At 47.2% G+C, this 72,089-nt stretch overlaps 1 pseudogene; it reads right to left on the bottom strand.

The window, feature by feature from the left end:
* Positions 1–63,159: 63,159 nt before the first annotated feature.
* On the bottom strand, positions 63,160–64,444 carry LOC132528129 (lupus La protein homolog; annotated as a pseudogene).
* Between the last annotated feature and the right edge of the window lie 7,645 nt (positions 64,445–72,089).

Below are 72,089 nucleotides of genomic sequence, written 5' to 3'. Positions count from 1 at the left end.
CACAGCAACTAAAGAACTGAGTCGGGGGTGGGGGCATGGTTTGTAATCGCTAATTTCAAGGTAGTGAGAAACTATAATAGGATATTGCAACTCAAGAAATTTATTGACAAAAATGTTACCAGAACCTCCCTCCACAGACAGATACACCCACCTACCCACCCACCCATTCTTTGCCTATCCCCTCAAATAAAGCATCTTTTTTTTTCTTTTCTGGCCGCACCGCGAGGCATGCGGGATCCTATTTCTCCGACCAGGGATCGGGATCGAACCCAGGCCCTTGGCAGTGAGAGCGGCGTGGAGTCCTAACCACTGGACTGCCAGGGAATTCCCCAAATAAAGCATCCTTTCCTCTGGCCTTGAAACAGTTTCTGTCGAAAGGAATGTCTCTGGGTTAGAACACTCTGTGATCTTTCCCAAAGACATGAACAATGTATCCTTGAAACATCACATGTTAACATTTATATCTTTTTCCCCGATCCAATGATACATTTTCCCTGAGCCCTCTTATCTAGAAATGCCTAAGAGGGCACGGAATAATGGTAGACAGAATCTCCTAGCGCTTGCAGTCCCAATCAGAGTGAAGTCTGAAAGCTTTCCTTAGGATCAGAGTCCAGGGAAAAGTTAATTTTTGGTTCTAGGCCTGTGGACTTAGGCTTTTGGGCCCGTGAGGAGTAAGGATGTGGACTGAGTAAAGTATTTGGAGGCCGGGGGTGGGGAGGGGAGTAGGGCCTCCCTGGAGCCTCAGGCCATTAGTAATCTGCTTTGTGAATGGAGTTAAAGGGGGAGGGGGATGCACATACTTGGAATTCCTTTATCTGGGTGGGCTCCTTCTCCACAGACTTTCAGGATGTGGGAAATGGAAGATGAAAGAAGCTGAATTTCCAGCCTATCAGGTTACAGTGTGTAAAATGGAGAGGGAAGTGGGGGCAGGGGGGAGAGGGGGATGGAGAAGGCTGCTTCCAGAGGGACCAGGGAAACCCAGTTTGGGAACTGGCTTGGGAGAGTGAGAAAGAAAGAGTGCTGGGCGTGCAGATCATGTTTCACATCACATCAGAGCTATGGAATTTCCTCTTTTCTGGGGGGAGGCCTGTGAAGAGAAGTTGGTTTAAGGTTAGCCTGTGATGAATAATAGCCCAAAGGCGACTGATTGAGGGTGTTACTAAGTGACTGGTGTTTACAAGCAAAGATTTTGTGGTGGGGAAGGGAGGTGGGAGCCAGGGCCATCTTCAGTCTGAGTTGTTAACCAAATTCTGTGACCCGAGAATGGAGTCCATGTACGGATTTTATTTGTGTCTGACCCCTGTGGTATGCAGAGCCCTGAGCTGCGGGCTCAGAAGGGGAGAGAAAGGAATGGGACGGTAATTAGAAAAGGCCGGAGAACCTCCCAAGTGGGTAAGGGATCTGGGGACCTGCAGACACCCTCTGAGTTCTGCTCTGTGTCTCAGGGAGTTCCCGGGGCGGTCCTGGCAGGATCTGTTTCTGTTCAAATTAAGTCACGTGCTCCACACCACTCAGCTGTCGTGATCCCACTCTCTCAGGACCCTACCTCCCAAGACATGTGTCTATTTTTAACAGTTAACACCCAGGCACTGTCCTTTCTTGTTGTCTGTTATGAGAAAGAGAGCACCCACCTCAGAACATCCATCCAGAGTGTGAAACTTATTCGAGTGAGGGTAAGTGGTTCCTAAGGCCAGGGACACCCTCTTTTTTAGGGAAGAATAAAAATAGTAGAAGACCATCGGGTCAAGTCTGGACCTAAACCAAAATCCTGTTGTGGCAGAAACAAGGCATAAAGGGTAGGGGGTGGGAACAGGGAAGGAAAGTATGTTTAGGGAAAGGAATACATATTAAACCCTGATACCCACCATCCTCAGGCGATGTGTCATTCTAACAGCATGATGTGTAGAAAGTTACTAGATGGCGCATAAATCACCACATACTTCAGATGACAAAAATATTGCTTGTTTTGGAAAAATTAGAATACGATAAAGTACACTCGTCACAAACCATACCACGCTTCATTTAATCTTTTTTCTCTTGTTTCAGAAAACTGTTTAGGGTTTTTCAGTCTATCAGGGTCATCATTTTCAAACGTCTATTAGTGCCATACTGTAGTCACCGCAGAGGTTCAGTTAATAATGATTTCTGGTTGATAGAGAGCTGGAGCAGACTTTTGCACTCTCTTCTTTGAATGCTACTCAACTATAACTGCACTACTCAACTATAACTACACTGCATTTTAAAAAATAAATAAATAAACTTATTTATTTATTTTTGGCTGCGTTGGGTCTTCGTTGCTGCACGCGGGCTTTCTCTAGTTGCGGCGAGCGGGGGCTACTCTTCGTTGCGTGCCCGGGCTTCTCGTTGCGGTGGCTCCTCTTGTTGAGGAGCACGGGCTCTAGGTGTGCGTGCTTCAGTGGTTGCGGCACGCAGGCTCTGTAGTTGTGGTGCACGGGCTTAGTTGCTCTGCATTATGTGGGATCCTCCTGGAGCAGGGATCGTGTCCCCTGCGTTGGCAGGCAGATTCTTAACCACTGCGCCACCAGGGAAGTCCCTTCCGTTTTTTTTTTTAAAATCATTTTACAAACCATACAGCCACATTTTCCCTCTCCTTTCCAAACACCCTCCCCCCAACTGTTTTAATAAAAAGAAATATAATACTATTTCCTCCTCTTTGCATTATCTGCTCTCAGCTACATTTCCAACAGGAGCTGCAGCCTTAACCTCGCCAGACTGAGCTTCCCTAATTCATGCTGTTCCTTTTTGATGTCCACAGTCATTTTCTAAGTCTATCTTTTTTTTCTGCAAGGTCTATTAAATTTGGGATAGGCACTATTATTTGAACTGGTCCTTCTGAATTTCTTAGCGGTTTCCTAAGAACAGGTAAGGGTAGTCACTCAAGTGATATTTCCTGTGTGCCCAAGTAAAATAAGCCAAGAGCATGTTCTTCTATTTTCAGTTGAAATGAAAATTAATTTTCGAAAGTCCTGTAGTCAGCTTAGTCCATCATAACCTGCTGTTGACCTTAGGTGGTGGAGGATCTAAGCGCTCGAATGTTAAAATTAGAACTGACTTTGAATACTGGCCTTATTTACCATCTGGGCACCTTATTTTTATTTAACTAACACTTATACAGCATTTATTATGTGCCAAGCACTGTTGTAAGCGTTTTACAAATATTTGCTCGGCTAATCCTCATAGTAGCGTTATTATTACATAACACTATTATGAAGTAGTGTTATTATTATCCTTAGTTTATAGATGAGGACTCCGAGACACAGAGATGTGAAGCAATCTGCCAACCTATGAGCATGAGTGTAAGCTCACCCCCGGAGCACGTCCCCTATTAGGCGGAAGATGTAGCTCTTTTTCTACATCCACCACCTTGCAACCTAGGACAAGTCACTGAGCAGTGCTGGGGGCATGAGAAGGGTGTGAAACTGTGGGCAGCAGAGAAGACAGGGCATCACACACACATGAAAAACCAAACAGCAAAGCCAGAGGGAAGGGAGAGTTGGAGGGCTGCTCCTCCCATCCCATCCCCGTGTAGAACAGTGGAGCAGGTCTCCAATACCTCCTTATAATTCACTTCACAGCCTCAGTCCTGTACCATTTCCGTTTCCTTGAACTGCATCTAGACATGATTCTGGTCCCCACCAGCTTCTGACCTCATTACTCATTCTGTTTACAGCTTGGCCTCACCCTTCAGACTGCCCTGATTTCCCAGATAGGAATTTGGCTGCCCTCATTGACTACGATTCAGATTTTTCACCCCAGTCACATTGCACCGGCCCTCCTGTGTACACAGCCCCTCTGGTCAGACTGGTACCCTGACATCCCCCTCTTGCTTCCCTCCCTAAAACCCCCGTCATGGGTAAGGCAGGGCTCTACGAATATATCCACTCCAGAGAGTTAGGGCAGGGTTATGAGGACCTCGAATGAAATCTGGGGGGAACCATTGAAGGATTGGAGTTGGGGGGTTAATGTGATGAAGGGGGCTTCTGAGGAAGACGAAACAGCTGTGCAGGACAGAAGACGTTAAGGCTAAAGGCAGGGGCATCCGTGAATAGAGAGGGTGAAAGACAAGGAAGGGCTGAGGTGACGTGCCCAGTGGATATGGGAGACACACGATCTCACAACACTTGGTTATTGCCTGGATTTGAAGGGCAGGAGGGCGGGGAGAGTCACGCACTGTGATTCTCCCAGGTTTCTCATCAGAATCATCTGGGAAGCTGATGCCTCAACCCGCAGTAATAGGGTAGCTGTGAGAAAGTGGAAGAGCCGAGAATATTTCCTGGTAATTTTTTTTTTGGCCTCGCCACACAACACGCGGGATCTCTGTTCCCTGACCAGGGATCGAACACTTGCAGTGGAAGAGCAGAGCCCTAACCACTGGGCCACCAGGGAACTCCCAGTGCCTGGTTATTGACTATAGGCTCAAGAAATGTTTATAGAATATATTTGTGTCTAATCTCTAGATACTGTCATTAAAATATTAATGTCCCATGGAGATAAAACCGAGAGCCTTGAACATCTTTGTCGTAAGGGAAAGAGGAAAAACTGGTGTGAAGAGGCTAAGGAGGGATAAAGGCAGGGAGGGAGGTGTTTACTGCCCGAGTGCACCTGTTTGGGCCACTGTGAGAGGAGCCTAGAAGAAAGGCTCACATTTACCTTTATCACAGTTCATCGAGGACTTCCCTGTGCCAGGCGAGGCGAGGATGGGGGATGACAGGGAGGAGGGAGAGGCAGGATTGACAGCCGACTGGATCTAGGGGACAGCCTTCAGTCAATCACTGATGCAGGAGTCTGTTTGGGGGGCGCTGAGGGTGCCCCAGAGGGAGACCCACAGGCAGCATGGCTGGGCACAGTGAGCCAGGCTGAGCAGGTCGTGGCTGTGGTTGCCATTGTCTTTGCAGGTCTGTCCCTTACATTGAAGTAGAGAGCTAGCCTGTCGTCCCTCCCAACTCTAGAGAAATCCACTGCTATCTTATTACTCAGTTATTTCAGCCTCCTCCTACTGCGTCATTTCATTTTCCATCGACTGTCTCCTTGCCATCCCCCAGTTAATCCTATCTCTCTTACCGATGTAACTTTTCCTTTTCATCTCTCTCTTCTCCTAGAAACTTTGGCTGGAATTGAAAACGGTCCTCCAAAGAGGGAAAAACTCAAACTCATTTTTAAAAACTTGGCTTTTGTCCATGTTTGATCACATACGTGGTTTTCATATGTCTCGTCTTTTAACACTGGAGTATGAACTGTTGGGAGATGAGGACTGTGTCAGGCTCCTAGAAAGTGTTTTATAATGAATACTTGAGCCTTCCCTACAGATCACAGTTTGATTGATGGAGATAATAGTCCCAAGCGGTCACCATTTATTTGTTCCATGCTAGGTGCTGTGTTAATTGTTTTCTATTCGTTCTCACTGAATCCTCACAGCGACCCTGTCAGTCACAGACCAGCCTGTCTCCGTTGGACAAATGAGGAAACTAAGACTTGGAGATCAAGTGACGTGTCCAGTTAGAGCTGTGAGTGTTGGTTCCAAGCTGACATTTATTGAGAACTCACTACACGCCAGGCTGTGTACCAGTGCTTCGCACTGAATCCTCAAACTATACCATGAGGTTAAGTATTCTTATGATCCTCATCTTCCAGGTCAGGAAGCTGGCTCAGACAGGTTAAATAACTTACAAATATCACACTGCTAGGAAGCAGTGGAACCAAGGTGTCACTGTAGGCCGTGGGACTCCTAGTCTTTGCTCTTTGACCACTGCATTTAGTTAGTAAAATACCAAAAGAACCTCCATGCAGTTTGGTTTTACCCCTGAAGTGATCCAAGGGAAGTACCCTCAGGACAGCGTTGTATCAAGGTTCCCAGGTGCACCGTCTACAGAAAAGAGCGGTGGCAGGAGAGGGGCGGGAGGATGAAGCGGTTAATGTCTGAGAAGGGAAGTATAGAAGCAGCTAGTGGAGTTACAACTGCCTCTGTGCGTGCCCTGGAAATGCAAACAGCCCTGGGCTTGGCTTCCCTGGGGCTGGCCCGGGTGACCTGGCGGGAAGCCTGCTGGAAGGGAAGCCCCATCTGAGGGAGCAGCCGGGACCCTGGAGCAGTGGCTTCCCCCTCTCTGACCTTTAGCTTGCGCTGATGAATTGGCAGCAACTGTGTGACATCAGGGAGACATTTTCTTCTTTGTGAGCTCAGAGCTTCCATTTAAAAATTCTTCAGTCACAAGACGGAGGCTGCAGAAGCCCAGGCACACTTGTGGGGGGCAGCAGGTGATGTGCACTTGCTCCAAATCTTCCAGAAGTCTGCGTAATCCCAGGGATTCCGGGCGGCCTTGGGGATGGCCATGTAAGGTGCGATCGCTGGCCTTATTTATCCCGTCATGCTGCCAGCTCTTAGGAGCCCTGCAGGGATGAGATTACAGGGGCTGGCCACCCCAGGCAGGCGTCCGGGAGCCACTGGCCTCCTCTGGCAGTTTCTTCTGTGTGACCAATCTCTTCTTGTTCTTACCCCTACTGAAAACTAGCACTGGGTTAAAATTAAGTGAGCTCAAGTGCTATCCAAACATGTTTTTTCTTGACTCTTGTGTGTGAGACAGGGTGTGCGTGTTGAGGGGGAGGGGAGTAATCTAATGTCTAAACTTAGAGTGATAGAGGGAACCATTATTTTAATATAGCGAAGATTGGAGTTGAAGGGAACTTAGAAATCGAAATACTGCAAGCCCCCATTTTACAGAGGAGGAAACTGCAGGCTCAGAGAGAGAAAGTGACTTGCCCAAGGCTTCACAGCACATTAGTGGCAGAGGCAGGACTAGAACAGTGTCCTTGGGCAAGTTAGTCTTTCTCTCTGGGCCTCAGTTCCCTCACTGATAAAACGACACTGTGAGATTTTTTTTTTTTTTTTTTTGCGGTACGCGGGCCTCTCACTGTTGTGGCCTCTCCCGTTGCGGAGCACAGGCTCCGGACGCGCAGGCCATGGCTTACGGGCCCACCCGCTCCACCGCATGTGGGATCTTCCCGGACCGGGGCACGAACCCATGTCCCCTGCATCGGCAGGCGGACCCTCAACCACTGCGCCACCAGGGAAGCCCGACACTGTGGGATTTAACGACGTTCAAGATTTCCCTCCAGATCTTAAAATAAAACCGTAATTGGGTGACTCTCCCCGGCTCCCTGGGGGCTCCTAGTGGATCTAGTGGAGCAGGGCCCTGAACAAGGCAGGATCATGGCTAGGAAGGTGTGGGTGGTCAAATGCACAGATAACTCCTGGACTTTGGGATAGATGATTGCATCACCTCCAATAGCCACCTCTCACTTCAGTCCCTCCCCTTGCCCTTGCCTTTGGAGACCAACATTCATCCTAGAGCAGCCATCCTCCCTTTCCCTCTCCCTTCCCAACTCACAGACATACATATTCCCTAATTTCTGCTTATTTACTGGACCACTGTTATTCCAGCTTATGTATCTGTAGCTTTCCACTACTTTTTATTGAGGAATCACTCACTGCACAGAGGACTCCCTATTTTATGTTATCACATTTAATCCTCCTTCTTCCATCCTCTGATTTAGGTTATCTCATTATGTTGATGATGAAACCAAGGCTCAGAGATTTACATACTTGCATATTCCAATAGCTAGTAAGTGGTGAATTCCTACAGTGACTCAACCTGACTGGAGACCAAGCTTCATTTCTTACATTACCTCTTGCGCGTTGTCCCCCTGCACTACCCGCTTCAGCAGCCCTGAAGCTCTGGCTGTGGCCCATAAATTCACTTGGATGTAACGGGTGCTAACAAGACTAAGGTCAATTGGCTTTATTCCTGTGAGGACCCAATATCTTTGTCCTATTTCAAGACCACAGACTGTACGTACCCTTGAATTTGACCCCTTATCTCACAATGAGTACTCGGGATTGGGACTCAGCGTAGGCAGAAGAACCAGGATTCTTTGTGTCTTTCATGACTACTGGACAAAAAATTCCAAGTAATCAGTTATCATTTTGTTCCTCAAAATAGAACAAAATGGAGCTAAAGAGCATGTAAGCCCACCAAGTCGTTCTTACTGATAACCTATGTTATATGGATTGATTTGCAGACATTTCCTAGAGTGGCGGCTTGGGCACTAGTCTATAACTGAATTCTGTAGTTTGGGTACTAAACTATCTTCTGGCCTCGCTGAGTCATGTTCCTTGTGGCATCTCCAGCTGGCCAGTAGGTCACACAAGGTGGGGTGGAGGCAGCAGCTGAAAATGCAATAATACCCTGTTAGGCTCCAGGGATCCTCCAGGAGTGGTGATTCTTCTCAAACAGGTGTTGGCAAGAGTCTGAGGGCTGAGAGGCTAGGTGGGTGGGATTGGGTGTGAAGCCATGCAGGTACCCTCAGGGACAAGCCATTCCTTTGTACATTCTTTGTTCATTCCTTCCATAAACACTTACTGAGCACCTGTATGGGTGGGTTAGATCTGGGACCGCATTGGACCCTGAGAACTCCAAAGCTGATAAGCAAGAAGTTAACATTCTAACTGGAGGCCAACATATACACAAGCATTATTATACAATGTGAGAAATGTCATCATAGAGCTGTGGTCCCTTAATGGAGGGAGGAATTAGTTCTGCTGGGCTGGGGGGTGGGGGTCGGGCCTGATGTGGGGAGGTCACACTGGGAAGGTGTCCTCTAAGGAGTCTTGAGATATGAGGAGAGGAGAGTACATTCCAGACCCAGAGAGGAGCTGGAGCAAAGGTACAAAGGCATGAGTGAGCACAGCCAGATCAGGGGGCTTGGAGCATGTTCCACAGAGAGCAAGGTCATCTGTTTATGCAAAGAACAGCTTTTGCAGGTGTCAGCCTATCTCATCACCATCATCAAAGCTAACATGTATAGAACTGACTATGTGCCAGGCAGTCTGCTAAGTGCTTTCCTCACATCTCCTTTTTAAATACAAAAAATTTAACACAATTTTCCTGGTGAGGAAACTGAGGTTTAGAGAGAAGTTAGGATACTAGCCCAGGTTAGAAAGCATCTGTGTTCTTAATCACGGCACTCCATTCCCAGCTTGTTCTTTTTCCTTTTTTTTTTTTTTGTAAATTTTTTTTTTGCAGTAGTGCGCTTTTTTCTCAAGTGTATGTCCGTCTGTGCACGTCCAGACCCCCTCCTGTCCAAGGGGGGGCACTCTTGGTGTTAGCGCAAGTTTGTGTGCCCAGAGCACAGTGAGGCCAAACAAACCAAGATGTCAGCGTTTGGAGCAGAGAAAGGTTTATCACAGGGCCATGCAAAGAGACAGGTGGCCCATGCCCTAAAAAGCCCCGGAGCTCCCTGAAAAAATGCTTTTGGCAAAGCATCTTCAAAACCCAGGTGAGAGGGAGGGGTGTCACAGGGTGTGTGATCAGCTCGTGCACAATTCTCTGATTGGCTGATGGTGAGGTAACTGGGCGGTGTCACAGGGGTTAACATTATCAGTCCTTAGGCTCCAGGAGGCCTGGGGCTATGTGCTCATGGTCATCAAGTAGTTAACATGTTCCATTTGGTGGGGGGTTTTCACATCTGTAAAACAACTCAGGAAATGTGCATCAAATACTGTTATCTAGGTACTTCAGAGAGGAGCTAAAGCAGAAGATATGAGGGAAGGCCTGTCCCTGGGAAGGCCCCATAGGGTCCTGCTCGGTTACATTGGGAGGTCACCCATTTGGCCTTGACCTTCTCTCTGTCCCCATAGTGTTCCAGCAAGTCATTTCTGCATACACTGAAACAAGCCTGAAATTTCGTTTGCTTTTTTCCCATGAGAAATTGAAACCCAAAGAAGAACCAAAACATACCCAGAAGAGTCTATTGTGCTCCTGCTACTGCTCAAGGCATTTGTTTTGAGACCATGTTAGCAAAGTTGGGGTTATTATTGGAAAGTGGTCTTTTAAATATGTGTTGGGGGGAGGCGCAATGAGGGGGGTGTTACAGATTGAATGTTAATTAGGTTTAGATTTTGGAGAGCTTTAAATGCCATCTAGAGAGTTTGGATTTCATTTTGTGGTGATATAAAGGAAAAGGGGAGGGAGAGGGTGCCTACCCTAACCAGGCTCTGTGCTAGCACACACCTCTCCACACCCCACCGCACTGAGCAGTGAAAGGTTCTGAGTAGAGCTTGGATACATTCTGTTTAAGAAGATGAACCTGTACTGGATGCAGGAAGAATTGGGAGGGAAAGGGTTTAGCAGTGGAGATTCCATTGCAAAGCAATGATAAAATCTGGGGGTGACGAGTGGGGAGTTAGTGCCTGAATTATGGTGACGGTGATTCTAACGGAAAGGGGACATTTTATAAAGACGCTAACACATGAGAAACATTTCTAGAAATAAATTCTGGTTCATCAGTTTTCCATATTTGAGTTTTAAGTATTAGGGTTTTTATTTATTTATTTATTTATTTATTTATTTATGGCTGTATTGGGTCTTCGTTGCTGCGCACCGGCTTTTCTCTAGTTGTGGCCAGTGGGGGCTGGGCTACTCTTTGTTGAGGAGCACGGGCTCTAGGCACACGGGCTTCAGTAGTTGTGGCTCACGGGCTTTAGAGCACAGGCTCAGTAGGTGTGGCACACAGGCCTAGTTGCTCCGCAGCTTGTGGGATCTTCCCGGACCAGGGCTCGAACCTGTGTCCCTTGCATTGGCAGGCGGATTCTCGACCTCTGCATCACCTGGGAAATCCCTAGGGGTTTTTTGTTTGTTTTTTTATTTTACTGTGGACCCCACTTGTATCACTATAATACATTCTCTTGCAAATCTTTTTTTGAGTCCACTTGTAGCCTGTACCTGAAATTCAGACTGTATCTAAACTTAGCCCCTGCCGACTTGGAGAAGAATCTAAACTTGGCAAAATGCCTCCATCTTTCTTGGAGCAGCAGTCTTAAAAAGTAGTTCTCTACCTCCCTCCCCAACCCCCCAACTAATGAACTATATCTAATAGCCTCTCTTTAGAGAGTCCTTTGAGAAAGAAATGGCGTTTGTTTTTGACCTCATTATCCATTTCAGCCTGTCCTTGATGAAAATAATCGCCCCTTAGGCAGGTACATTCCTCACATGCCACTCTCTGCTGTCGGCTGAGACGTTGTTAACCCCGGTGACCATGGGAAAATGCTGCTGTCGGCTTCAGAGAGTCTAAAGGGAGTTGGCGCAAGATAACAAGGGGTGAAGAGGTCAGAGTGGAAGCCCCTTTCATCTTTTCAGGCTGTTTCCAACCCAGACAAAGGATCCTGTCCAGGGGTGCAAGGCCCACGCGGCTTTATTTTATGGTCTGGCCCTGAAAGGGGGTTGGGAGGGCTGTGTCGTATCTGGATATTGTTTTGTAGGCGAACGCCTGGCTCCCGGGAAGTCCTCGACTCCTGGGGAACGCTAAGTGGAAGGAAGGGCAGGCAGCCCCCGCTTCAGCGGAAGAGACCACCCAGCTCCTCAAAGGAGAGTGTGAAGGGCTTGAATGGAATGAGCTGTCCTGCAGGATTTATCATTCAGACAGTGAGATTAAGGGTGCGAGGCTGCTTAGCCGCTTCAAATCGCGGTGGCTCTAGGATTTGCAGAAGAGAAGGGAAGGGGGGGCAGGGTGGTGTGGGGTTGGATGGAGAGGTGAGGGCAGGTTGGAAACCTGTGTGGGGAGGCGGGGATCCAGATTTCCTCCCAGCTTGCCCACTCACTTGCTTTGTGAGTTTGAACAAGTCACTTCTCCCTTTTGTAAAATGAGGCAATTGGAAGGATACCTGACTTTGGAGTAAGGGGAGCCTACGCTGTTCCACCTCCTCCCCCATACGCTTTCTCAGCTTGCTTCATTGACTGTGTTTTGTTAAGAAAAGCAACGTAGCCACATTATCAATAACTGAAAGTCAACTACTCTCTGTCTACCAAAATCCCTGGCCCAAAACCTTGATACAAGAATGATTGCCTTTTGGGTGGATTTCCCTGTGATCTTATTTCTAATATATACATATATATACACGCACACATACATCTCTGTAGTACCCCTATAATTTTGCATCATGGTTTTTTTCCCCCAGTAAATTCGTGGTGCTGGATATCTTCTGTTTGCCCCTGCAGATTTTCTCACCAACTGCCTTCACCTTGCTCTGTGCCCCAGGAGGCTGCTGTGTGCTCCTTTGCCCTCCTTTGGCTTCTGGTTGGGTTTGAGGGATGTTTGCTCCCTGCCTCTCTCCCTTCCAGATCCCTGCAGACTAGCTGTGTCCCTCCATCAAAGGCAGAGCTCTTGTCTGGGGACCCTCTTTATGTTCCATTGGGCCCCACTTACCCCTTCACGCCTAGCCTGGAAGTAGAAACAGCTCCCCTCTGCTTTTCCAGTGCTGCCCACAACTTTGTAAATACCCCTTTATTCAACTCTCTTCAAATTTCCCAATTTTGGGTGTGTCATGTTTGCTGCTGGGGCTGACTGTCAGAGAATATATATCATTAGTATCTTCCAGATTCCTACACATAATCTATGCAGACTATAGCTGCATAGCATTGTGTTGAGTATATATATACATATACCAGAATTCACTTAACCATTCCCTTACTTAATTTGCTTCCCATTTCTTCAGTATCAAAACCTCAGTGAAATACTCCCCAGACGAGAAACCGTGGTTGCTTTTATCTTTTAATTTTTAAAATAAATTTATTTATTTTATTTATTTTTGACTGTGTTGGGTCTTCGTTGCGGTGCATGGGCTTCTCATTGCGGTGGCTTCTTTTGTTACGGAGCACAGGCTCTAGGCACGCGGACTTCAGTAGTTGTGGCCCACGGGCTTAGCTGCTCCACGGCATGTGGTATCTTCCTGGACCAGGGATTGAACCTGTGTCCCCTGCATTGTCAGGCGGATTCTTAACCACTGCACCACCAGGGAAGCCTCGCCTCATAATTTTTTTTTTTAATTTTAATTTAATTTTATTTTATTTTTCGCCTCATAATTTTTAATGAAGAGTTGAATAGAATAGGATTGGGGAATTAATCTGAAGTATATTACTAACACTGCTTTACATTTTAAAAATACCTGACAGTTTCCAAATCATTTGAATATCCACAATCCGTGTGATCCTTTCAACCACCCTGGAAGGTAGAGCAGGCATTATTATCCCTTTTTTAACCTCCATTTTCTAGATAAAACAGCCTCAGAGAGGTCAAATGACATATCCAGGTTCACCCAGTTACTCAGTGGTAAAGCTTAGGTCCAAAGCTTTTTTTTTTTGGCTGCACCTCTTGGCTTGCGGGATCTTAGTTCCCTGACCAATCCCTGGCCCAGGCAGTGAAAGCACTAAGTCCTAATCATTGGACTTCCAGGGAATTCCCCAAAGCTTTAATTTTATTTTTTAATTGAAGTATAATTGACTTACATTAGTTTCAGGTGTACAACATAGTGATTCAATATTTTTATACATTACAAAATGATCACCATGATAAGTCTAGTTACCATCTGTCACCGTTCAAAGTTATTACAGTACTATTGACTATATTTCCCATGCTGTACATTACATTCCTGTGACTTATTTATTTTATAACTGGAAGTTTGTACCTCTTAATCTCTCTCACCTATTTAACTCATCCCTCTGTCCACCTCCCCTCTGGCAACCATCAGTTGGTTTTCTGTATCTATGAGTCTGGATTCAAAGCTTTTAAATGCTCAGCAGGCATTCACAACTGTTACCTGGTATACTATCTGCCCCCATCCCTGACATGCATACCACGTTTGCCACAAAATGATTAAAAGTTACCCAAGGACCTGGAGCTGGGAGCAGACTTGGGACTCAGACCTGTATTGTCCTTCTTAGCCTAGGTCATTGTCTTCTTGACTTTTACCTAAAAAGAATTCCAACAGTTGCTGCTTCTCCCTCCAGGTTGCCTATGATTTGACTCTGCCCATCCTCACTGCCGCTATCCCCGCCTGGGCTTTCCTCACCATACACTTGAATTAGTGCCACAGCATCACTCTAGGTTATTCAGACTAGAACAAACACTGATGGAGCCCTACTATGTGCCAGGCCTTGTGTCACGTTCTGAGGGTAGGAATGACTGCATCCTGGTCCCTGCCCTCAAAGACCTTCCGGGAGATGGGAGACCTGAAACAGGTCACTGCAACAGTGCAAGGAAAGCGCAGTGATGGGGAGATGTATGGGGACCTGAGGAGGGGCTGGGGGATGGCAGGCTGTTCCTTCCCGTTGGTCTTCTGGCCGTAGGGTTCTCTTGCCTCACAGGCACTCAGTGTTCTGTGTGTTCCCGGTCAAGATCCTTTACTAACGTCACAGTGCCAAGTGTAGATGAGAAAACCAAGGTTCAGAGAGGCTAAGTAACTTGGCCCAAGTCGCACAGCTAGAGCATGGCTGAATGGAACTCACCCTACCACCCAGATCAAACCCAAAGTCATCCTACTCTTGCCATCTACTCTACTGAGATGAGGAACAGAACATGGTGTATGTAAGGGGTTAGTAATTCTGTCTCCTCACTCTTGCTGCTCCCACACCTGAAATGCTGTCTCCTTCAGGGATCTCAGGGTTGCACTTCCCTCAGTATAGCCCAGAGACCTTCCCTCACCTTGAATTCCCGCAGTTGTTGCTTGCTTCCTTTATACCATGTGATCATAAATTACCTAATCTTCCATTGCCTTGGAACTGTACTCTAGTGATTTCACAGAGGTGCGTCTGAGCCTGACTACGAACTACTATTCCGACTTGATAGACGGCCAACATTCATAGTAACAACTAACAATTAATGTTGCTGAGAATGGAGAGAGTCATTCAGAACACCAGCAGAGGCATCAAGAAGGCCTCACAGGGCTTCCTTGGTGGCGCAGTGGTTAAGAGTCCGCCTGCCGATGCAGGGGACACGGGTTCGTGCCCCGGTCCAGGAAGATCCCACGTGCCGCGGAGCGGCTGGGCCCGTGAGTCATGTCTGCTGAGCCTGCACGTCCGGAGCCTGTGCTCCACAACGGGAGAGGCCACAACAGTGAGAGGCCCGTATACCACAAAAAAAAAGAAGGCCTCACGGTGTAATTAATTAGTACAGTCATAACTCTGGGCTACAGTTTCCTCATCTGAAAAGTGCCGGGGCTCGATCTAGATGCTCTTCAGTCAAAAAATATTCACTGTACTCCCCGCATGCACCAGGCATGCCTCTAGGCACCGGGGATAAAACAGACAAAAATTCTTGCTTTCATTCTAGTAGAAGGAGACAGCAGACAATGTAAATAACGTGAAGTGTATATTATGTCAGATGGTGATAAGTATGGTGGAGAAATAAAAAGCAGGGAAGGGGGAAAGGAAATGCCAAGGAGTGACATTATCTGACTTAACATTTTAAAAGCCTCACTAGCTGCTGGTGGAGAGTAGACTGTAATAGGATAAGTGAGTGAGCAGGAGACCAATGAGGAGCTAATTGCAGGAATCCAGATGAGGGCGTTGGTGTGGCTTGGACAGGGAGTTGTGGTTAGAACTGTCACATTTTGGATATATTTTGAAGGTAAAACCAGCATAATTTACTGAAGGATTATATGTGTTGCCGATTCAAGGATGTCTCTAAGGTCTTTGTCTTGGGAGGAAGGAACACCTGAAGGATGGAGTGGCCATTAGCGATGAGGGGGAAGACTATGAGAGAAGCGGGTTTTGAGGAGACCGCCAAGAGGAAATAAGGAAATATGGAGTAAGGAGTGGCTATGTGAGTCTGGAGCTTAAGGGGGAGGCCCAGGCTGGAGATATGAATGTGAGAGAGTCATCAGGGATAGATGATGTATCAGACACCACTTAGGCATGCCTTTATTATTGTTTTTTATTATTAAAAAAATTTTTTTTTGCGGTACGTGGGCCTCTCACTGTTGTGGTCTCTCCTGTTGTGGAGCACAGGCTCCGGACGCGCAGGCTCAGCAGCCATGGCTCACGGGCCCAGCCGCTCCGCGGCATGTGGGATCTTCCCGGACTGGGACATGAATCCGCGTCCCCTGCATCGGCAGGCGGACTCTCAACCACTGCGCCACCAGGGAAGCCCTATTATTATTTTTTAAAGTGAGGTTTTTTTAAAATATATATATTATTTATTTTTGGCTGCGTCAGGTCTTAGTTGCAGCACACGGGCTCTTCATTGCGGTGCGCAGGCTTCTCTCTAGTTGCAGCGTGCGGGCCTTGTTGCAGCATGTGGGATCTTAGTTCCCCTATCAGGGCTCGAACCCGTGTCCCCTGCATTGGAAGGCAGATTCTCAACCACTGGGCCACCGGGGAAGTCCCAGGCATGCCTGTAAATCCTCTTGGCCTCACCTCTTTCTCCAGCTGATGTCAAGCAGCTGATGTTGGCCAGATTTGCAATGTGTAGGAACTGACAGTGCCTCACCCCTGCCTACTTTGTGTACCTCTTGCTTCCTGCCCAAGGGTAGCTGTAGAACAGTGTGGGAACTCACTAAGCACTGCCACATGTACAACGCAGAATTATGGGAAAGGTGATGCTCCTGGGGCCACCCTTAACCAATGGTGCATGGGAGCTGGTGGATAAATGAAGAGCCCTCTTCATCCTTGATAGACAGTTCTGAATCTCCTTATATGGTTCTATGGAGTCAAACATTAGTCTCCCACAGTGCTGCTCAGCTCAGTAATGCAACCTTGAATTGGTTTCCCTTTCTTCTCTGTTTCTCTTACCCTGTCCCTCATTTCTGCTCTCTGGAATTTAATTCCCATATAAACTACCTGCATGCAAACCTTTTATTAAGGTTCTGCTTCTAGGACAATCTGGGCTAAGACAAGTGGCACCTAGCACCATGAGACTGAATGAGATCACCAATGGATTAATGAAGATCGGGAACAGATTTAGGGACTGAGCCCTAGGACCCTCCAACATTTCGAGGTGAAGGAGGTAAGAGGTCCTAGCAAAGGGGACCCTGAGGAATAATCAAGAGAATGTAGTGTCATGGAAGCCAAGGGAAAAAAGTGTTTCAAGGAAGAACGAAAGATCAGCTGATTCTTGCTAAGTGGTCAAGTAAGATGAAGACGGAGTGATGACCACTGGGTTTAACCACAATGGAGGGAGCTGGTGACTTTAACAAGGTACAGTTTGGGTGGAGTTGTGATCAAAACGGGTTTGAGACAGAAGATGGAAGGGAAGTAAAGTCAAGAGAGACTTCCTTTTTCGATGGGAGAAATTATAGCATATTTATATATATTTATATACTGATGGCAAATGATTCAGCAAAGAGGGAAAAAACAGATGATGCAGGAGAGAGGAGGGAGCATTGCTCGAGGGAGGAGGGGATGGGATCAGTGGCCAGTGCAGGTGTTTGCCTTAGATAGGAGCAAACGACAGCTTATCCCCAAACTGCAGGAGGGAAAGCGGGGGCTGTGGGCAAATGCTCACAACCCATGACTCACCGAATGCTTGAATTGCAAGAGGTCATTAAGACTTTGGGTCTGTGCCTTCCACCATCCCCTTGTACAGAGGAGACCTAGAGAGTAGAGCCCAGACACACCATTGATTAGAGGCCAAGGCTCCTCTGTCCCACCCAGCACCATAGGGTTCTCCCCTTGGATAGAATCCTGGCCATACTCAGTCACTCACCCCACCTGTGCTCTGGGGGGTGGACATTAGTCCAGTGGACTCCAGGAAGGACATTAGTTAGGGAAATGGAGAAATGGCAAGCTTCAGAATAGGACCAACAAGCCACAGGGTAAATTAATCTGAAGGTCTATTGATGAGTTCATGGGATTTCTCTAGATGTATTTTGGAGTCAATGCAATCATTGCAAGGAAAGCTGTAAACTGGGAAACTGGGTTGAGAAAAATCTGCCAAAATGCAGGCGGATATTACCAATCCCAGTGCAAACAGAAGGACATACGTCCTTCTGGAATAGAGATGACTAGTTTCAAATATTCTGTCCAGCCTTGTTTCCTAATTTGGGGTTTGGAAATATGGTCCCTCTCAACTTAGAGTTAAGTGCAGCCTGAGGAGGGGGCAGTGAGGTTACAGGAGGGGGAAGCACAACAAAGAGGCACAAACATGCTGGTCCCCTGGAAGAGCCACACCAGCCTTTGCCTTGACTTCCAGGAAACCTGTAAAACCACTGCACTCTCTTTCCCCTAATTCCATTCATTTCACCAACATTCTCTGCGCTTTTGTGCTAAGTGCTACAGGTATGTGGGGTAAGGGGGGAGGGGGGATATACAGAGCGGATGCATGGAAAGAAGTCCTACCTTCAAATGTTTACAGTCTTATAAGAATAAACTCTTCACACTTTTGGCTGTGATTTGAGTCTGGTCAGTCTCCTGTTTCCCAGTTATCTCAGTCCTGGGCAGAAGGGGTATACAGTATGGGGAGACTGTGTCTTTAGTCACTGAAAGATAGCTCCCTGACTGTGGACTCAAAAATATAAATTATGAACTACTCTTGGGTACAAATTACTCCCATGTAAGCTTGCTGAATGTGATCCACTTATCTCTAGGGCTGATCGCTAGTTAAATCCTGCCCAAGTAGCTGAAAGCCTGTTTGTTTAACAACCAACAGGAGAAAGGGGCCCTGCTGAAACTGGGGCCTAGGATAGAACCTTAAGCCAACGCTCGAATGTGTTTGTTCAGGGAATCCGTAAGCTGGCACAGTCTGATGCTTCTCTTCCCCCTTCCCACCAAAGCAATATCTGAGGACACCCACAGGCCCCGGTTCGGACTTCCATCACGCGGGTGTGGAGGGCAAGCCGAGGGGATGAGGAGCTGGAGGTCACCACGTAATAACCCGGGACTGCCTCTCCACAGAAACGATCAGGAGCTCTTCATTTCTGTCCCCCTTTGCAGCTGTTTCAAAGCACCTGCAGTATCGGTGATTTCATGGAATCCTCACGGGCTCCCCGTGAGGGAGGTGGGGCAGGTTTTTTTTTTATCACCGTGGTGCAGCCGAAGAGACTGAGGCTCCAAGAGGCGACAGGACTCAGCCCAGGTCACACGGTTAATAAGCAGCTGAGCTGGGACTCGAGTCCAGGTCTTCTGATGGTGACTCGGACACCCTGGTGACAGGGAGCCTCCTCAGCTCCTCCCCCTGCCTTGGCGGGAGGGGTGGCCTTCCCTCCCAGGACAGGATGACCTCTTTGAGCACCAGCTCTGCCCTCAGCAGCTGTATGACCTTGGGCAAGTTGTTCAAGGGTCTCTGTGCCTCCTTCCCCATGTGTCAAATGAGCAGAACAATAATACTGGAGTCCCCATATGGTGTTTCGAAGGGGGAAACGAGACGGTACAGCGAGAGCAAAACACACCACCTGGCCTAGTGCAAGCATCAAGGAGTGTTATAGCCCCACCCCCAAAAGTCTTTTTCTCTAAGGCACAATCTAAAGACCATATTTCAGAATCCTGCAGAAGGCTTCCTGCTTTCCTTCCCTCTCTCTCTCTCTCTCTCTCTCTCTCTCTGATAATGTTTCCTCCCATTTGTTCAGCTCTTTTTAACTTTTCAAAGTGCTTTTCCCTACCAGCACCTCTTAAGATCCTCCTGACAACCCCATAAGATTATAGAACCCGAAATCTTCACTCGCTTCTTACAGATAAGGGGGAACCAAGGTAAGAGAGGCGAATCGGCTGCCCTGAGGCAACGCCTCTGTTAGCTCCAGAGCTGGGACTTCCCCGCTGTAGTTATCACTCTGGGTTACTGGAAATCTTTAATTGTGTGGGTTTCCTTTTCTGCTTTTGGAAGTGGCGGGAGGGAACCTAACTGAATCTCTGTGAGCTCAGGATTACCTTTCAGAAGGAAAACAGTGGAGGGGAAAGTGGTTTGCAGCCTGGAACTCCCCACCCCCAAGCCACTCATCCTCTCTGAACTTCAACACCTGGGCCTGGGGGTTGGAAGGGCAACCCAGGCTAAAGAGCAAATTCCAGCTGACTCCCCACAAATGGGTGAGAGTTGAAAAGGTCAAAGGGCGCTGCTTCCGCCTGAGATTCCAGGGTCAGCTCTGCCATGGGGTTTCTGAGAACACCCTGCATGAGTCAAGGTGCGGCTCCATTTCCTCATCTGTAACAGGAACACTGGGTTTAGATAATGTCTCAGCTGCCTTTCTAAGAACCTGAAAGGGACTTGCTTGAGGACAGCAGTGAGCAATTTTTTTTGAATTGTATTTTTTTTTATATAGCAGATTCTTAATTAGTTATCTATTTTATGCATATTAATGTATATATGTCAATCCCAATCTCCCAATTCATCCCACCACCACCACCCTCACCACCACTTTCCCCCCTTGGTGTCCATATGTTTGTTCTCTACATCTGTGTCTCTATTTCTGCCCTGCAAACAGGTTCATCTGTACCATTTTTCTAGGTTCCACATATATGCGTTAATATACGGTATTTGTTTTTCTCTTTCTGACTTACTTCACTCTGTATGACAGTCTCTAGATCCGTCCACGTCTCTACAAATGACCCAATTTTGTTCCTTTTTATGGCTGAGTAATATTCCATTGTATATATGTACCCCACCTTCCTTATCCATTCATCTGTCGATGGGCATTTAGGTTGCTTCCATGACCTGGCTATTGTAAATAGTGCTGCAATAAACGTTGGGGTACATGTGTCTTTTTGAATTATGGGTATATGCCCAGTAGTGGGATTGCTGGATCATATGGTAATTCTATTTTTAGTTTTGTAAGGAACCTCCACCGTGGCTGTATCAATTTACATTCCCACCAACAGTACAAGAGGGTTCCCTTCTCTCCACACCGTCTCCAGCATTTGTTGTTTGTAGATTTTCTGATGATGCCCATTCTAACTGGTGTGAGGTGATACTTCATTGTAGTTTTGATTTGCATTTCTCTGATAATTAGTGATGTTGAGCAGCTTTTCATGTGCTTCTTGGCCATCTGTATGTCTTCTTTGGAGAAATGTCTATTTAGGTCTTCTGCCCATTTTTGGATTGGGTTGTTTGTTTTTTTAATATTGAGCTGCATGAGCTGTTTATATATTTTGGAGATGAATCCTTTGTCCGTTGATTCATTTGCAAATATTTTCTCCCATTCTGAGGGTTGTCTTTTCGTCTTGTTTGTAGTTTCCTTTGCTCTGCAAAAGCTTTTAAGTTTCATTAGGTTCCATTAGTGAGCAATTTTTTAAAAACTTTTTTATATAAAAAAATTTTTTTAAAAACTTTTTTATTAGGAAAGTTTTAAAACAAATTCAACATCATCAAAACCTTATTGTGAACCCCCAGGGATCCTCTGCCAAGCTTCCACAATCATCAGTGTTCTGTCTTTCTTGTTGCCTCTCTACCTTCCACTCTTGCCCACTTGATGGTTACTTTGTAGAGTTCTTTTTTTCAGGTGAAACTTACAAACATGGAAATACAGAAATCTTAACTGTGTAACACTGACAAATAGATCTGCCCACGTAAGCCATACCTAGAAAGTTCTCTCATGTCCATGCTGGGCAAACATCACATAAACGTGAGTTTAGCACACAGCGTTAGCAAACGCTCCCTTTTCGGGGCTGGCTAGGTCAGAACCAGACCTGCTGTCTTAAACTGTTATTCTGCTTTCTGCTTCTGTCCACTCCTGTCAGCTTTGTGTCCCTGGAGGTCACGGGTTTCTTCTGCGCGCACTCTGTATCCAGTTCTCCTGTTACGAGGACTTTACCACCCTGGCTACAAATTCTTAGAAGCTCTCTTTTCTTTTTCCTACGTACTTATTCTTCTCTGGGTTTTTTCTTTTGTTCTCTTCCATTTTTCATTCCTATAAATGCTTTCTCATACCAGCTGCTGTTTCTCTCCTTTAGGACATTCTCATTTTTTTGTGTTCAGTCCATCTTCTCTGAGCTCACTGTCCTTTGTCCTTTTGGTCTGTTCGTACCCTGGACACTTGATACTCAGCCATAATTTCAGGGTCCAGCCCAAGGCACTTAGTCAACAGTGAGTGAGTCAGTGAATATGCAAAGGGCCACGTGCTCCAGAAACACCTGAGTCTGGTAACTGTAACGTGGTCCACTAAGCAACCCAACCTGTCAGCCTTACCATCTCTGGATCACATCTATCTCTCTGCATTGAGCACAAGGCTATTTATCTGCCCTTTATCTGCCCCTTGGGAAGCCCCAGCATTTGAAAGGAAGGAGGCTGATTTCCTGGCAAAATGTGACCCAAAGGACCATCCTCCTCCCACCCCCCATCATTTAAAAAAAACCACCAACAACAACAAAAAAAAAACAGAGCAAGCTGGGCTATCAGGGATACTTCCTGTTTTCCTCTGTTGAAAGCATCCTGGATAGATGAAACTGAGGGATCAAAGGGACTGTCTGCCTCTGGGGTTTGGGGACTGGCAGAATGGCTTTTAACCCTCTGCTGTCTCCTACTGTGAGTGGCATAGGCAGCTTATGTCTTCTATTTCCTGGGAAGATTCAATTTCTTGAGGGCAAGGACCTTGTTAGTCATTCATTCATCAAACATTACTCTACCCTACCAAATGTCAAGTTTTGTTTGAGGATCTGGAAATACAGGGATGAATATGACACAATCCCTGGCCTCTTTCATCTAACAGCAAGGACCACAAGTGCTAACATGATTAAGCACTTTCTCCATGTCAGGCACTCACTACATGCTTTCCATACATTAGTCCTCACAAGCTTATGGGCTATTATTATGACCATTTTACAGATAAGGAAAGCAAGGCTTTCGGAGGTTAAATAACCTGTCATGGGCACACGACTAGCAGACGTCAGGGCTGGGGTGAGAGTCCAGTGGTCTGACAGTTGAACCTACTTTCTTAGCCGCTACACTATGTCTCCCCGTGGAGAACCTACCTCCCTCTCTGAAACATGGTACTCATCGCTAGTAATTTCTGCTAATGCAGTTTATCTCTGGGCTTGGTTAGGTGGCTTCTGATGACCAGGTTTCTTTGCATCCCACTCACTGTACTAGAGCGGAGGTGAGTCGGCCTGCAGCCCCTGAAGCCTGGAAACAAGGCTGAGAAACCAGAGGCCATGTTTGACCCTGTTTGGGGGACAAAGAGCATGTCAGGCTCTTGTTTGCTCCCCCTCTCCCATTTCTGGAACAGATCAGTTCCCCCAGGTCTTTTTTGGCAGGGGGCGGGGGGGAGGGTGCATTTTCTCCAAAGCCTTGAAAGAAACCCGAGATGATTTTGACAGGTAATAATAGTGACCAAGTGAACGTTTACAGAGCAATTATTCTAGGTCTTTGCTTGTATCATCTGTTGCATCCTTGCAACAATAGATAGTACTATTTTATTTATTTATTTTTTCTATTTCTGAGGAGGATCAGAGGCTCAGAGTGATTAGTTAACACATCCCAAACCACGCAGCTAGATAGAGCCAAGATTTGATCCTAGGTTTGACTAACTCCAAAACCTACACTTTAATCATTCTGTTTCCCTGATGCTGAAACTTGGCAGAGGGAGGAAGGAACTGCCTTCCTGCTGAGATCCCTGACAAACCATAAGAGGCAGGTGAGGATACCAAGTAACCTTGAGATCTATTGGTTTGGGATGCCTGGCACAAAAGGATCTTAAAGTGCTTCCGACTCTGCAATTCTATCTCTTTAAGACCCAGAGCTCCCCTGCCAAGCCTACACCATGATCCTCAGAGATTTCAGGGGTGGGGAAACTGGATTGAACGTGCTGACATACAACAAGCAAAGAAAGACCTCAGCATTTTTGCCTCGCCTGGGTGGCTCCGGCCTTTTTTTCTTTTTTTCCCTCTTGCTCTCATTTATTTATTACTGTGCTATTCCCTGGCCCTGCTGCTGTGTCAATACTGATAAAAGCAAATCGCCCCACAAACAGGTGCAGCCGGAGCTGCCCCTTGGACAGCTGCCAGGGAATGTGATCGCTCAGCTGGGGTGACCTACCCCTGCCCAACCCCCTTCTCGGGTTCCAGCCCAGGGCATGTGTCCTTGGGCAGTTAATGCCGGTTCAGAGCCTGGTATCTCAGCTGGCATCATGGACTCACGCTGGCAGGTGTGGTGGGGTGGGCGTGTGCAGGACAGAGGGAGTCTCCAAGAGTTATCAATCTATTTCCTCTTTCGGTTTCTTCTAACAAATTCATCCTATGTCACCAAGTCCCTCCTGCAACTATTTGAAAATATTTTCCTGAGAATATAACTGCCTGGTTTTTCTAGGTAAGATATTTTTTTCCCCCAGACCTACCCGTTTCCAAATTCACACATCAACTTGCAAAAAGACATTTTCTCAGTACCTCCTAGGGCTGAGCTGAGAGTTCACCTAAATAAACATTTTGTGAGCCAACCGTGTTATCCAGAATACATTTTGATGCTACCCAGCCATGTGACTTTGACTCGTTTGAAAAAGATTATATTTCATTCCCCCCTCCCCCATTCCCGTGTTTTGTCCTTAAGCATCCTTTCCCCACTTCCCTAGGGCACCCGCCTTTTCCGGAAATGCCCTAGCCCGGCGGGCAGCCTCCACATCCCGGGGAGGTAGCACTGGGACAATAAGGCAGTGGCAGCGCAGGCGGGCCTGGGGCGGGGGTTGGCGCTGCTGGAGGGCAGGAGCTGGAGCCGCCAGGCCGCCGGGCCGCCGCAGAGCAGCGCAGCTCTGGGAGGGGAGGAGGTTGCCATGCAAATGAGGCGGCGGCGTGCGGGCACCGCCCCCTTACCCAGGGGCCCTCTGGTTGCCAAAACAGACCATTCCCCAGAACAGTCGCCTAGAAACGGGCGCTGTCCTAGCAGCCTCTCTAGCGGCGAGACGGCCTCGCTGCCAGGAGGAGCTGGGTCAGGGTGTTCAGATCTCCTCAGCACCCCCTCCCCACCGAATCTCTACCTCAGGGAAGGGAGCTGTGGCTTGGGCCTCTCCTTGGAGCAGGGGAGGGCGCTAATTGGATTGGAACCCTCCAGAAACACATCAGCTGCTCCTCCCTGGAGGAAGGGGGTGGGGTTGGGGGGGAGGCTGCAGACTGTCTTTGTGATGACGGGTCTCAGCCTCAGCCTCCCTGTAGCCATGCCCTGACCTGGTCCTCACCAGCCTCTGCCCACCCAGAGCCTTCCTAGGGCACAATGGCAAGCTCTTTGTGGAGTGGAGGAGGTAGATATGGATCAGATAATTGCCAAAATGAAATTCAGCCATGATAAGGAGGGGTACATGATGCTATAGGAATTCAAGATACGGGATCTGACCTGCTTTGGAGAAGTCAGCGAGAATGCAGGTTTGCTGCTGCTCCCAAGCTGGTACCTTAGCTACTTTTTTCCTCGACACACCCTTTCTCAGTGGGCTTCCCTCATCCGGCCCAGCCTATGCTGACCTGGCTGACTTTTTCCTACCTCATTTGGCACCAAGAGACCTACCTCCTTGTCATTTAAGTGTTTCTTGCCTCTTATGGATTAAACTACAGTATAAGCTTCTAAAACGCAGAACCCATGTAATTCTGTGATGCCACACCTTGACGGTGAAGAACAAGACAGATTTCAACAGATCTCTTTGAATTTAAGTGCCAGTGATCTTTATCATCCTGCGAGGCCTCTAAGGTTGCCTTTGCAGTAACTATTTTAGATTGCTTTCAGACAATACTAAACCCTCACAAAACTCTGAGATTACAGAGGGGAGTAGATCCAGTGACAGCCTGAGTAACAGTAAGCCAACAGGTGGGCTTTACAGAAAGTGAGTGACTGTTTAGGACACAGCATTCCACATGGTCCAGATGCTTGCAAGCCATGGAGAGAGGTGTTATGTGAGCACATGTCTCTGATGGGGGTGGGAGGAAGTCCCCTCCCTTCATAATCCACAAGAGGCCTTGGGAGTCTTATGGACTAAACATCAAGTCTTCATGCAGCCTGGCTTAGGAAGGCAGCATGTAATTGTGTAATCTCTCCCTCCTTCTTTTTTCTCCCTTTCCTTCCTCATGTATTGAGTGCCTACTGTGTGCCAGGCACCAGAGATTCAGAGAATGATTAAATTGGTATCATACTATATTTGTAAAGAGAAAAAAAATGCAGTGTCTGAGACATTTGCATGTCTTATGGTCACTAGTATCTTTTGATCCTCTTTCCTATGTTTGTGGGTTTTCCCCACATCATAAATCCCACTTCTCAACATAAAGGGCAGAAATGTGCTTTCTTAGACTTCTTTGCAGCTAAGATATAGGTGTGTGACCTAGGTTCCACCAATCAGATGCAACAACATGAGACTGATTTGGAAGAGAGGCAACTGAGAAAGCGGGCATCCCAGAAAAGGGGGCTGGCGAGGTACCTGGCCTTTAGAGCAACAGAGGAGATGTTTGGGGATCCAGTTTTCACTACTGTTGAAGGAGATGAGGTGAGGCAAGTTGTAGAATTTGTGCTGATTGATAGCTGTCATGGTGGCTTTGCTGGAAAAGTATCAATACCTCTGGATGGTTTGGGTGTCGTCCCTGAATACTGGACCTTTGTAACGATCATCCCTTCTGGATTCTGTGAGCCTCTTAATATTTTTAAATAAGTTCTTTTTCTGTTAAAGTGGATTCTGTTGTTTGCAGCTAAGAACTCTGATACAGATGGATGGACGGATGGATGAGTAGGTGGGTAGGAGTGTGGGTGAAGGGTGGGTGGATGCGTGGGTAGGCACCAAAATATTGAGTGATTTTTTTGGGAGATGGGATTATAGGCTATTTTTTCTCTCTGGTTCTCTTATTTTCTTTTCTATTTTTCTTTTTCTTTCTTGTTTCTTCTTATGCTTTTTTTTTTTAATGAAAGAATGTTACTTGTACAATAATAAAAAAGCTATCAGAAACCCAGATCTAGAATCACAGTCCAGAGGCAGATCAGCACAGGGAAGGGAGAAGCCAACTCTGAACACTGGGGGTTCCAAGCCAGTATCAGCTCTGGAGAGGCCATGACTCCAGACTCAGATCCCGCTGTCTCAGACAACCTGCCCTGACCACCAGCAAAAAGCCTGTCTTCTCTTTCTCTCCTTCCTCTGAACCTACACCCAAGGCTGTGCCCACCACTCCGAGGCATGCACTTGGCTCATCCTGCCTTGTGACATCGTTCCTATTGTTACCCAACGATACTATTTTACCGTGAGCGAGGATGACACGCACATTTGTGACTCATCCCATATTGTTCTGCCCTCTCCCAGCTTTGAAATTCCAGTGGCACTATATGTCCTTTGGCTGGCAAGTACCACAACCTTGCTCTGCAGCTCTTTTTCACCTGGGCATGTCCCATCACCCAGCGTAGACTCAGCTCCCTGGAGGCTGAGATTGCAATTTATGTGATTTTTGCAATCCCCATCCCCCATGGGTTTGCAGGATGTAGGATTTTATGATATGTCTATAGACGATGAGGATCATATGGTTTCTTTTCACTCTGATGACTTCACCATAGCAAAATTATAAGCTTTTGCGGACAGAGCCCTTTTCCTTCCTTCCTTCCTTCCTTCCTTTGTTCATTCATTCGGCACATAATGAATAACTATAATGTGCCAGGCACTGTGCTGAGTGCTGGAAATAAATAAGGCATAAAACCTCTTCTTAAGGTCTCACAGTTTAATAGCAAGAAACATATATTGGCAAATAAACGGGAAAAAAGTGGTAGAAGAGCTCGGGCAGGCAAGTGTACAAAGTAGAGAAGAGAGTGGCTGCTTGGGGGCAGAAAGGGCTTTTCCATAGGAATAATATCAAGTGCTCATTCTAGGACAGCTCCATCCTCAGTACTTGACATATGCTCATTCACTTAATCCTTGCAACAGCAACAAGGCAAGTGCTATTATTACCCCCATTTTACAGGTGAGGAAACTAAAACTCTTGAGAGGTTTAACGTCATAGAAGTTTGCATGCTGGTAAGCTGTAGGGCTGGGACGTGCACCCAGGCCTTTCTAACATCAGTAAATGTAACTGTTGTGTCGTACTGCCCTGAGTGGATTCTGGAAAGGTGAGTAAGTGATTGCCAAGCATGGAGGCCTTCTACACAGGCCAGGGCACGGAGTGGCTCATGCCTCTTCTGCTCAGCTGGGACATACGTGCATAGGAGAACGGTGTGATGCGGGGGTGACCACTCAATGACAGGTGAGAAATCACTACCACAGCCTTGGACTTCAGTTGTTCCCTTTGTCCCTTGATGCGTAATTGCAGTGCTGAAGAGTGGTGACCTAAACAAAATGGTGAGATTGGCAGAATGGGCTTCTCCTCCCTGGAAGGGGGTCGGGGGGACCCCTGGCTTTGGAGTCACAGGGACTTGGGATCCAGTCCCAGCCCTGCTGCAGACTGGCTGAGTGACCTTGGGCAAGTCACTCAACATCTCTGAACCTCACTATTCTTAACTGTTAATTGAGGATAATAACTTCAGTGTTGACATAAGGTTAAATGAGATAACGCATGTAGATCAGTTTAGAACTACTGCCTGGCATGTAGCAAGCTGGCCAAAAATGGCATCTATTCAAGTTCCAGTCCCTAATCTACAGCTCCAAAACCTAAAAGCTCTGAAAAGAAAACACATTTGGCAGAAAAACCTGTCCTGAACGAATGCAAAGTCATTTAAGTCTTTCTTTAGTCGCACCTGGTATGACGATCCATGATCCATACACTTCATTGCAGAAATATCAACATATCTGAATATAGTATGCTGCCCGCATCCTGCTAGAGGCATTACAAAATATACAGTACAGGGGACTTCCCTGGCGGTCCGGTGATTAAGACTCCATGCTTCCACTGCAGGGGGTGCGGGTTTGATCTCTGGTTGGGGAACTAAGATCCCGTGTGTCTTGTAGCGTGGCAAAAAAAAAAAAAGTACAAAATGTATTGTATAGGCACTGCGTTGCTTTTCTAAAATTAAAAAACAAACAAAAAAAACCAAACCCTGAATTACAAAGCACATCTGATGCCAAAGGCATCAGATAAGGCGTTTTGACTTGCATTAGTTCCCCTCTAGACCACTCTCTCTACTTCTGATCTACTTCTTAATCCCAACTGCTCAAATGGCCCTCGGCATCTAGAATCAACCTTTCCCTCCAACAGAAATACATACCCATCCACACACCCTTTGGGCTTCCCACAGACTTGCCTCCTGTGACCAAGTTCCTTTGCTCCCAACGATTCCTCCCTTCTACTTTCCGCCAATCCAATAGAATTTAGGTGCTCTTTTCTCCTGTAAGGGTACAGGAGAGAAGAGAAGATGGACTTTGGAAATGTGTCCTTCTCTGAACTGCTCTGGCAGTATGGTCTCAGCAGGTTGTTATCTGCCCATGAGCCGCAGTTATTGCAAGAAGTCCCTATTTGTACTCCAAATATCGTCTGCCGACTGTATAAGTGACGTCTGGGATATAACTGTGCTGATCCTTTTGAACTGTGCTGAAGCTTTGGTTGTTTTTCCACTATGAATTTCCCCAGTTGACTAAAGCCCAAAATAACAAGTCCCCTCATTTGCAGGATTGCAACAATTTCTGAAGGGAAAAAGGAGTCCTCGTGTTGGAGCAGGTTGGAAACCACTGAGCTGGGTTGTCAGGGCAGCGTGTCATTTCCCCTTTAGCAGAGTGGGAGTCATGAGACCTGAGGTCAGGTTCCAGCCCCTCCCTTGGGTGGCTGGATGATCTTGGGGGCAGCCCCGTGTGACTTGGAGAGCTTCAGTTTCCTCATCCTAAGCAGAGATCATGGAAATTATTTGGCAGGAGTGTCAAGAAGATTAAATGAGATAATGAAGGGGCTCTGAAAGCTGATGTGCTGCACAAATGTAAGGACTGTTGTTGTCATCTCACACATACTGTCAGCTTCTTAAGAGCAGGGACAGTGTCTTCTGTTTTTTATCTTTGGTTCCCTCAGTGACAACCCGCCCCCCCACCTCCTGCACTCAATGCAGGACTGTGGAGATGACCTTGTAAAAGCACTGTGAAGTGACTAACACGGTGGATTAACACCCAGAAGTTGCTTAACACACACGGTAGCTGATCCCTATGCAAGTGCTGTTGTACAGACAGGCGGTATAGTGCAGAGGTTCAGAGCATGGACCCTGGTTTGAATCCTCTCTCTGACGTGTGCTAAGTTTGGGCAAGATTAGCACTAACCTGCCCTAGTGTCCTTGCCTATCACACAGGGCTGATGAGAATAGTAGCTAGCTCGTGAGGTGGTCGTGAGAGCTGAAGGAGTTTAGTCTAGGTAGAGCCAGGCACAAATCAAGCCCTCGGTAGGCATCAGCTGGTGTTACTGTCTTACTAATTATATCCTGAGGTGGTGTGAGAAGATCATGAGACAGGAAAGTAAGAAACTTAGCTCCTGGATTTTGTTCAGAGTCAAAAAGGCCTTCAAAGATGGTCAGGTGCTCAGGCCAGGCTCTCAGGGTCAGCACACATAACGGAGCCGTGAATATGGGTGAGCACCATTTCCCCCAGGTGTGGGCTAGACCCCTAGACCAGACATCGTCGGGTAAAAAGTGTGTGTATTTAACATTTGGGCAAATATCACAACTGTCCAACATGCAGATGTTTTTGTTTGTGTTCTGTCCCGTCAGAACAAGAGAGCCTGTTTCCTCGTACCCCCAACCCACCCACAATTTTTTAATAAATTTATTTTATTTATTTATTTTTGGCTGTGTTGGGTCTTCGTTACTGTGCACAGGCTTTCTCTAGTGGCGGCGAGCGGGGGCTACTCTTTGTTTCGGTGTGTGGCCTTCTCATTGCAGTGGCTTCTCTTGTTGTGGAGCTCGGGCTCTAGGCGCATGGGCTTCAGTAGTTGCAGCATGCAGGCTCAGTAGTTGTGGTTTGCGGGCTCAGTAGTTGTGGCTTGCAGGCTCTAGAGCGCAGGCTCAGTAGTTGTGGTGCACAGGTTTACTTGCTCCACGGCACATGGGATCCTCCCAGACCAGGGCTCGAACCCGTGTCCCCTGCATTGGCAGGTTGATTCTTAACCATTGTGCCACCAGGGAAGCCCCCACCCACATTTTCACGTGTAAATTTTATTAATTTTTGGCTAGATAATATTGCAGACGGCACAAAATTCAAAGAGGTACAAAGGAGCATACAGGGGAATTCCCTGGCAGTCCAGTGGTTAGGACTTGGTGCGTTCACTGCCGAAGGGATGGGTTCGATCCCTGGTCGGAGAACTAAGATCCCGCAAGCCATGGGGCAAGGCCAAAAAAAAGGCGGGGAGGGGCATACAGTGCAAAGCCTCTTTACCTCTGTCCCAACCACCTGAGTCCCCTCCCCAGAAACACAAACTTTGATCACAGCCTATCTGGTAAGTGGAAAATGGTGTCTCACTAAATAAATCTCACTATTGTTTTTATGTGAAAACAAACCAGAATATATTTTGGAGTAGAATGTTGCATTTGAATGAACTTTAAAACAGGAGACTTCGGGCTTCCCTGGTGGTGCAGTGGTTAAGAATCTGCCTGCCAATGCAGGGGACATGGGCTCGAGCCCTGATCCAGGAAGATCCCACACGCCGCAGAGCAACTAAGCCCACAAGCCACAACTACTGAGCCTGCGTGCCACAACTACTGAGCCCGTGTGTCGCAACTACTGAAGCCCACGTGCCTAGAGCCCGTGCTTCGCAGCAAGACAAGCCACCACAATGAGAAGCCTGTGCACCGCAAAGAAGAGTAGCCCCTGCTCACAACTAGAGAAAGCCTGCGTGCAGCAACGAAGACCCAATGCAGCCAAAAATAAAATAAATAAATAAATTTAAAAATAAAACCAACCAAACAAACAATAAAACCAGGAGACTTAAAAGACATTTTATGCTCAAGGGTGGGGCGGGGTGGGGAGCTGCTTCTAGCTGTGCCTCCCACCTGTTCTTGAGTGAAAAACAGTACAACTCTGAGTTAGTCTATAAACTGCAAGCTTGAGGATGCCCCCTGCTCCCCTTGACTGTATTGGGGTTTTCCGCATCGCCCCAGTCACCTGTTTACAATCCATCCCTTATGCCTCTTCCTGCCACTTGGCCACCACCTTGTTGCCTGACCTTGAGCCAGTTGCCTCTGCTCTGGGCTTCCATTTTCCTCACTTGTAAAAAGAAGGGTTGGACTAGGCCCATTCCAGGTGTAACATTCCAGAGCTCTTCAACTAATTCACATTAAAGTGTAGATGACTGATAACAGCTTAATGTATTGCCTCTCCTGTGGGTGGGAGCATTTTAAGAGATGCAATTTCTCAGGGCTTCCCTGGTGGCCCAGTGGTTGAGAGTCTGCCTGCCGATGCAGGGGACACGGGTTCGTGCCCTGGTCCGGGAAGATCCCACATGCCGCGGAGCGGCTGGGCCCGTGAGCCATGGCCGCTGAGCCTGTGCATCCGGAGCCTGTGCTCCGCAACGGGAGAGGCCACAACAGTGAGAGGCCCGTGTACTGCAAAAAAAAAAAAAAGAGATGCAATTTCTCATCCCCGAAGAATGAAGGTGCCTGGTGCAGTTTCAGGCATGGTCACAGGTGAGCGGGGATACTGTGGGGGAGGGCGCCTTTCCTGGCACTCCTCCAGTGGTCACTGGTGGTGTTGGCCAGGGGGGCAGCTGCTCCAGCCAGGGCTGGTGTCAGCCTTGAGGGGATGTGCCCGTTGATCTCCTTCCAGAACTCACACCACACTTGTTTCTTTCTGACACTGGCCAAGAGCAGGGTTTTGTCAGGACAGAAAATGCTCCATCAGGGAAACCCACGTGTGTGGCCTGGAAAACTACTCTGTCCCCTGGGGCAAGGGGTGCGGTAAGGGCATTTAGCAGCTTGACTTCCAGGTTCACAGGTCAGTTCCCATCCCGGGTGAGTGAGGAGACCTCCACTGGGTGGCCGTCAGCATTCTGCCAGAGCAGGTGGTCCCACCACACCTGGATCCAAGACATCTGCTTTTCACCCAGGGAGGAAGATGGTGCCAAACGCTGTCTGGTTTCATTTTCTGTAGGAGGTTTGGTTTGGCTTCTGAATTTTCAGGGAGAGCGTGAGAGAGGGGGTGGCCCGTAGCCACCATAAGCCCATCAGAAATAAGAGAAGCGTTTCTCTGGCTGGTGGAGTCTAGGCCAGCTGGCCTCGTACAGTGCACAGTGCTGTAATCCAGCCTGTCTGCCTTCCAGCTCCCTCTGGGGTACCACTTTGTCCCACCCGCTGTCTGGGTCTCCATTCAGTGGAGGCAGCTGGGGTAGTCAGTCTGTGCTCCAGCCAAAGCTGTGGGAGGTGGGAATGGAAACCAGGGACACTGGTCAGTGGCCCCGCTCTGTTGGTGTTAGGGAACTCTTGACCACAACTGCACGCCTTAACGAGGCCCACTTGCCTGAGCTGTCTCACCACAGGAGATCCTGATAAGAAACATGGTACTGCCACCAAAACTAACCTGGAGAATTCGGGAGGGGCCGAAAGAGGGAGGGGACAACCAGACTCCCAGAGTCCTTCTAACTGGAATCCATCTTGGCTGAGGGATGCGTGCATCACCCCAAGCAAGATGATTGGCCAGAGACAACCCGGAAACTAACCCTATATCCATAAAACCTGAGACTGTGAGCTACGTGGCAGAGCAGTCCTCCTGGGTTCCTTTACCCTGCTGTTCTCCGCCCGGGCGCCCAGTCCCAATAAAGTCTTTTGCTTTGTCAGTACGTTTGTTTCCTTGGACAATTCATTTCCGAGTGTTAGACAAGAGCTCACTCTCGGGCCCTGAAAGGGGTCCCCCTTCCTGCAACATTGGCAGTGCTGAGAGGCTCAGACCAGGACCGGGTTGGACGTGCCTTGCTCTCTGTCAGAATCTCCACCATAGCATCCCCTCCTCTTCTCTGGAGCAGGGCAGTTTCTCAAGACCTGTAGATGCTTAACCCATGAGCCGCATCGTGGAAACAGAGGTCCAGACCCTCCCTACTCAACATGTGGTCTGTGACTAGCAGCATTGGCCTCATTCGGGAGCTGGTTGGAAATGCAGCATCTCAGGACTCACCCTAGGCTACTGAATCAGAATCTGAATTTTTACAAGATACCAAGTTGGCCAGTATGCATGTAAATGTTTGGGAAGCATTGGTCTAGATGCTGCGTGCCTTGAGGAGGTAGGAAGGAAAGAAGGAAGTAGAAGCTCCCTCGGGAGGCCTCCTCTGAGGTGAAGACACCCCCATAGACCTGTTCAATGGAGGCAGGTGGACACAGAGGAAAAGGCTAAGGAAGGCATTCTTGGAAATTATGCTGAAATAGGTAGGTGCCTTTAATGATTCTGGTTTTATGTTAACTTCATTTTTAATAGGCAGTTCACTTACACAGTTAAAATTCTAAGGTACAGAAGGGTATGTCAGACACAGTTTCTTTCCCACACCTATGTCCCAGCCACTTCCCCTCAAATGCAACCTCTGTTACGAGGCTAGAGATATGACATAACATGCAATAAAAGCGCATGAGTGCGTTTGTGCACTTGTGTGTGTTCTTAATAACCAGATCCTTTTTTTAAAAGTTCAAACAGTAGACCACCATACACAGTGCCTAGACCTTGCTTTTTCTTTTTAATTTAATATATATTTTTAAATTAAAAACTTTTTTTTATTTTGGCCATGCCACGCAGCTTGCGTGATCTCAGATCCCTGACCAGGGATTGAATCCAAGCCACGGCAGTGAAAGAACTAAATCCTAACCACTAGACCACCAGGGAATTCCCATACTTAATATATCTTGGAGATCCTTCTATATCAATGTTTAAGAACATCCTAGATTATATTTCAGCTGAATATTTTTCTACTCTAAGGATGGACCTTGGACTTCCCTGGTGGTGCAGTGGTTGAGAATCTGCCTGCCAGTGCAGGGGACACGGGTTCAAGCGCTGGCCCCGGAAGATCCCACATGCCTCGGAGCAACTAAGCCTGGGCACCATAACTACTGAGCCTGCGCTCTAGAGCCCACGAGCCACAACTACTGAGCCTGCGTGCCACAACTACTGAAGCCCACGCACCTAGAGCCATGCTCCTCAACAAGAAGCCAACACAATGAGAAGCCCGTGCACCGCAACAAAGAGTAGCCCCCACTCACCACAACTAGAGAAAGCCTGTGTGCAGCAATGAAGACCCAATGCAGCCAAAAATAAATAAATAAAATTTAACACAACAACAACAACCAAAAAAAAAAAGGATGGACTTTAATTTATATTGCCAGGCTCCACTGATGGACTTTGAGCGTTGTTTTTTTTTTTGTTTGTTTGTTTGTTTTAATGTAGCTTAATCTTAGAATCTTAGAACCTGGAAGGTCATTTAGTCCTAGCTTAGAAATTCTTTCAGAGAATCCTACTGCACTTCTGAGACCCAGGTCAATGTCACCTCCTCTGGGAACCCTAATCACATGTTATTATTAAGGGAAAGGCATGATAACATTTGCTTTTGTATCCTCTCGCCTGGTGTTCCATCACAGTACAGAGTAGGTGATGTGAGTGAAATTGAACTGACCATCCCTGATAGGGAAATACTCCATGTTCTGCTCCTTGGACACCTCTAATAACAGTGATCTCACTGCCTCGAAAGCCCATTCTGCCTTTGAGAGACTGTATCAGAAGCAAAGTCTGTTTCTCACTGGCTTTTCCCTCTGGCTCTAGTGCATTTTCTAATACAACACAGAAATTGAATTCCTCTCCGAGATATATTTAAGATCTTTCTCCAAACCAAATACTTCCCAGTTCTCTGTGGGTCCTGGTTCCACACACTTCCCCTACCAGCGATTTCTTCCATACGGTTTTTAGCTTATGACCCTTTAAAAAAGTAATGTGTGGGGACTTCCCCGGTGGTACAGTGGTTAAGAATCCACCTGCCAATGCAGGGGACACGGGTTCGATCCCTGGTCCGGGAAGATCCCACATGCTGCAGAGCAACTAAGCCTGTGCGCCACAACTACTGAGCCTGCGCTCTAGAGCCCATGAGCCACAACTACTGAGCCCACGTGCTACAGCTACTGAAGCCCGCACGCCTAGAGCTCATGGTCTGCAACAAGAGAAGCCACCACAATGAGAGAAGCCTGCACACCTCAACGAAGAGTAGCCCCGCTCACCACAACTACAGAAAGCCTGCGTGCAGCAACAAAGGCTCAACGCAGCCAAAAATAAAATTTAAAAATAAATAAATTAGTAAAAAAAAAAAAGCCTAGGGAATTCCCTGGTGGTCCAGTGGTTGGGACTCCAAGCTTTCATTGCCATGGCCCAGGGTTCAATCCCTGGTCGGGAAACTAAAATCCCACAAGCCTCGTGGTGTGGCTAAAAAAAAAAAAAAAAGCCTAATATCTGGAATTGGCCACATCCTCTCCTTGACATTGACTGGTGTGGTGCACAGTAGGAAGGCTAGCCCCTTTGATTTTGTCACTATATCCTACTGATGAAGCCTAAGTTTATGTGAGCTATTTTCGGAGCGATATCACTGTCCTTTAAGTTCAGCAAAACTTACAAGATGTTGATGTCATCAATGCTGACAAGCCAGCTCTCCTCCGATTTTAATGTGAATTATGTCATTTACCCCTTCGGTGTTCATTTCATTTTTTATAACAGAGCAAGTGATGGCGTGGCATGGTGGAAAGTATGAAATTTGGGGTCAGATTCCTTCAGCTAGAAGCTCAGGCTGGATAAGTTACTGAGCTTCTCTGAGACTCAGTGTCCTTATCTGTAAAGTGAAGTGATCTCATAGAGGTGTGACAATCAAATGATATCTAAAGGAAATGAATTTAGTGCTTGGTCCATCAAGGTACTCAGTGAAGAGAAGCTAGTTTTATAGCTTTGAGATAGGAGGGAAGGGGGCAGGGTACAACTTTTAAAAGAATGACATGGCCATTGAGGATAGGACAAAAACTGGTTAGAACCAACTAGGTCCAAGATGGTGGAAGATTTGACTTCCTTGAGCCTCATTATACGCTCATTGTAATACATTAGCTAAATGACACACCCACAGGTGCCATGACAGTTCCAAAGCCAATTATAAAAGGCCCCAAAGGGCTTCCCTAGTGGCGCAGTGGTTGAGATTCCGCCTGCCGATGCAGGGGACGCGGGTTCATGCCCCGGTCCGGGAAGATCCCACGTGCCGCGGAGCAGCTGGGCCCGTGAGCCATGGCCGCTGATCCTGCGCGTCCGGAGCCTGTGCTCCGCAGCAGGAGAGGCCGCAACAGTGAGAGGCCCGCGTACCGCAAAAAAAACCCAAAAAACTAAAAGGCTCCAAAGTGGGCAGTGGTGCAATTCCTGGAAATCCCTGCCCCTTCCCCGAAATATTTGGAATAATCCTCCCACTCATTAGCCTATGAAATTACCCAGCCCATAAAAACTAACCATCCCATATTTTGGGGCCTCTCACCTTCTGAGATGGCCCACACTCTGTCTGTGGACTGTGTATCTCCTAGGGCCACTCTCGCCTTTCGAGACAGACTGCGTTCTGCCTATGTAATGTGTATCTCTCTAAACAAATCTACTGAATTCCTTCTGCACTGAATTTTTTTTTTTTTTTTTGCCCACACCTCATGGCATGTGGGATCCTAATTCCCTGATTGGGAACTGGACCCGCGCCCCCTGCATTGGAAGCGTGGAGTCTTAACCACTGGACCTCTTTCTGCACTGAGACATAAAGAACCTGAGCTTCATTAAGCCCTGAGACGATGTGTGCAGTTTCAGCTGGGTTTGAGTCTCAAATGAGGTGTGAGGTTTCAGCTCCATCACGCTGCCTGTCACAATATTTTAAAAGCTTCATTCTAGGGACTTCCCTGGTGGTCCAGTGGGTAAGACTCTGCACTCCCAATGCAGGGGGCCTGGGTTCGATCCCTGGTCGGGGAACTAGATCCCACATGCATGCTGCAACTAGGAGTCTGCATGCCGCAACTAAAAAAAAGATCCCACAGGCCACAACAAAGACCTGGCGCAGCCTAAATAAATATTTTTTTAAAAGAACAAACTTCATTCTATGTATGTCAGACTTCTCATCTTTTAACATCTGTATGTCAGTCAGACTTACACACCTTTACTGGAATTTCTAACATGAACCTTGAAATGGGTCAGATCAAAACCAGCTTCATGACATACCACCAATGAGTTTCTCCAGACTGATCTGCACTCTTTGGGTTGGAAGTGATGAGTGTAGCCCTACATTTTTAAACATGATGGATAATATGCTGGCTAATGTAGAAGATGTCAGAGGAGTATGGCATGAGAGTAAAAGTAGAGCAGTAGCTGTGGAAAATAGAATGGCAGCTCCTCAAAGATTAGAGGTAGAATTATCATAAGGTCTAATAATCCCACTTCTGCACATATACCTAAAAGAATTCAAAGTAGGGAATCAAACAGATGTGTGTACATACAAGTTCATAGTAATATTATTCACAGTAGCCAAAAGGTGGGAGCAACCCAAGTATCTATTGACAGATGAATGGATAAGGAAAATATTATATATATATATATATATATATATATATATATACACACACACACATATATATATATATACTGGAATATTATTCAGTCATGAAAAGAATGAAGTTCTGACACATGCTGCAACATGGATGAACCTTGAAGACATGCTAAGCCAGACACAAAAGGACAGATATTGTATGATTCTACTTATATGGAATAATAGAGCAGTCAAATTCATGGAGATAGAAAGTAAAATGGTTGGTTTTTAGGGGCTGGGAAGAGAGGAATAAGGAGTTAATTGTTTAATGGGTACAGTTTCAGTTGAGAAGATGAGAGAGTTCTGGAGATGGATGGTGGTAATAGTCGCACAACAATGTGAATGTACTTAATGCCGCAGAACTGTACACCTGGAAGTGGTTAAAATGGTAAATTTTATATTATGTATATTTTACCACAATTTTTTAAAAAAGTGGAGCAGCAGGCTGTTCAGCAGTGGGGAAGGACTGGCCCGTGGGCTGGATGGACAGCGGAGTCATGATGAGCTGGAGTGCAGGTTGGCCTTGTCAGAACTAGGACGAGCCTGGAGAGGAGGTCAGCATGCCCTAGCCAGCCCCGAAGTCCAGCTGAGAAACTGAGACTTGAGATCCTGAGTCACTCCTTGGAGTCAAGCCTGTGTCTCCTGGTTAAAATGAGCAATTTCCTGGGGGTGGGATAACCTAGGGACTCTACAGCTAGCATATTAAGTTAATGCAGATGGGTTTGCTAGTCAGCCACTAGTGGTGGGTTTATGGTCAGAGGAGGGACAGATGGTGCAGCCCTCTGGATGTGTAAGTCTTGAGCAGAAAGACCTCCTCATCATCTAGGACTCTCACAACTCTGGGTTGGTATTGCAATTCCTCCATTCAGGGTCAGTGTGCCCTTAACTGTTCTGTGCCTCACTTTCCACATCTGTAAACTCTGTAAACTGGGGACAATGTAACCTTGTGTATCAGGGATAAAAGAAAAAATGTCCATGGAATTCCCTGGCAGTCCAGTGGTTAGGACTCTGTACTTCCACTGCAAGGGGCACGGGTTTGATCCCTGGTCAGGGAACTAAGATCCTGCATGCCACACACACACACAAAAAAAGTCCATGCGAAGTGTTTGCCACTTTTGTCTTCTCCTGCCAAGGAAGAAGCCTGGCCTGTTGGGATGCTGTTTCAGAGGAGTGAGACAGGGCAAAGCCCAGAGTGGGTCAAATTTCTTTAAATAAGTAAGAACGAAGGTGGAGGGAGGAAGAAGAGACCCGCAGAACCATTCCTTGTTTGGGGCTGTGGAGGAGACAGGCAGAGCTGCTGGGCAAAGGAGTGGGACTTGGGGAGATAAGAAGTCCCTGTGTTTTGTTGACATACATTCCCCCTGGTGCTTCCTCAGGAGGTTTTCAGAAAAGACCTATTGTGTTACTTTTCAAGCTGTCTTAGAATTCTGAGCTTCTTTTGAATGTTGTCCTAGGACTTGAGGTGACCCAGTATATCTGGTTTACATTTGTGAAACATCCAGCACAGTGTAGGGGTTCAACAAATGCTCCCAGTGATTCTGGAAGAAGACAGATCTGGGAGCTGGGGAGACAAGGGCTGGGTATCTTCAAAGAGCAGGCAGAGATTCCAGGCCAGATTCCAGGCCACTGGGCGAGGTTAAAGGAATGTTAGGCCCCCAACCCTCCCTCTCTCTAGAGATGCACTGACCAATATGGTAGCTACCAGCCACATAGAGTATTTAAATTTAAACTTTAAAAAAGTTAAAAACTTAGTTCCTAAGTCAAACTTACCACACATGAGGCATTCAATAGCCACATGCAGCTAGTGGCTACCACATTGGACAACACAGCAGAGAATACTTCCATCAGCATGGACTCTTCTATCGGACAGTGTGCTCTAGAAAGATGAGGAAAAAGCCCAAGTAGGTTGGTTTGTTTGTTTATACCCTGACTGGTTCCTAAAAGGATTTGAAGCAGCTGAGGACAGCCTGAGGCCATGAGTTCAGTGCCCTCTGGCTGAAGATGGGAAGGTTGGCATGTGGGCTGAACTGGGTCACAGAGTAGAGTGGCAGAGAAGCAGCAGCCCCAGTGGGCTGAGCTCCCGGAGCCCAGATAGGAAGTGGGAGGGAAGGCGGAGGTGGGGATGCTGGGGGAGTGAGTGTCAAAGGACAAGGCCGTGAGCAGTCAGATGCTGAGCAGTGAGAGAGATATGGGAAAGAAGATCTCTGTTCCTCTTAGCAATATATGGTTATCTGACTTGTTTAATCAAGGAGTCCCCTATGCCCTTCTGTTCACAAATACAAGTTCCAAGTTCCAGCTAATCAGATGCAATTAAAGGATACTGTTGGCTGTGTGCAAGTTCTGACTCGCAGCCCCATGGGTAGGGACGCCTGGATCTGTGCTCACCGCCCAGGCTGGTGTGTTTTGAGCAGCAGTCCCAGGGGCAGCATCCTTCTCAGAGGTTGATGTGAGTGGAAGGCTTTTGCTGAAGGGAGCCAGGCCCCAAGTGCTTTCCTGCAGTACTTTCAAAGCGAAGATAGCCTTTAAGGGGATGGATTTTTTTTTTTTAATTTATTTTTGGCTGCATTGGGTCTTCATTGCTGCGAGCAGGCTTTCTCTAGTTGCGGCGAGCGGGGGCTACTCTTCGTTGCAGTGCGAGGGCTTCTCATTGTGCGGGCTTCTCTTGTTGTGGAGCATGGGCTCTAGGCGTGTGAGCTTCAGTTGTAGCACGCAGGCTCAGTAGTTGTGGCTCGCGGGCTCTAGAGCGCAGGCTCAGTAGTTGTGGCACACGGGCTTAGCTGCTCCGCGACACGTGGGATCTTCCCGGACCAGGCTCGAACCCACGTCCCCTGCATTGGCAGGCGGATTCTTAACCACTGCATCACCAGGGAAGCCCGGGGATGGATTTTTTTTGAGGGCAAATCAGAGTTTAAAAAAAATGTTCACTCAATTTGACTTTTGTGTTAAACTCATTTCTTGGGATTAAGACAAGCCAAACATATATTAAGATGATTTTAATTTAAGCTTTGTTGGAAAGTTCAAAGACATCACAGGGTGGGATGGGGTGCCAAGGCAAGCAGCTTCTTATGGCTTAATTTGAGAGAATATATTCCGTACATTTTATTTTTACTTTTATTTTGAGGTTTAACAGGCTTACAGCAAACTGCACTAATCTTTAATGTATAGCTTGGTGAATTTCTTTCTTTCTTTTTTTTTTTTGGCCACGCTGCGCAGCAGGATCTTAGCTCCCCGACCAGGGATCGAACCCACGCTCCCTGCAGTGGAAGTGCGGAGTCTTAACCACTGGACCACCAGGGAAGTCCCAGCTTGGTGAATTTCTATGTATGTATGTACCCGTGTAACCTCCACCCAGATCAGGATTCAGAACATTTCCAGTGCCCTAGAAGGTTCCCTCATGCTCCCTCTTGGTCAATTCCCCTCCCCAGAGGTAACTGCTATTCTGATTTCTACGGCTGTCAGCTAGTTTAGCCTGTTCTTGAACTTCATATAAATGGGATCATACAGTACATGTGCTCTGTGTCTGGCTCCTTTCACTCATAAGTCCATGAACTTCTTTAGGAAAATTTTATAAATACAGGTCCACAATCCTTTGCCTAAGACCATTGGGGCCAGAGAGGTTTCAGAACCCAGGATTTTTCCTAGTTTAGAAAAAGGTGACATGATGAGTTCACTTACACTGTATATATTATAAAATACCCCCAGCAGGGTCTGGGACAGCACCTGGTAAACATATAAACATTTCTGAGCAAAGTCTATGAATATTCACACACTAAGTGGTGTAAATAAAGGCTGTAAATAGCCCCACTTAGTTGAGGTTGGTTTTGCAGCCAAATAGTTCACATCAGGTCAGGCTTTGCAGTCAAATGCCTAATGACAAAAAGTTTTCAGAAGTTTGGGGTTTTTGAAACAGAAAAAGGGATAGTGGACCTGTTAGTTGCCGACAAGCCATCGGCTCTGTGGGAGGCAAGCATACTGGGTAGCATCTGGTCCTAGGGCTGATAGAAGGTTACAGAAAGCAGCCCCCCCACCCCCCGCCCAGCCCATGGAAGTGTGCGCCAAGCTGGGTTCACCAGGAACAGGCTTTCTTGGCTAGGGCTGTCCGAGGGTCCATGCATGAGCTCCTGACACTGAAGGTGTATGTGCATTGGGCATTTTTCTGGGATCCCTGTCTTTGCTTAGATTTTCAAAAGAAGTCTACACAAATAAGGCTAAGAGCTCAGTTAGAAGGTGCCCTTGAGGATCAAAGCAGTGCTTAGTTAGAGCTCCTCAGGTGTGGACCTGGGTGTCTAAGGGACTGAGTCTCTGATGACAAACTCAGTGAGTATCAGGGGAGGGGGCGAGAGGGGGCAAACACACAGAGAGGTTAAGGCTCGGAGAAGGAGGGGGAAGGAGGAGAAGTTAAGGTTGGAATTAGGGTAAGTGTGAGGGGAACCAAGAAGACAATACACACAGGACACCCTGACCCCCGTGTGTATTGTGTGGGGCTGAGCCCAGGAGAGTTTCTCCCCAGGGCTGGGGGTTGTCTTGAATTTAGGAGCCCGTGTACAACACTCACTTTGTGTCCAGCACTGAGGATGCAAAGATGAGTAAGACCTTCTCCCTGCTTGGGGGCCTGTGGGAGCCATACTGCACCTCTCTGAGCGGTTCCCCCCTCCCTCCCCACCATCAAAGGAAACACACACACACACACACACACACACACACACACACACACCCACACACACCTGCCCCCAGGAGTGGCCTTGTAGCGCAGTCCTTAGGCTCTAGAAATTCTGGGCGTTTTCCCCCACCCTCCCATCAGAACGCCCAGGTCCTTGGCCCCATGTTGATAAAGCCCAGTGTAAAGGAAGGAAGGCTTCCTTTGCTGACAACGGCATGCAACTACTAAGGTGATGCGTTGCTCAGAGGCGTGGAGTGGTATTGCTGGGGTTTAGCTCCTCTCCACCACTTAGCTGTGCAACCTTGGGCCAGTGCCCTGCCCCGAGTCTCAGTTTCCTCATTTGTAGAATGACTTAGTAAGTCCACTACTCCCTATTTCACAGGGTGTTGTGAGGATCAAAGGAAATAATATGGAGGAAGACGTCGGTGGCAAGGCTTACACAGGTCTAGACTATGCTTACGATGTGCCTATTGTGTTGCCAATCTCACAGGCAGCCATCACTCGGCACCTTAAGTAGCAGCACATTAGGGGTTATACAGTGTCATTCTACCTGGTAGGCACCCAGGGGTGCTATGGGGCTGTATGGCTTCATAAGTGACCCTTCATAGTAAAGGGTTCTCTGCACCCCAGGTGTGGTTTTACTCTCTGGTTGCAACAGTTCTTTGGAAAATAGTTGTTAACAGATGTTTGTTACAGTGTTGCTGATAATAGCCCAAGAAAAGTTATTTTTCACTACAGTCCCCAAGGCTCAATGCCTAGGAGTGCTGGAGAAATGCTTAAGCTAAAGACTTGCAGACCCCACCTGCATCCTCAGGTGCCCGCTGTTGTGGGAGTGGGGTAAACCCCTTTTCCGCCGTATAAGGTCTGGATGAGGAGTTGGGGCAAGAGTCACCAGGTCCCCCGAACCTGAGAGTTAAAAGTGGTCTTTCACACGGACAACAGTCCTACTTCTGGGAACATTTCTATACAACAAAGGGGGAAGTACGAGGATGGTCATCGCAGAGTTATTTGTAATAGCAATAAGTGGACAGCAACCATAATGTCCACCCAGTGATGGATACTGGAATAAATGATGGTGTCCACATGCAGTTGGTTTCTATGCAGCCATGACGAAGAATGTCACAGAACAGCATTTCGTACCCGATGCTCCACAGACCCAAGCCCCAAGAGGATCCCTCAAGGGATTTCATAGTGAAATATGTTTAGGAAATGCCAGTCTCCTCCTGATGATTCAGAACACACACTAGTAAATTGAAGACTCTGAGACGTTCTCTAGGACAGAAGCCCATTTAAGTTGGCGTGAGCCAGTGCTCACAGTGCTCAGTCCCAAACAGCTGGGGAAAGAGACCCCTATGAACAGCAAGCAAAATGGCCCTGGTGCTCTGTGGGATCATTTTGGGAAACACTGGTTATAGTAGACTCATATGGGAAGAGCTGAGTGGAAAATGCAGGTTCTGGACTTCCCTCGTGGCACAGTGGTTAAGAATCCGTCTGCTAATGCAGGGGACACGGGTTCAAGCCCTGGTCCGGGACGATCCCACGTGCCACGGAACAACTAAGCCCGTGCGCCACAACTACTGAGCCTGCACTCTAGAGCCTGCGAGCCACAACTACCAATCCCACGAGCCACAACTATTGAGCCCGCGCGCCTAGAGCCTGTGCTCCACAAGAGAAGCCACCGCAATGAGAAGCCCGCGCACCGCAATGAAGAGTATCCCTTGCTTGTCGCAACTAGAGAAAGCCCGCATGTAGCAACGAAGACCCAATGCAGACAAAAAAATAAATTAATTTTTTAAAAAATGCAGGTTCTGAGAGTCTCTGTGGGACGATTCAAACTCACAAACCAACCTATGCGTATACCTGTATTTGGAAAAATTCTAGCAAGACGCATCCCAGAACTTTAGCAGTGGCTGGGTGGTGAGATTATAGGTGATTTTTATTTTCTTTTCTTTGTTTTCATCTGTTAGCTTATTTGGGTTTTCTAAACTGCCTTTCATTGCTATGTATAGTTTTTATAACTGTAAAAAAGAAAAAAATTGTTAAGACGACGGAGGGATGGCTGAAGGCGCATGCAGGCGCTGCTGCACCTGGAGGAGCTGGGTCTCTGGCTCGGCTCGCAGAGAGGCCAGGCCCTTATTTAGGCAGAGTCACCCCAGCTCGCATTCCTGCAGGAATCCTTCCTAGTGCATTCCTCCTCCAGCACCGGGCGTCCAGCTGCAGCTGGGCTCCTCCCTCCCAGGGCCTCCCTCTCCTTTGGTAGCCGCCGCCACCGGCCCAGGCCAGGCTGCACATCTGGACCTCGTTAGGGCCCGACAGCACCAAAGCCGGCACATCTGGCCGCCGCGCGGCAGAGTGCGCGGCAGGGCAGCGGAGGGGAAGGGGCACGTCAGGACAGGGGCGCCCGGCGCACAGCTGGACGTGGGAAGGTGGCGGGCGGCTGGCCGCAGACAGTGCACTGCCGGCTGGGCTGGCCCTGTCCGCTCCGGAGCGCAGCAGAGTAGCACCCTCGCTGGTAGGAGAGCCAGGGCCCCCTGTGGCCTCCCAGACTGAGGGGGGCAGGCCCGAAGGAGAAGCAGGAGCTCTGGACTCTAGGCATGGTGCTCTTTCCCTCGAGAGGCCTGAGGCTGGGTCTGGGGGGGCCTGCCAGGATGTGGAGCAGAGGGCAGCTTCAGGCCCCCTTGCAAGGCAGAAAGGACAGGAAAGGGGATTGCCTAGGCTCGCGGTGGCTGAGCCTTGGGCCTGCAGGTCAGGAGGCGGGGTCTTCTACATCAGAATAAGCATACTTCCGTTTTAGATGAGAAAGGAGGGAGGTGCAAAGAGACAAGATGGAAACAGCATCCCCACTGCATTTTCCTTACACCAGGACACGCCCAGGTACCCGGCTCTACCCCCGTGTGCCATGATTTGTCCCCTTTGGGGCCTGTTCATCCAAGTCATTAGCAGCCTTGCCAGTTTTCCTTGAGACAGCAGCAGATGCTCCTGACATCCTTTCCAAAGCAAGGCAGAGATCAAAGAAAACAGCCCGTCAGTAAAACGGAAAGCCTAGCAGCGCAGCCGTCGCTCTGCCCCTTTGTCCTAGGGTTTCAAGACCTTGCCTGGCTCTCACCTTGACAGTCCTCTCATCCCAGGAACCCCCACACTCCCCTACTTCTGCTCTTCATCTCCCCACCTCTTCCCACCCACCAGCCCCTGCCCACCACAGCGAGTGGCTTATCCGTGGGCCCACATGCCCACACTAGTACCCTCGGAGGAATTCTCACAAGGCTCCAGTGGGCGCCAGTTGTTGGAGGAGAAGCCAAGGAGTAGAGCAGAAAGTTCAAGGGCTTCGAACCCAACACACAGCGTCCCAAATCCTGCTGATTAGCCCCTCTGAGCACCGTTTGTTTTCACCCATGAGATGACGATAATACCTCTTAGAGAACTGTTTTAAGCTCTGTGCTAGGAATATAATTCTATTATATGTTTCTCCAATAGAAATATAGTGTGATCACACATGTAATAGGAGGGGGTATTTTTACACTTTTCATTTTGGAAACATTTTAGATTTAAAAAAAAAATAAGTTTATTTATATTTATTTTTGGCTCCATTGGGTCTTCATTGCTGTACACGGGCTTTCTCTAGCTGTGGCTCGCAGGGGCTACTCTTCCTCGTGGTGCGCAGGCTTCTCATTGCGGTGGCTTCTCTTGTTGCGGAGCACAGGCTCTAGGCGCGCAGGCTTCAGTAGTTGCAGCATGCAGGCTCAGTAGTTGTGGCTCGGGGGCTCTAGAGCGCAGGCTCAGTAGTTGTGGCGCACAGGCTTAGCTGCTCCGCGGCATGTGGGATCTTCCCAGACCAGGGCTCAAACCCATGTCCCCTGCACTGGCAGGCAGATTCTTAACCACTGTGCCACCAGCGAAGTCCGGAAACATTTTAGATTTATAGGAGAGTTGCAAAGATTGTACAGAGAGTTCCAGTAAACTCTTCACCCAGCTTCCCCTAAGGTTAACATCTTGCATAACTATGGTATATTTGCCCCCAAATAAGAAATTAACAATGGCACAACACTATCAACTTTATTCAGATTTCAGCAGTTTTTCCAAAACAAATGTAACTTTAAACTTCCTACTAGCTACATTAAAAAAGAACAGGTAAGGGAATTCCCTGGTGGTCCAGTGGTTAGGGCTCGGCACCTCCACTGCTGGGGCAGGGCACATTTGGCCTACCCTTACTTCTCAAAATTTGCCCAATGCTAATTTGTAAATAAGTAAATAGATAAGAGAGAGAAAGAGGACTTATTTTTTGATTCACAGTGGGGTTGGGGACCGACCATGTAGTTTGTAATATTTGTGTCCACAGGTTGGGACACCCTCTCCCAGTCTTAAGGTGCTTAGGAAACCTATTTAATTATGGAATTATGGAGCACCACTTGTGCTAATATAGAATCAGGGCCGAGGGAGTTAAGTGTCTCGAGATATTTATAACAAGCCGTGGTAGTCTGGTGAGTCACTGCTCTCCTCTACAAGAGGACACACCTGCCTCCCAGGAGGAGAAGCTGCTGCTTACCGGTCAGCCCCCCCTTCTTCGCCCAGATTAGAGACACACACACTGTTGGGGAGCCCTCCTCCCTTCCCTGATTAGCCCCTCTGGGACACTGATCAATGCTACCCACCTCCCTCCCCCATTTTAGCAGAATTTCCCAACAGCCTCCCACTTCCCAGACTAAGGCTGTGCTGTCCACTGATGATGCTGCAGACTGGCTGCACCCTGGGAACATCTTATTCCAAAGGGATTCCTTCTGGGAAGGTTTTCTACGGTAAAGCCCAGCTATGCAACCAGGCTCTTGAGCAGCCTCCATCTGGGGCCAATTCTTCCACGATGCAGAGAGGCAAAGACCAGAGAGGAGAGAGGAACATTGAGCCCTTTCTCTGTGCCAAGCCCTGGGCAGGGCACTCGGCACCCCTCAGCTCACTAAAGTAACCCAATGAGCTGGGTGATGAGTTCCATCAACCCATCTTTTACAAACTGAGACTTAGAGGAAAGCAGCTGGAAAGGAGCACACAGCTAAAAAGTTCTAAAGCCAGGGTTCCAAGCCAGGCCTGTCGAACTCCAAAGCTCTTGTTTGTGTAAGATCATCTCAAGCTATTGGACTAGTGGTACAAAACATACACATATCACATAACCCTTGAAATATTGAGAGCAGGGCCAAACAGAGAAAGAGGAATAACCTCCAAATTAATAGAGGGAAGCATTCAATGGCAAAAAAAAAAAAAAAAAGATTAAATCCAAAAGAGGGAAAAAAGAGGAGAGAAAAAAGAATACAGGACAGATGGAACCAATAGAAAGCAGAGAGTAGATTTAATCCTAAATATATTCACAATTACATTAAATATAAATGGATGAAATGTTCCTGTTAAAAGATAAAGGTTGTCAGAGTGGATAGAGGACAAATCCCGACTCTGGGGTTTGTAAGAGATACATCCAAGATATAAATAAGGATTCAGAAAGGTGGAGGGCAGAACCCAAGTCTGAATCAAAATTCTCCGAGGCTGCAGGACTTGCTCTCTCTCCCAATCTCAGCCCCCCAGCTTGTCCCTTTCTTTCCTTGGCCTCAGTCATCCCCTGAGCATGTGGTTTATTGGAAGGCACTCAGGCACTGGCATTAGATGAACCAGTGTGACCCTGGACTTTCTTAGGCCACCTGGGCCTCAGTGTCCTCCTCTGTAAAAGGAAAAATAATCAATACCTTAGAGCGGTGCTGTAAGAGCTGGAGACAACAGGTTCATGGCAAGTGGCACACGGTGGAACTCGTATTATGTTTATTTTTCGTTCATGTTGTGATCATTTTACTCGTGCCTATGTAATCGCTAAGACCCCGTGGGCTGCCCTGACAGTGTGATAGAATATGAAAACCTTTCCTCTGCGTGTCTTTGGGTAGTTGGGGGAGTGGGGTGGGTGGGGAGTAGGGGTGAGCCTACTTTTGATTCTGTGCTGGGAAATTCGAGAGGGTCCAGGATGCCCTGTTCCTGTTTGTTTGCAAGACTGACCAACCTGTCGTTCTGTCTTTGATTAGGTCACACTCCTGCTCAGGCCCTAACCGTGGCAACTTCCTACAGTCCATGTGTCAGGGTCCCTCCTGTCTACAAGGCCTCCAAGTCTTGCTTTCTGCCCTCTCCTTCTGCCTGTGGACTCACCCCTGCAGGCAAGCTATCAGCCCTTCCCCAGCACACCCCTCCAAGCCTGGTTGGCTCTCCCCCCAGGGCTGCCCCTCCTCCTCTGTCATTCAGGCTCACACTCCCTTGTCTACAATTCTGAAAGCCAAAAGCTCTAAAGATCAGACTTTTTAAAAAAATAGGTTTGATATAAACTGATTTGGCCACAAATCTGGTCTGCCGTGATGTGAGACTATTTAAAGTCTTTAATGTGTCTCTTACTGCTCATACATTTCACTGCAAAAGCTTTGCTGTGTTTAATGAAGGGTGCTGCCCAGACCCTGCTGGGTGTTCTGTAGTGTCAGCACCGCATCATGTGAGCTTTCTGAAATCTGAAAGCCCTGAAAACCCACAGGCGTCTGACCCCAGGGCTTCGGGTGAGGGGTTGTGAGCCTGCAGTAATGACAGCCTGAGGGCCCGCCCCTTGCAGGCACGTTATGTATTTATCTCTCATCCTGGTTACAGCCCTGTAAGGTGGGCATTCCTCCATCTCACACATGAGGGTACTGAGGCCCAAGGTCATACAGCTGGGAAAGTGGCTGAACCAAGTCCCTCTGAGTTTCCAGCTGCCCACACTTTCTCCTTTGCACCCACTGCCTTAGTTTCCTCAGGAGCTAGCCCCCCTGCTCCCTGTTTCTGTCTTTCTGATGCTCCTGGGACGTCCATATACAATAATGCCTAATTTCATTCATCTGACAGTATTTATTGAGGGCTTCTACATTCTGATGTGCACACAAAATCTTAAGATGCTGAATCTGATTTAATAGGTCTGGATGTATTATTCTGCATTCTTAACCAGCTCTCAGTTGCTGGTGGATCCCACTTTGAGGAGTAAGGGGCTAAGGGAGAGGTGGGGACAGAGCTGAATAAGATTCAATCCCTGCTGTTATCACTCTCATGTATAAGAGCTCTCTATGTACCTGATCCGGATGTGGGTGCTATTATTATCCTCATTTGATAGATGAGGAAACAAGCACAGAGAGATTAGGTAACTTGCCTAAGGTCACACAGCTCAGAAGTGGCAGAGCCAGGATTTGAACCTGGTGAGCCTGTCTCCAGAGTTCACGCAGTTAGCTACTACACAACACACAAGTTGGAGAGCTGGACACTGTCAGTGCAGTGTGATGAGACAATCATTGCAGGCAGGACTGGCCATGCCAGAGAGGAGGCCTGGGCTCCTTTTTAGCACATGGTCAGTTTTCAGGGTAACTGAAACCCTGCCCTTTAAACACCTAAACGAATTTTCTTTAGAAGATCTTTCTAAAATGGATTGTACATCTTCCTGCTGTATTTGACCTTTTCTTGATAACTCAAGACCACTGTTACGATTACCAATGTTTGTAACAGCTTTCAGTTTCTCATAGCTATTTCTATGCATGCTTCCAATAAACCGTGGGCTGAGAAACCAAGTGACCAACCTCATTAGAATAATGTGTAAAGTAAGGGTATGGAGGCGCAGAGTGAGGCTAGAGCAGTTTCTTGTTTTGTTGTATTTTTAATTTATTTTTTAATTAATTATTTATTTATTTATGGCTGCGTTGGGTCTTTGTTGCTGTGCGTGGGCTTTCTCTAGCTGTGGTGAACTGGGGGCTACTCCTCGTTGTGGTGCGCAGGCTCATTAGTTGTGGCTTGCGGACTCTAGAGCGCAGGCTCAGTAGTTGTGGCACACGGGCTTAGTTCCTCCGCCGCATGTGGGATCTTCCCGGACCAGGGCTCGAACCTGTGTCCCTGCACTGGCAGGTAGATTCTTAACCATTGCGCCACGAGGGAAGTCCGAGCAGTTTGTTTTAAGACAAGCATGTTTCATCTTTTGTGCATAAAATTTATGAGATTCAGTTTGGTTGCTCATTTACATATTTTTGCTTATTTCCTGGGTCATGGCTGTTTTTTCTGAGAGTTGAAGGGGCTGATTAAGCATTCTCTATATCTGATTTTCAACCTGGAATGTGATCAGACTCCTAGGGAAATTTTCAGAACTGCCTAGAGTCCTGTTTTGTACTCTGAGGTGGGATGTGGGCCTCTGCATTTTGAAAAACTGCATTTGGAACCATCAGAACTTATTGAACCCCAACTGCATCCTCACAAGTACTGAGCACTATGAACAAGAAAACCTGCAAACCCAGTCCTCAGGCATTACGCAAGTTGAGTAGACAAGTTGAAACACACAAAATCAACTAAGGCTAGTTCACTTTCAGAGAGGGCTAGTGACAGCAGTACTGCAGCGTAGTGATAACATCTGTGGGGACGGGACAGGAGGCCACTTGGTGTGGTGAGACCAGCTTGGATGTGGGGTCAGCAAACGTGGCTCTGAGTTTCTGCTCCCTGACCTGCCAGCAGACTCAGATCCTCTCTGAACATCAGTTTCCTCACCTGTAAAATGGGGATAAACTACTCTCCCTCCCACAGTTGTTATGACGAGAGAAGTCCTAGGAATGCATCACATAAGCTGTAGAGTACTGTCCACATGTGTGGGGTAAGACTCCTACAGGCTGCAGGGGACACAGACCAACTCTGGTTACTTCCAGGGCTAAGCCTTTATTGTAAGGCTGTTTAGGAAGCCCAGGAGGGATCTCACCAGACAAAGAGCAGCCCTCTGGAACAACTGGGTCCTCATTCTGGAGTCACTGGATGCTTGCAACAAACCCAATTATGGACTCTCTTCACCTAATGTCTTCTGCTGCCTCCTGGTTTCTACATCCTGACTCCTGCCCACTACCTTCTCCCCATATAAACCTCACTTTTTTTTTTAATAAATTACTTCAGTGACTGTAAAAAGAACAATTAGAAAGTGGTTGTAGTGGCACCTGTGGTTGTATCTATATATATTTTTTAAATTAATTAATTAATTAATTTGGTTGCACTGGGTCTTAGTTGTGGCAGGCAGGCTCCTTAGTTGTGGCATGCAAACTCTTAGTTGCGGCATGAATATGGGATCTAGTTCCCTGACCAGGGATTGAACCTGGGCCCCCTGCATTGGGAACTCAGAGTCTTGTCCACTGTGTCATCAGGGAAGTCCCCAACCCTCACTTTCTGACCACTTAATGGTCCTCTGGTTTTCAAGCATCCTGGTGAGAGACAGCTGGCTTGGTGAGCCACTGTCCAATAGAGAAGGTCCCCACTGGGCAGAGTTTTAATGCTGGGCTGCCCCTCCTGCACATCTAGCCTATAAATGGCTGCCTTTGTGTCAGGCTGAACCTTGGCCCGGGCAGTTGTGGCCAGGGTGTGGGCTCCTATGCCCCAGCAGTGCCAGATTGTGCCTGTGGGTGCGGCTTGCCCTAAGAGAGAGTAGCGCGGACTGTCCATTGTAGAATGTCAGCTATTTTTATAGAGGGAGGACAGCACTAAGGCTGCTAATCTGGCCAGCAAGCAGCACCTTCCTGCCATGTCTCACGGGCCACTCAGGGTGGGCTAGCCGCAGGCCACGCCATGAGTCCGTGAAGGCTGTGGTGCCCTCAGTCTCCACGTTCCACAGGTTTTTGGTAGACAACACTCTTTTCAATGGCCTCCTGCCCCCAGACGCTGGCATGTAAGTGTGTGCTCCCTAATCCCGTGATTAAAACTTGCTTGCAGCATTTCTACACAAGAATGTTCATTGCAGCATTGGATATCGTGGAGAAAAATTAGCACCAGCTTATTGTCCAGCAGTGGGGGGACTAGTTCCCTATTTGGGTATATATATATGACAGTGTACATGTATGTGTTAAGAGTTATGGTATCAAAGAATATTTAGTGACATGGTATAATAATAAAAGAAAGTGCCGATTTGGCATTATTTATACGTGTGTATGCGAATGCGTTTGTGTACGTTTATCTACACATATATAATTCACATAGAAAAAAGACCAGAAGGGAATTCCCTGGCGGTCCAGTGGTTGGGGCTCTATGCTTCCACTGCAGAGGGAGCAGGTTCAATCCTTGGGTTGGGGAACTAAGATCCCACAAGCCGTGTGGTGCGGCCAAAAATAAAATAAAATTTAAAAGACCAGAAGATTTTTACATAAAAATGTTAGTTTTGTTATCTCTGGGCAATATTCTGTGAGCAAATTTGGTTTTATTTTCTCATTTATGCTTTTCTCTTTTTCTACATTTTTCACAACAAATGTGTTACTTTTATAATGAGGAGGAAAAAAAAGGAACATTAATATCTTTAAAAATAAAAAAACCAAACCTTGTCCTCAGGAAAGAAATTTAAAACTCATTTTGTATTCCATACTCTTAAAGGATTCACAGTTCCCTTGAGGGAGTTGTATTTTCAGGGAAAATGAAGTTTTCTGTTAAAGGTATGACATCTCAACAGTGGAATTTCAGGCATCAGTGACATAATAGAGAAGTGTTTGGACTTCCCTGGTGGCACAGTGGTTAAGAATCCGCCTGCCAATGCAGGGGACACGATCCCTGGTCCAGGAAGATTCCACATGCTGCAGAGCAACTAAGCCCGTGTGCCACAACTACTGAGCCTGTGTGCCACAACTACCGAAGCCCGTGCACTCTAGGGCCTGCGTGCCGCAACTACTGAGACCGCATGCTGCAACTACTGAAGCCTGTGGGCCTAGAGCCCATGCTCCGCAACAAGAGAAGCCACCGCAATGAGAAGCCTGCGTGTTGCAACGAAGAGTAGCCTCCACTCGCCACAACTAGAGGAAGCCTGTGCGCAGCAATGAAGACCCAACGCAGCCAAAAATAAATAAATAAATAAAGTGTGTCTTGAAAAAAAGAGAAGTGTTTGGAAGCAGAAAGCCTCCTAATTGCCTTGAAATCAACCCCCAGAGGCCTCCTTCCCTGGTCTTCCTCACAGGGAGGTGATAAGGGCAGCCAGAGGTGGGGGTGGTACAAGTGTCCAAAGTAGATGGAGCCAGGACACTTCTCAAACAGAGCACTTTGTCACCAACGTAGTTAAAAGGAATTGAAATCAAATGTTTACGTTGTCAGTCAAAACAGTGACTGAGTTTTTGTTTCACTTCTTGGGAAATCACTGCCCTCTTCCCTCCAACAGGAAGAGAGAAGAAGAGAGGAGCCATAACAAACATTATCAAACTGCCATCGGTGATGACCCCTGGGTGTGTGGGGGAGGGGGGAGTGAGGAGTGGGGAGATGAGGGTGTTTACTTTTTACCTTTTGTCCTTTATACAGTTAAAAAAGAGAGAGCATTATGGGTGCTTTTTATCTTGTGCTTTTGTGGGTTTTTTGGTAGCCCTCAATTTTTTTTATTGTGAACACAAGATACTTTTGTAATCAGAGGGAAAAATGTCATAATGGAAGGACCAAACAGATGTGGTTGGCCACTGGGTGGCCATCCTGCTGCCCCCACCTGCAGGCCACGACCACCCTCACTCTAGGGCCAGCATCCTCGGGCTTGCAGCTGTCCGCACTTGGCAGGGGGTGGTGGGATGGGGGTGCGGGAGATAGGGCAGAGAGCAAGAAACCTCGGTCCTCTCCTCTGCCCCCTCTGGCCCCTCTGGGCAAAGCTCCAACCCCTGGGCAGCAGACCAGGTTGGCTCATATTGACACCACGGCCTTAGCTATGTCCCCAAGCTTGACCCCATCTGTGCCTCCCTGCCCTGTGCCAGTTGCCAGGCCTCCCTGCTTAGCTGGACTCCAGCCCGACCCCTTTTGACCAACCCTTTCCTGGGCCTGGGAATGCCCCAGCATTTCACTCACTGGCACATGGTAGTTGGCTGGGTATTCGATGCTAAAACTGCAATCTCAAGAAAAGCGTCTCCAGCCTCCATGCGGACTGTCCAGAATTTATTTGGCCTTGGAGATCAAGGCTCACCCTCTTGGTCAGCAGGTGAGCACAGCACAAGATCAACAGAGAAGGCTGAGTGAGAGAGAGAGCCTGGCCATAATTTATGAGGCAACCTGTGAAAGCATCACAGACTTCAGGGTCCTGAGACACCTGTCCAGTCATGCCTCCAGTGATTGTAATCCCAGCTGGGGGACCTTGAACACGTCCCTCTGGGCTGTGCTTCCCTCATCTGTAAAATGCAGATGATGATGATCTCTTTTATCCAGGGATACCATCAGGAGCAAACAGGTTAACGTATGTGAAAATGCTTTGTGAGCCGAAAGTACTTAAATGGTACTTTCCCTGAAGATGTTACCTCACCACACTCCCTGCTGCAAGGACCACTGTGAGGTTGGCTGTTGATGGAGTGGGACTTCTAACCACCTTGCTGATGGTCGAGAACTATGGGTCTTGCACTAACGGTCCAATGTTAACAGCTGCACACCCACCCTGCCCCTATTTCAATTCCCCCCTTTTCTTTGATATTCCTCAATCTTGAGGAGAACACATGAGTATAATGGTTTGGATAGAGAGGTTAATCATAAACTCAGCAGAGGAACTCAGTTTTAGGGGGACTCAGTTTCAGCTTCCAACCCTGTTTTATCCTTCCCCAAGTCTTTCAAGGAATAGGGCAATGACCACTATGGCTACTTCCTGCTAAAATGGGCTATAGTCCTACCTTTATTTGGGGAATGGATACCGAGTTGGAAATAGTCCTGAGTTCCAAGTCCTGGATCCAAGTCTTGTATAATAGTTTTATTTAAGTAGGTTTTAACCTCTAATGTGGTATTAACATATACATAGCTGGAGTTCTTGGCCACTACATGTCTCCTTTTTCTGCTAATAGTTACCAGAGGAGACCTTGAGGTTATAAGGTTGAAGCTGCCATCTGCCAGCAGACACTGCTTTGAGAATGGCTGGGGGAATCCCGAGTATGACACAGCTCAGAAAATTCAAGTCCTCAACAATACAGGAATGTGTCTGAAATCACATCCACAATGGCCACCTAGTTTTACCTTGAATATCTGAAGCACAGCTATTCCATTTTTGACTTTCAAATGTATCCCCCTCCTGAATGCCCAAGACTGATGTACAATGCATGTTCAAAAGACCACAAAACAGACTGCTCTGGTCAGTAAAGTTTAAGTTAAATCATGTATCAGCCAGAACTTCCCCATACCTCAAAATATGTGCATCATCTCCTTTTTTATTTATTTATTTTTTCTTTGGTGGCACCACACGGCTTGTGGGATCTTAGTTTCCCAACCAGGGACTGAACCTTTCCCGCAGTGAAAGCACCAAGTCCTAACCACTGGACCACCAGGGAATCCCTTGTCATCTCCCTTTTCAATTGCAAATCCTTCAACGAACCAAAACATGTCCCTTGATGCTGGAGTTATTTAGCTGCTTGCCCTGGGTCTAGATCGTGCCCCTCAGTGCTAGGCCTTCTTTATATTTGCCTAGATATTCACATTGGGGAAAAGTGATCAGATATTGTGAACAGGCTCTGAAGTATGTTAATGGAGAAACACTTTATAGGCCATACATTTTGTCACTTATACCCAGTTGTCACACAAGCATTGTACATGTGCTTTCAGCAACAGACTCAAAGCAAGCAGTGTTTTTCACAAACATGCCAAATCAAGACTAATTTGTTTGTAAAATAAATCCGGTCAATTGACTACTAGGCTCCTCCGAACTGGCTTTGGTGGAACTCCTCAGGAGTCTTAGAATGAATTCCCAAAAGGCCTCTCAAGGCCAGGAAATGCTAAAAGCCTGCCATCAGATTTTGCCTTAGTGGAATTCTCGGTCCCCAAAATATCAAGATTCCTGTACATGCTAGGAGATAGTCTTTCCCTTTCACCTGATAAGGCTGCCCAGAACCCAAGAATCTCCGGTTTCTGGAGGGACCAGCCAGAGAGAAAAGAAAAATATTTCAATTTTACTCAAAGAGGTAAAATTTACCAAATTGTTGTTAAGTCAGGAGTAACGTGAGGGGAAGGGCTTCCCTGTATCTGGAGAACACAGATCAAAATCAGTAATACTCCAGACAAAACCCATAAACATTGTAACCATATTCACCAGTTTACACGGTACCCAATCCTTTTGTTAACTTTTTATGAAGCCATCACGTTTTAAATTAGGATTTTAAATTTCTTACCCAGTTCAGCAGTATAATCTAGATTTATTAGAGACCTGTACTTGTCAGAAAGCCCTTCCTATGAATCTTCTTGAAGATGAAGCACTTTTGCAAAGTATCAGATTAACTGTCTATTAAAGACTTAAAAAGGCAAGGTTAAAGATCTGATCACAATGTGTTGACAAAAAAGCTTAATCAAGTTGTTCTGATATAACCAGAATTATGGCTGATAGATTATTCCAGGACATATCTATATTTCAGAAACTTTATATAATTTCTAGAATATCTATAGTAGTAACATTTATCCATACCGTATAATCTGAGAAGATTTATCACTCATTTGACAATGCTTCCCATGTAATTCAATATACCAAATAATTCTAGTTAAATATTCCTCTCTGAGATGCCTCAGGGGCCCTCTTAAGCATCCCGAAGTTAGCTGGAGGTCAAAAGAACTTTAATTAAAATTTGATATTTGGGAAGTTTTTCAAAAAGTTTCAAAACATTTCATTAAATAAGATCATAGGTCACTATAAGACATTACTTATTTCTTATCCAAAGTGAGAAGAGATCTCAAAAGCCAATACAGATCACTTAAAGGCAAGGAAGTTCATATAATCTGTTATCAAAATCAGCATTCTAAGTAAACTTGTTCTCTTAGCAGAGAGGAACCAAATCTAGTCTTGCACTACCCTACTTTTAATAACAAATTCCATTTACCTAACTAAGTTTAATCTAATCTCAGCCTGACCATGCATAAAACTCCTTTTTTGCTCAAAACATATAATAACTGTTTGTCATACCAGCATTTTTTTTAACATCTTTATTGGAGTATACTTGCTTTACCATGGTGTGTTAGTTTCTGCTTTATAACAAAGTGAATCAGCTATACATATACATATATCCCCACATCTCCTCCCTCTTGCGTCTCCCCCTACCTCATCCCACCCCTCTAGGTGGACACAAAGCACCGAGCTGATCTCCCTGTGCTATGCGGCTGCTTCCCACTAGCTATCTATTTTACATTTGGTAGTATATATAAGTCCATGCCACTCTCTCACTTTGTCCCAGCTTACCCTTCCCCCTCTCCGTGTCCTCACGTCCATTCTCTACGTCTGTGTCTTTATTCCTGTCCTGCCCCTAGGTTCTTCATAACCTTTTTTTTTTTTTAGATTCTATATATATGTGTTAGCATACGGTATTTGTTTTTCTCTTTCTGACTTACTTCACTCTGTATGACAGACTCTAGGTCCATCTACCTCACTACAAATAACTCGATTTCGTTTCTTTTTATGGCTGAGCAATATTCCATTGTATATATGCACCATATTTTCCTATCCATTCATTTGTCGATGGACATCCAGGTTGCTTCCATGTCCTGGCTATCGCAAATAGAGCTGCAATGAGCATTGTGGTACATGACTCTTTTTGAATTATGGTTTTCTCAGGGTATATGCACAGTAGTGGGATTGCTGGGTCATATGGTAGCTCTATTTTTAGTTTTTTAAGGAACCTCCATACTGTTCTCCATAGTGGCTGTATCAATTTACATTCCCACCAACAGAGCAAGAGGACTCCCCTTTCTCCACACCCTCTCCAGCATTTATTGTTTGTAGATTTTTTTTTTTTTTTTTTGCAGTACGCGGGCCTCTCACTGTTGTGGCCTCTCCCGTTGTGCAGCACAGGCTCCGGACGCGCAGGCTCAGCGGCCATGGCTCACGGGCCCAGCCGCTCTGCGGCATGTGGGATCCCCCCGGACCGGGGCATAACCCATGTCCCCTGCATCGGCAGGCGGACTCTCAACCACTGCGCGACCAGGGAAGCCCGTTTGTAGATTTTTTGATGATGGCCATTCTGACTGGTGTGAGGTGATACCTCACTATAGTTTTGATCTGCATTTCTCTAATGATTAGTGATGTTGAGCATTCTTTCATGTGTTTGTTGGCAATCTCATACCAGCATTTTCTGATTGGAAACTTATGCTTTAGTTTTCCTCTCCTCAGAATGCAAAGGCAGGTAAACTTAGATTTGCCCAGCAACCAATGTTCCAATATTTTATCCTATTTGATTTTTGTTTTTTGGGTGTTTTTTTTTGGCCGCACTGCGCACCATGCGGGATCTTATTTCCCCGACCAAGGATTGACCCCGTGCTCCCTGCAGTGGAAGCTCGGAGTCCTAACCACTGGACTGCCAGGGAATTCCCTTATTCTATTTGAAATGACCCAGATAGTCAATAAATTCTTGCCATTTAACTTAGATCAGTTTCAAGTTACCAAAATCTGGAAAGGTTATTTTATTTTATATATTTATTTATTTGGAAAGGCTATTTTAGATAGACTTAAAGTTTTGTCATATCAAAGTTATTTTCCTTGCTGACAAATTTGCAACAGATATAAGGTCTTATTTGATCTCTAGTATACCTAGATACAACAGAAATATTACACTTAACAAACCAATAAGCTTAAGCTCGCTTCAGTACCGGATATCAATTCAGTACTGCATATTTCCAAAATCATGAGGACCTGAAATTCATTTTGGCCAATTTTCTTTCTTTCTTTCTTTCTTTTAAAATTAATTTTTATTGGCGTGTAGTTGCTTTACAATGTTGTGTTAGTTTCTGCTGTACAGCAAAGTAAATCAGCTACATGTATACATATATCCCCTCTTTCTTGGATTTCCTTCCCATTTAGGTCACCACAGAGCATTGAGTAGAGTTCCCTGTGCTATACAGTACGTTCTCATTAGTTACCTATTTTATACATAGATATAATCTGTGAATCTCAATCTCCCTTCACCCCACCCTTGGACAATTTTCTAAATATTAGGAAGTATTTAATTTGTAAGTGCTTACTTTTAAATCTATGAAATATAGCTCATTTACAAGTTAATTCAGCAATATTATAACTGAAAGCGGTCCAATTCTGGAGAATGCACCTCAAGGGGCTGCATTTGGGAAACAAATTTGAGTTTCCCATAGCCGGCACACTTAACGCACAAGACAAATGCAAACATACACACAAAGAACAAAATCTAATTCCTCCAAGACAGAAACAAAAGGGTGAAGCCCAACAATATCCTTAACTTTTTCAAACAAGGATCCCTCTTTTTAACAAGAAACAACATGCAAATGGAAAGACAGGGAATCATGACTGTGTGTGTCATGGCAATTCACCTGGCAAATGCAAAACCAAAAATAACAGTTGAAATAAGTTAAATTTACTTAGTTAACTTCAAGATTTCTCCTAAAAATATTTTTATTTTCTCAGGGTCAGGATTCTGAAAAAAGTATTCCATCAAGCCAGCTTTCTCTAACTGCATATGCAAAAAGAACCAGTTTTGGATTTTCATAGGAGTTTCATCATAACCAATTTTCCTCTTAAGTCTAAAGAATATAGTGGCCACGCAGTGTTAAAACAAACAAACGAACTACTTTCTCTCTCTGTCTAGGAGCATACTAAAAATGGTTTTGCAAAATACACCCTAGGGGGCCTATAAAATGGGAAGAGCTCTGATTATCACAGCAGGCATTATCAAATATCAACCAAACAAATGCAATGCCAAACGGTCTTGCAGGATCACAGTTCCCTAGCACCAAAAAGGGAGCTTCCTAATCACTGCAAAGGGAAAATCCCAAACAACGCTTCACCACAGGCGAATCCCAACACAATAGGGAAGGATACCTGGTGTCATCACACTCAGCTCCATTATTCACCAAAGACGTCTCAACTAGCCAGTGCAAGTACTGATTCACACACATACAACATAACGAACACGGTCCCACAAACAAAAGCCCCACAAAAAAAAGCAAACCAGAGTGGCTCACCCCAAAATGATACACACAAAAACATAACAGATAAATTACCATCACACAGACAGAAAATCAGAGGAGTTGTAGTCTAAATTCCACTTCCATAAGTCAGAAAGAGAAAGACAAATACTGTATGATATCATTTATACGTGAAATTTAAAATATGGCACAAATGAATCTACATAACAGAAACTGACTCATAGACATGGAGAACAGACTTGTGGTTGCCAAGGGGGAGGAGGGAAGGAGAGGGATGGACTGGGAGTTTGGGGTTGGTAGATGCAAACTATTACATTTAGAATGGATAGGGACTTCCCTGGTGGCACAGTGGCTAAGAATCTGCCTGCCAATGCAGGGGACACGCATTTTATCCTTGGTCCAACTAGAGAAAGCCCGTGCACAGCAATGAAGACCCAACGCAGCCAAAAATAAATAAATAATTAAATAAATAAAATAAAAAATTACAAAAAAAAATAACGGATAAACAACAAGGTCCTAATGTATAGCACAGGGAACTATATTCAATACCTTGTGACAAACCATAATGGATGGAACAGAATATTGAAAAAGAATGTCTATATGTGTGTAACTCAGTCACTTTTCTGTACCACAGAGATTGACACAACATTGTAAATCAACTTTACTTCAATTAAAAAAAAAAAAAATTCCACTTCCACTCCCAGACAGGGGCCTCCAAACAGAGTTGACCAAGGGACTTCCCTCGTGGTCCAAGAGTCCGCCTTCCAATGCAGGGGACGCGGGTTCGATCCCTGGTCCAGGAACTAAGATCTCACATGCAGCAGAGCAACTAAGCCCACACGCCCTGGAGCCTGCGCACCACAACTAGAGAGAAGCCCACACAACGAAGAGCCCGCGGGCCGCAGCTAAGACCCGATGCAACCAAATAAATACCTGAATATTGAAAACAAAACAAAAAAACCAGAGTGGCCCAGCTCTCAAAAGCGAATGGGCCCAAAGTGGCTCACTTCCCGCAAGGGAAGCAGCGCAAATGGGGTGGAGAGAATTCCCAGCCTGTGCAAGCTGGAGCGACTTACCCCCAAGTGACACTGAATGTGGACCACAGCTCTCCGGAACTGTTCCAAACAGCCTCGAGCGGGGAATGGGGGAAAGGTTCACTGCTGCCTCAAGGCCTGGGCCCCGGCCAGTGGGCGGCTGTGGCGAGGGCCCTGGAGCTCTGGAGAACACATCCCCCAGCCTGTCCCCGGCCTCGCAGCTCACCCATCAGCCAGGGGCCTGGAAGGTCCTGCGTAGAACGCCGCCATTCACCTCTCACCGCGCTCTCCGCCTCGAGGACCACCTTGAGGCTGACAGTCAGCGAAGCCGGACCTCTAACTGCCGCGATAACGGTCACGTGATAACGGTCTTGCACTAATGGATCGCATGCGCGCACGCCCCAAGGACTGCGCATGCACCCTGCCCCTAGTACAAAAACGCTTCCTGGAGTTTTTGAGAACTTTAACAATATCAGCTTGGAGAAGTTTAACAATGTCAACTGCTTCTCAAGTGTTTTTTACCCAGTAACTACGTGTGCCCAGTACTCGGCTTAATTCCCCTGGCAAGTCGAGGAATAGAAGATGTATTGGGCCTCACCCAGGACCTTGGGCTCCATTTGGGGAAATGGAGCACTCATATTAAAAGTTTGTTTTCTTTCCGTCAGTGATAGGGAGCTTGAATCAGGAGACACTCAGCCAGCAGGGGGATGAGGGCAGGGACAAGACTCCTAATTTGGAGGAAGACAAATCTGAGTACAAATTGGGGCTCTTCCCCTCACTGAGTTCCATGAAACTGTGGGTGAGTCAGTTTCTGTCACTGGGGCTCAGTTTCCCAGGCTGTAAACAAGGAATAGCAACGTCTACCACAGTAAGTCATGGTGGGAATGAAAGAAGATAACATGTATAAAGTGCCTAGCTTGGTCAGTATTATAAATCCCTCCAAAGTGAGGAAATCAACAGGTTCCCCCTCCCTTTTATTCATTTATTTATTTGACTACACCACGCGGCTTGCAGGATCTCAGTTCCCCGACCAGGGAATGAATCCAGACCCAAAGCGATAAGTCCTAACCCCTGGACTGCCGGGGAATTCCTCCCTCCCTTTTAAAATGTTATTTTTTAATTTTTTTTAAGTTAAATTTTTATAACTAAGAACACAAGCAGAATTATACATAAAAAAATACTGATGTTGATAACAATAACAACAACAAAAAAAGACAAGTTAACAAAAAGATTTTCCTTTCTTACAGCTGGACATTGAAGTGGACCTAATTCGTTTTTCTTTTTAAAAGCCTCCAAAGACAAAAGCAGCTTAAAATCTAATTAAAATGAATAAATAACGTTTACTAAATTACTGGTCTCCGGCACCATTTTCTGTTGTTTCGATGCAGGTTCTTCTTTGTCTGTTTCTTCTCTTGCTCTTTTTACTGGTCTAGATGCACCATTTTCATCGTGTTCATCATCACTGTCAAATTTAGTTTTCTTGCCCTGAAACTACTTTTCCTTTAGCAGACGCAATCTGGGCAGCTTTATTTCCCTTTCCTTTTCCTTTAAATCTGAGACCTTTTGACTTCCATTTGTTTAGGGATTCTTGTTGATCTTCTATTATTTTTTTCAATGCTTCTTTTTCCACATCTCCTTCTAGTACTTCTCAGGTGACCTCTTTGTTCCTTAATTGTAGGTTACCATTATTTGCGTCTTTTGCTTTATCCCGTGCTTCCTTAGCTTTTTCTTTAAACAGAATTATTCCCTCTTTGGCTCCTCTGACAAAGTCTATCCATTTTATTTCCCCATGATTTGAGAAAAGGATATGCAAATCTTCTCTACACGTCTGATCATCTAAGTCCCCCGAGAATTGCAGTAAGCAGCCAATCTTTTCTTCTAGAGATTTCATTTCAGCATTTTCTGCTAACTTTTGTTTTTCTTCTTGCTCTTGTTTAGCTCGTAATTTAGCTTCGATTTTATTTTGCTTTCTTTCTTCATTTTTTTTTTGCAAAGTAATCTTCCTTGAAAAGTATTAGCAGGTCTGTGTCTTTGTACTTCTGGCCAGGGGTCTCGACAAACTTCTTAGCAGATTCAATGGTATCAAATACAGCAAATATTGATCCCTTAAATGCTTTGTGCAATGTTCTTCTCATCTGAATATTTAGTACCTGACCTTTATCTTCCAACCATTATTTTATGTCATCAAGGGTTGCATCAATTGGGAAGACTTTAAAATAAACAGACCTGTTTTTTACATCATTTTTATACTCATCAGTCACTTCAGGGAGGGGTTTGCTTGGAGATCTTCTAATTTTAGTTTTATCTTCACTTTTTCCATAAGTTCCGCCTTGGATTTGCTCAATGCTTCTACTATTACGTTAAAGTCTGTTGTTAGACAGTTTAACCTATTAAATTTTATCATTATCTCCAAAGATACCCAGACTTCATCCAGTTTGATCTATTCCTTTAAAAATTTGTCACGTGACAAATTGAAGTCACCAAAATAATATTCGATTTGATGACAGATTTTGGCTTCCAGGGCAGCCATTTTTTCATTATCACCATTTTCTGCCATCTTGGCTATCTTTAAGTTCCCGGTCCCACAGAGACACGCCACAGGGTCACTAACAGCAACAGCAACGTCTCCAATCCCTAGCCTAAAATGTTATTTTAATTATGGTAACAAAACACATAAAATTTACCATCGGGCTTCTCTGGTGGCGCAGTGGTTGAGAGTCCGCCTGCCGATGCAGGGGACATGGGTTTGTGTCCCGGTCCGGGAAGATCCCACATGCCGTGGAGCGGCTGGGCCCGTGAGCCATGGCCGCTGAGCCTGCGCGTCCGGAGCCTGTGCTCCGCAACAGGAGAGGCCACAACGGTGAGAGGCCCGCGTACCGCAAAAAAAAAAAAAAAAAAAAAAAAAAAATTTACCATCTTAATCATTTTAAATCATATAGTTCAGTAGTGATAAGTATATCCACATGTTGTGCAATCTCTAGAACATTTTAATCTTGCAAAATTGAAACTATACCCATTAAACAAAAATTCCCCATTTTCTTCTCCCCCTTGTGCCTGGTAACCACCATTCTACTTTCTGTTTCTATGAACTTGACCACTTTAAATACCTCCCATAAGTAGAATTATGCACTTTTTGTCCTTTCGTGTCTGGCTTATTTTACTTTGCAAAATGTACTCAAGGGTCATCCATGTTGTAGCGTGTGACAGGAGTTCCTTCTTTTTTAAAGTTGAGTAATATTCCATGGTATGAATATACCACATTTTGTTTATCCATTTTTCCTCAGTGGACATTGGATTGCTTCCACCTCTTTGTGGAATTGTGGATAACACTGCAATGAACAAAGGTGCGCAGATATCTCTTTGAGACCCTGCATTCAATTCTTTTGGATGTGTCTACACCCAGAAGTAGGACTGCTGGATCATATGGCTAGTTCTATTTTATTTTTTGAGGAAGCTCCATACTGTTTTGCATAGCAGATGCATCATTTCAAAATCCCACTGATGGTGCACACTGCTTCCAATTTCTCCACATCCTTGTCAACACCTGTTATCTTCTTTTTTTGTTTTTTTAAGTAGCCATCTTAATGTGTGAAGTAAACAGGATCTCTTTTTGCAGAACTATTATCATTTCTTCTCACCACTCCAGAAATGCTGCAAATGAGTCCGATTGCAGGATTGACCCAGCATTTGGTCAAAGGAGTGTGTTTTGTCAGTGATCCTTGGAGAATCAAGCCAAGTTGGACAGGGATGCCAGGGCTTTCAACCTGCTGAGAGCTGTCCACTGTGGCCTGCAAATGGGGAGGCGCACACACGAGCTGCTAAGGTTGGCCAAGTCTGCTACTATATTTTCTTTGGCTCCAAAGATCCCACAAAGGAAACAAGGGACCTGCTGCGGGGGGGCGGGGGGCCATATTCCCCCCCGCCCCCCCGCCCCATGCAGCCCTTCTCATCCTTCTCAGTGACCTCTCCCCACTGTTATCTTGCTCCTGACATGTCTCCTGAGATTACCTTTGGTGAAGAAATTCTTGTTGAAAAGTTCAAAGCCAGGGCTTTGGGGCTCTGTTGAAGGACTCTGGGGGTGGGGCCTCGAGGCACTACGGAGACCAAGTAAAGAGGTGGCTTGCATGGGGTGCAGCACAGCTGGTAGAGGTGCCTGCAGTTGGGAAGCTGCTTCAAAAGCTCATGTGCTGCCCAGGAGAGAGAGATGAGCAAGAGAAAATTCCAGATATGGGGCCCTGCAGAGAGAGAATCTCAATCTATGAGGGGTGCAGCTGAGCAGGGCCAGTGGTGCTTCCCCAAAGAGACAGTGAGTGCAGTGGTTAGACCATGGCTTGTGAAGTCAGAAGAGACTGGGGTTCAAATCTGACCCGGCTCCACCACTTACTAACTGTGTGGTCTTGGGCAAGTTATGAAGCCTCTCTGAGCCTCAGCTGCATCTTTTTTTTTTTTTTTTTGTGGTACGTGGGCCTCTCACCGTTGTGGCCTCTCCCGTTGCGGAGCACAGGCTGACGCGCAGGCTCAGCGGCCATGACTCACGGGCCCAGCCGCTCCGCGGCATGTGGGACCTTCCCGGACCGGGACACGAACCCACGTCCCCTGCATCGGCAGGCGGACTCTCAACCACTGCGCCACCAGGGAAGCCCTGCATCTTTAAAATGCGAACAAAAATACAACCTCTGTGAGTTATTATGAGATCAGTATTGTTTATCACAGTAGCTACAGTTTTTTGTTTGTTTGTTTGTTTTCTGTTTTTTTGGCTGCACCATGAGGCATGCGGGACCTTAGTTTTCCGATCAGGGATCGAACCCGTGCCCCCTGCATTGGGAGCACAGAGTCTTAACCACTGGACCTCCAGGGAAGTCCTAGCTACTGTTTATTAAGCACTGCTCCCCCCACCACCCGGTGTGCCAGGGGCTTTGTCAAGCACCTGCTAAGCATGCAGTGTGATAACAGAGGTCAAGTGTGAAGGCTCTTGGTGACTGACCTTGGTGAAAAGCCCAAACCTGCTACTTGTTAACTGTAGGACCCCAGACAAGGCTGTTAACCTCTCAGCGCCTCAGCCTGCTCGTCTTTAAAATGGGGATGATAATACCTGTCTCCCCAGGTATCACGCAGTGCTTTCCTTCAAGGGTTCATAACACGCCTTTGTCACTTCCATCTTCCCCGTGCAAATGGGAGGGGTGGGATGGGGTGTCCCGAGGCTTTGAAACCATCCTGGTGTTTACCGCAGCCCAGAGAAGAGACTCAGTAGAACTCATGATTGGAAAGATCTGCAGGAGATTGCATGTTCTGGAATGAAGATGCCATCAGACTGGGGCACTGGAAGAATGCTGGCCTGACGTCTGGGGGCCAGGAGAGAGGGCAGTTGTCCTGTTCAAAGGGTGGGTCTCCCAAGAGACCCAGTGCTCACTGCTCAGTCCCTCATTCTCCCCGGGAGAGTGTCCAGGGCACACTTGTTCTGCCTCCGTCCTTGCTGAGAGCTGGCCCCGGCTGCCGGCTACAGAGCTCCCTCCATCCACCCCCTTGCCATCCAGCATGTGCATGCTGCCTGTGCGTGGTCGGATTCCTGAGTTTTCAGCTTCACTGCCCTCCAATCCCAGGCGCAAACCAGTCCCTGTCACCAGAGACTTTTCTGTGAGGCTGACACAGCAAAGGGAGCTGAGATGGTCTCTCGTCAACACAGACAGAGCAGGAGAGAATAAGAGCTGGGGTGGGTGGGGGCCCTGGCTGAGCCTGAAGGGACTCAGGACCGGCCCCTGGGAGCGGCGCTGACCTGAGCAGCTGGGCCTAAGAGCGCCTGCCTGGGCCAGCTCTTCTCCCCCTCATCCAGGGGAAGGCTCCGAGAACCAGCCGACTAGTTCCTCCTCCTCCAGGCCTGTCACCATTTCCACACACAGCAGGGTCTGGGGGTGGAGGCTTTTTCCAGACATGTATTTAAGTAAGGAGAGAAAACAAGGCGAGTCGCCCAGGATTTGCCAAGTCAGTAGGCAGCAACACAACCCGAGAGGCCAAAAATAAGACAGCGGCGAGGGTCACCCTGCTCTCCTGAGCTGGAGACAGTTTACAACCCGTGCTGAACACTCCATAATCACACTTTTGTTTGAGGATGCCCCTTGATCCCAGGGCATCGGTCTCCTGGTTGGAAGGTAGCTGAGCCCTGATTGTGGGCAGTGAGTAATGGTGACTCAGGGAAATTCGAAAGGACACAGGGAACACCATCGAAGTCATCTGGGGACATGCCCTGGTTCCCCCTGCCGGTCAGGGAGCCAGGAGTTCTGGTCTCCATTGTAAAGGAGGAATGTCTGAAGTTTTCTCTGGAACTTCGGCAGAATTCTATGGGCTCTTTCACAGGAAGCATTACGCTATGGGTGTTTTTTTGGGGGGGGGGGGATTTACTAAGATTTCTTTCACCTTTATAGCTATTTATGAATTAGCTCCTTTTCTCTTTTAGCTCCAGATTATACTCGTCTCTTTATTCTGATGGGGCATCTGTTACCTTGTATGACAAACAGCACTCCAGAAAGCAAATAATGACAGTAATAATGGCTAACATTTATTCAGCCCTTATGGCAGGCCAGGTACTGGTCTCTCCATATATCTTTGTGTTTTGTCAAATCTGAGACTCCATCAGTCTTCAGATATTCCACATACGATGTATCACTAAAGAATGCTGCCAATTAACCCATGACATGCCATTGATTTTAAGACTCACTCAGATTTCAGAAATGTTAAAACAGGAATGTTAGAATCAATGAAGTCCAGTAACCGATTCTCAGTTGTCATCCTTGCCTTGCAGATGGGTAAACTGAAGAACAGAGAGGCTGAGTAAAGCTGCCTGAAGTCACACAGCAAATATGTGGTGGAAATGGAACTCGAACCTAGAGTCAGGTTTCAAAGCCTGGGCTTGTAACCACTGTGCTGTATTATGTCTGAGAAGTGGTTTCTGTCTATCCATGGGGAGGACAGAGGGAAGGATGCAAAACACAAGAGGGAAAGTTGGACCCCACCCTCTGCTCCCTCTTCCTCATCGTCCCCAGGGCCAGTGTGGATGTCCCTTTTAAAAACTGCTCCCAGATCTTGCTGCTCCTCTCACTCCCAGCAGCTGGCACCCTGGTTCTGTTCTTCCTTGACACTCTCTTGCCCCTGCTTGGATTATTGCAGGAGCCTCTTAGCTGTCACCCTCCTCCAATTCCCCCCCCCATCTCCATGCATACTGACCCAGAGTCATCTTCTTAAAATGTGAATCTGGTCTTGTTACTGTTCTGAAACCTCTGAGGGATCCAAATCCTAGCAAGCGACTCCTCATTCATTCAGCTGTTTCAGCACCTACTCTGCGTCAGGCCCAGAGAATGGAAAGGTGAGCAAACCCCCATGTGGTCCACAGCCACCATCCCACGGAGAAGCGAGACCCCTCAGGGGGCAGATATGACCCAGTGTGAAAATGCTTCAAAGGTGGGGTGCGGTAGAGTGCTGAGCTGGTGGGAGAAGCACCTGCTCTGGGGACTCAGGGACCCCTTTGTGGAGGTTGAATGGAGTTCACCAGGCAAAGAACAGCAAGGATTTCCAGGCAGAGGGAACAGCATGTGCAAAGGCCCAGAGTTGAGAGAGAGGCTGGAGCAGAGTGCGGGTGTGTCCCCACTGAGTCTAGAAGGACAGGCTTGGGGTGGCTGGGCTCTTTCCTTTTCAGCCTCTGCTCCCTTCTCTTCCTCTCCCCACAACATCCCTCTGCAGTAGGTACTTGTTTCTCAAACTGGCATCTTCCTCTGCACCCATCCTCCACAGATAGCAACCCCTCTGCTCATCAAACTCATCCTTCCAGACCCTCCTCTGTGAAACCATCCCTAACCCTTGACTTCGCTCTCTGGCTTCTGAGCCAGGCAGAAGCCTGGGAAACTTGTCTTGGGTTCAGTGTGGGGGATTTTGGAGAATTTTGACAGAATTCAGCTGAGTAAAAGCCAAAGTTCTTACAAAGGCTTATAAGACCCTGCACAGTCTGGACAACCCGCCCCCAGCCTTGGACCACTGCTCTCCTCTTCGCCTGCTCTGCTTCAGCTACACTGGTCTCCTTGACGGTCCTTAAATATGGCCCCCACCCTGCATTCTTACCCCAGGTCCTTTGCACCTGCTGTTTCTAGTACACCTTTTCCCTCCCTTATTTTACACCTTCATCTTCATTAGATTTTCCTCAAATATCACCTCTCAGAGAGGTACACCCTAATACTCTACTTAAAACTGCAACCCCTATCTCACGCCCTTCCCTGCTTTTTCCCCACAGCACTCACCATCTTCAAGAGCTCGTATGATTCACATACTTATTTGTTTACTGTCTGTCTTTCCCCGTGAAAAGTGAGTTCCAGGAGGGCAGGGATTTGGGTCTGCCTGGTTCACTCTGTATCCTTAGCACCTAGCCACACTGCCTGGCGTACAGTAGGTGTGCAATAATATTTGTTGGGTTGAATGAATGAATTCTGAGTTCTGACTGTGTGCCACGCAGGCTCTGCCCTGGATGCCACGGAAGCTGGAAAGCAGGAGGAACAGGGTCTCTGCCTCTCCAAGGGTGCCAGCCAAGCTGGTTCCGGCGGGCAGTGGGACAGGTCCCTGACAGCCAGGTGAGTCCTGGGTGAATCACCGCTAATGAGATGGTGAGGGCCACGCCAAGCTGCTTGCCACAAGAGCGGCCGACAGGTAACTGCCTGTCGCCAGGAAACTCCTCAGTAAGGATTGAGCAGGACCCTGAGCGGGGGCAGGAGGAAGTGCCCACCTCCCCTCGAGACCCCACCCATTCCTGAGGACTGAGTCGGCTCACCTGGGCTCCCCCACCCCCAGGCCTTGGCGAGACACTTGTTTCTCAACCTTGGCTTTGAGATGATTTCCTTCCTAAAAGGAGTTTCGCTCACTGCATCCCACAACCCTCCTGGGCAGGACCTGTTTGTCAGCTAGCCCTGTCTGGGTCACCGAGTCTGCAGAGGGAAGGCAGCTGGGCCTGGAAAACCCCAGGACCCCTCTGGGAAGCCCTAGGGAGAGTCAGTCGACCAGTTGACCAGAGTTTATTAAGTGGGAGTGTAGGATCAATGGGGGTTTCTAAAGCCCGACTGAACAGTGTGAAGGGGTCTCCCTGACCACATTCCACCTGCCCATTGGAGCCTTGGGCCCACCAGGGTGCCTGCCCAAGCCCAGGCAAGATGACCACCCAAGTCGGGGCATTGATTTCTGTGAGCCTCCATTTCCTCATCTGCAGAGTGGGGCAAAGCCTCCTGTCCCGTGGGCGGCCGCAGGGCCAGCATGAGATCATGGGTACACAGAGCGAGGAATGCAGGTGGGCAGCCAGGCCTCCGCCCCACAGCCCAGAAGATGTGGCCAATGTGGCAGATGTCTGGGGAGGAAGCTGGCCAGACCCTGTCCCAGAGTCAACGAGACCGGTCCATCAGTACCTCTCTCCCTTCCTCTCAGTCAGGGCACTTGGAGTCCCAGCAGGCCCTCCTACCCAGAACCCAAAAAGCCCCCAGGTGGGTTGCCTCACTGCAGTCCTCTGTCTGGGTCTGAAATCCCCATCCTTATTTATTTGTATCACAGTAACACGTCTATCGCTTTCAGTGAATGTATTTGTTGGCCAGTTATCAGATGTCCAAGGGGCACTGCCCAGCTGCCAGGCACAGTGCCTGGTGATGGATGCAGAGATGGTGAGGCCTGGCCCCGTCTCAAGGGTGCACAGTCTTGTAAATATACCGCATGTGAAAACACCAGCAGGGCTCCTTGGGTACTCAGAGCAGGAGTGGTCGGTGGGGTGAGGCGGGTGTCGGGCAGAGCCTCATAGAGGAGCTGCAGCTTGGACAGGGCTGTCCTTGTGCTTTGCTGACCTACCTTTGCCGTTTAATCCTCACCACAGCCTTGTGATGCTGCCAGCACAGGTATCATCATACCCATTTTATGGATGACAAAACCAAGGTTCAAAGAGGTGAGGGGACTTGCCCAAGGCTTCCGTGATAGTGAGTGGCAGGGGCTCATCTGGAATCCCAGTTTCCCAATCTCCGTGCAGCAGTCTCCCATGCCCTGCCTCAAGTTCCTTCTTCCCCTCACGTGTTTGTTTCTACGGCAAACACTACACGGGTGCTTGGCATGTACTGGGCGCTGTCCGTAAGCTGGCGACTTAGAGGTGGCAAGGTAGGGTCTAGAGGAGAAACCACACATATACCCAGATGCTGAAATCTTTCATTCAGTTTTCCATTCAACAGGTTCGCTGAACACCTACTGTGCATCAGGTGCTGGGGTTACAGCAGT

Source organism: Lagenorhynchus albirostris, chromosome 10 (genome assembly GCF_949774975.1).
Source record: "Lagenorhynchus albirostris chromosome 10, mLagAlb1.1, whole genome shotgun sequence".
In the NCBI taxonomy this organism is placed as follows: Eukaryota; Metazoa; Chordata; class Mammalia; order Artiodactyla; family Delphinidae; genus Lagenorhynchus; species Lagenorhynchus albirostris.
The sequence above is the reverse complement of the archived record's forward strand: the minus strand, read 5'-3'. Positions and strand labels throughout refer to the sequence as shown.